This window comes from Aquarana catesbeiana, linkage group LG03 (genome assembly GCF_042186555.1).
Source record: "Aquarana catesbeiana isolate 2022-GZ linkage group LG03, ASM4218655v1, whole genome shotgun sequence".
NCBI classification, from domain to species: Eukaryota; Metazoa; Chordata; class Amphibia; order Anura; family Ranidae; genus Aquarana; species Aquarana catesbeiana.
The window spans coordinates 702216703-702288791 of record NC_133326.1 but is presented as its reverse complement, the minus strand read 5'-3'; the positions used below and the strand labels follow the sequence as shown (position 1 = coordinate 702288791).

General features: G+C 43.7%; 1 protein-coding gene across 1 annotated transcript; it reads left to right on the top strand.

The window, feature by feature from the left end:
* Positions 1 to 30704: 30704 nt before the first annotated feature.
* On the top strand, positions 30705 to 65489 carry LOC141133604 (proteinase-activated receptor 1-like). The gene is made up of 7 exons (XM_073623074.1): positions 30705 to 30807; positions 43507 to 43766; positions 51202 to 51312; positions 51563 to 51620; positions 53839 to 54006; positions 60344 to 60370; positions 63513 to 65489. The coding sequence occupies exons 1-7, from the start codon at positions 30726 to 30728 to the stop codon at positions 64535 to 64537; spliced, it is 1731 nt and encodes a 576-aa protein (XP_073479175.1). The 5' UTR covers positions 30705 to 30725; the 3' UTR covers positions 64538 to 65489.
* Positions 65490 to 72089: the final 6600 nt, after the last annotated feature.

Genomic DNA, 72089 nt, shown 5'->3' with positions numbered 1-72089 from the left:
CCAGAGAAACTCCCCACAAAAAGCCATGCATACCCTAAATGTGAAGTCATAAGGTGCTCTCAAAAGTAAAATAACCAACATGTTTTGCCTATAACAAGGCTTTGTCAGGATTAAATGTGCAGAAATCATAGTACAAAAAAAAGGTATAAAAGAAAATAGGGGGTGCAAATTATCCCCACATGTCAAATCACAAAATGGCTGCTACTTCCTCTCCTTTTATATTTATAGAGTTAGCTTGCGAAATTACCGCTGCTGTGATGACGTCATCATGCATGCCACACGTCACGTGAAGACATGGATCCTTGTCCCTGCTTTGCAGAGACACGGGATCCATACCTTTCCTCCTCTCAGAATGGCAATCTGCGTTGTTTACATAAGCAGACCGCCGTTCTGTCTGTCTGTCTGAAGGATGATCAGCGGGTGCCGGTGGACATCGAGTCTGCGGTACCCGGAAGTGCAGGATCACGTATATATATATATAAAGAAAAGACGTGGATCGATGCTTGATGCAAAAAGTGTCCTTTACTGGAAATTTTGCAATCACATAATATAATGCAAGCCACTGTACAGTTCCGAGCACAAGTCGCTCTTCGTCAGGCTTTTCTGGCTGTGTGTGAAAAGCCAAACCACAAACATTCTCTTATCCGCACCCAGCCTACCTCACACATGTGTTAACTTAACTAATTACAAAGAGAAAAACTACTAGCACATATTTGAATAATTAACCCCTGGTCGGCTGGCATCTTTGATGAGATCTGAGACACGATCAAGAATGTCATTATAATTATGATATTTATGGAATGATATTTACATTTAAATAATTGAGAGAGTTTATTTGCTCCATAATATCGTACTGATGGAAGACGATACATAATAGGATGATTAATGGATGTAAATAATTTTTGTATTAGAGAATATAAGATATTTCACCTTATTTGGTGTATATATTAGGGGTTAATTATTCAAATATGTGCTAGTAGTTTTTCTCTTTGTAATTAGTTAAGTTAACACATGTGTGAGGTAGGCTGGGTGCGGATAAGAGAATGTTTGTGGTTTGGCTTTTCACACACAGCCAGAAAAGCCTGACGAAGAGCGACTTGCGCTCGGAACTGTACAGTGGCTTGCATTATATTATGTGATTGAAAAATTTCCAGTAAAGGAAACTTTTTGCATCAAGCATCGATCCACGTCTTTTCTTTATATATATATATATATATATATATATACACATATATACACACATATATATATATATATATATATATATATATACGTGATCCTGCACTTCCGGGTACCGCAGACTCGATGTCCGCCGGCACCCGCTGATCGTCCTTCAGACAGACAGACAGAACGGCGGTCTGCTTATGTAAACAACGCAGATTGCCATTCTGAGAGGAGGAAAGGCATGGATCCCGTGTCTCTGCAAAGCAGGGACAAGGATCCATGTCTTCACGTGACGTGTGGCATGCATGATGACGTCATCACAGCAGCGGTAATTTCGCAAGCTAACTCTATAAATATAAAAGGAGAGGAAGTAGCAGCCATTTTGTGATTTGACATGTGGGGATAATTTGCACCCCCTATTTTCTTTTATACCTTTTTTTTGTACTATGATTTCTGCACATTTAATCCTGACAAAGCCTTGTTATAGGCAAAACATGTTGGTTATTTTACTTTTGAGAGCACCTTATGACTTCACATTTAGGGTATGCATGGCTTTTTGTGGGGAGTTTCTCTGGAGGGGCATTTGAGAGTATAATGGTGGTCAACCAGCTCAGCCATAGGTAGTGTGACCCATACAAGAGATTTCAGAACTAGCTATCATCAGCAAGGGCAGTGTGACCTTATATATAGTAGACATCATTACAGGAAGTGTGACCATTTTTGGAATTAGGACCACTGTAAGTTCAGGTAGTGTGACCTCAGTGCAAGTTATCTGGTAATCAGAGGATATATACAATATATAATCTGCTCAAAAAAATGAAAGGAACACTTTGAAAACACTTCAGATGTGGGTGTGGCACTATGCAAGTCAGCTGTTGCTGCTAGTGCTCTGAGTGTTTCCTCTGAGGGTATGGTATGGTGTATCCAGGCTGCTTGCAGTGCAGGACACGGCTGACACAACTGACCCAAGCCTTGGGTGATTAGAGACTGTGGAAGGCTGCAGAAGACAGGCGAGGAGAGTCTCAGGGAGAGAGAGACGCCTAATGCCGCGTACACACGATCGGAAATTCCGACAAGAAAAGACCGATGTGAGCTTTTGGTCAGAAATTCCGACCGTGTGTATGCTCCATCGGACTTTTGCTGTCGGAATTTCTGCCAAAAAAAGATTGAGAGCAGGTTCTCTATTTTTCCAATGGAAAAAGTTCCTATCGGAAATTCCGATCGCCTGTAGCAATTCCGACGCGCAAAATTCCTACGCATGCGCGGAAACAATTTGATGCATGCTCGGAAGCATTGAACTTCATTTTCTCGACTTGTCGTAGTGTTGTACGTCACCGCGTTCTTGACGGTCGAAAGTTCCGAGAACTTTTGTGTGACCGTGTGTATGCAAGGCAAGCTTGAGCGGAATTCCATCAGAAAAACCATCCAAGGTTTTTCCGTCGGAAATTCTGATCGTGTGTACGGGGCATAAGAGCTATGGAGAGCTACGGAGCCAGGCTGAACTGTCCTGTAGAGTATGGGTCACGGAGAGCATCAGGAAGATCAGCTGTTCTTAACAGGTATTCACAGTTCAGCCGAACGACTGCTCCACTGTTACATTTCCATCAGGTTGAACAGCTGTTCTGAGACACGATCAAGAATGTCATTATAATTATGATATTTATGGAATGATATTTACATTTAAATAATTGAGAGAGTTTATTTGCTCCATAATATCGTACTGATGGAAGACGATACATAATAGGATGATTAATGGATGTAAATAATTTTTGTATTAGAGAATATAAGATATTTCACCTTATTTGGTGTATTTAATAGGGGTTAATTATTCAAATATATGCTAGTAGTTTTTCTCTTTGTAATTAGTTAAGTTAACACATGTGTGAGGTAGGCTGGGTGCGGATAAGAGAATGTTTGTGGTTTGGCTTTTCACACACAGCCAGAAAAGCCTGACGAAGAGCGACTTGCGCTCAGAACTGTACAGTGGCTTGCATTATATTATGTGATTGAAAAATTTCCAGTAAAGGAAACTTTTTGCATCAAGCATCGATCCATGTCTTTTCTTTATCCATTTATGGTGGAAGGTTGGGAGTCCACCTTGACGGTGCTTTGATCGAACAGGATTAAAGAGAAGAGGGTAACCCACCTGAAGTTTATTTATATATATATATATATATATATATATATATATATATATATATATATACACATGATCCTGCAGAAGAGCTGCTGCCCTGTAGCAGTAAAACTGCTATAAGGGTGTCAGTAAGTGGTTAAAACCCTGCAAGATGTTTTATCTTCTGATTTGGTTTGATTATGAAAACTAGCAAAATTGTACCTGATCCAGAATGGGAAAGGTTGGGGATATTGCAAATAATGATAAACTGTTTAGTGAGTAAAATGTTCAGGGGAGGAGAGGGGAGAAGAGCAAATCGTAAGACGGCATGTGCAGAGGGTATGACGGTGGGCAATATGTGCAGGAGAGCAGTGTTGTCATGAATTGGTAGGAACAAACTGTGTGGATTGCACAGAGAGAACCAAAAATGCATGTAAGTGAAAATATAATGATTTATTAAGGTAAGTGAATAATATAAATACAACCACCTCCAATATGACACAGTGCAATAAACCAACCAACAGACAGAGACCCACAAATAACATCAGACAGATATGTTCAATAAATGGGAAATACCAGGATCATAAACAATAGCCAGGCCAGGGTCATGCACAAAGGGCAGTTCCAGAATCACAGACGTAAGCCAGGCCAGGGTCATCAACGGGAGATCAGCAGATGGGGTAAGGAACACAGGACAGGGAGAGGATGGACGGATCAGACTGCAGGGCAGGGATGCAAGGTAACATTTGGGACAGGATAGGGATCAGGACAGGGAGACAGAATCAGGTACTCAGGTAACAGGTTCAGGAACAGGTTCAGGTCTTCAGGCAGCAGGTACAGATCAGGGCACAAGGAAGATACAGAGGCGATGATAGAAATAATCAGCCGGGTATTTATATAAATGCCTGTAATGACAAGTGACACCTGCACGCAGGAGGTGCTATCTGCTCCACAGTGCTGGGAAACACCCGCTGGTGGACACCGGTATTACAGCCAAAGGAACCAACAGTGCCACCAACAGGTGAATCCCTCCACTACAGATCCAGACTGTTGGAAGACACCCGCTGGTGGACACTGGTACAGCGATCCAAGAGATCGACAGCGCCACCAACGGGCGAACCCTTTCCTGACAGTAAAGGGTTCGCCTCTGGATGCTCCAACTAGTTGTAATAGTCCATAGTCTATGGCATCAAGCAGAACAACGGTTGGGGTTATGTCAGGCTTGGCAGCAGGCATTTCAGGCTGGGCATTGGGAACTTCAGGCTGGGCATCGGGCACTTCAGGCTGGGCATTGGGCACGGCATCAGGTAATTCAGGTTTGGCATTAGGCACTTCAGGAACAGGAACGTCAAACTGGGCAACGGGTACGTCAAATTGGGCAATGGTCACATCAGGACAGACAGCGGGCACATCAGGGCAGACAGCAGGCACATCAGGGCAGACTGTGGGCTCCGGGTCATCAAGCTGGGCAGCAGGCTCTGGGTCATCGGGCTGGGCAGCAGGCTCCGGGTCACCGGGCTGGGCGGCAGGCTCCGGGTCATTGGGCTGGGAGGCAGGCTCCGGGTCATCGAGCTGGGCGGCAGACTCAGGGTCATCGAGCTGGGCGGCAGACTCAGGGTCATCGAGCTGGGCGGCAGGCCCTGGGACTTCGAGCTGGGCAGCAGGCTCCGGGTCTTTGAGCTGGGCGGCAGGCTCCGGGTCTTCGAGCTGGGCGGCGGGCACTGGAACATCAGGCCGAGCAGCAAGCACCGTAACGGCAGGCTGGGTAACAGGCCCTGGCTTAGCAAGCTGAGTAACAGGCCCCGGCCCAATGGGCTGGGTAACGGCCCCCGGATCAGCGAGCCGGACGCCGGGCACTGGCCAAGAAACCCAGATGACGGGCATTGGCATGATAGGCTGAGACATGGGCACCAAAACTTTAGGCTGAGGCAGGGACACCGCATCTTCAGACTGGAACACTGGGACTTCAGACCGGGACACCGGGACCCCAGACCGGGACACCGGAACTTCAAGTGGGACACAGATCATCGGAACCTCAAGTGGGGACACAGGCACCTCAGACTGGAACATGATCACAGGATCATTAGGCTGGAAAAAGGGCGCAGGGATATCAGGCTGGAACATGGGTGCCAGGATGTCAGACTGGACAGTGGACACAGGCATTGGCACAACAGGTTGAACAGCTGACACTGGCACAACAGGCTGAACGGCATTCACTGGCACAACAGGCTGAACAGCAGGTGCATCAGACTGGACAGCAGTCACTGGAACGTCAGACTGGAACATGGACACCGGAACATCAGACTGGAACCTGGGCAATGTGATGTCACGCTGGGCAGCAGGCACTGGGATGTCAGACTGGACAGCGGATACAGGTGTTGGCACAACACGCTGAACAGCTGACACTGGCATGACAGGCAGAACAGCAGGTGCTGGCACAACAGGCAGAACAGCAGGCGCATCAGACTGGACAGTAGTAACTGGAATATCAGCCTGGAACATGGACATTGGAACATCAAACTGGAACATGGGCACCGGGATTTCAGACTAGGCAGCAGGCACTGGGATGTCAGACTGGACAGCGGGCACAAGCGTTGGCACAACAGGCTGAACAGCAGGCACTGGCACAACAGGTTGAACAGTAGGCACATTAGACTGATCGGCAGGTATTGGAACATCGGACTGGAACATGGGCACAGGAACATCAAACTGGGGCACAGGAACTTCAAGCTGGATAGCAGGCAGAAATTTGGTAGGATTAGGTGGGTCATCAGGTTCAGCTGGCATGAAGGCAGACTGGCGCAGGTTGGTTGGTGTGGAAGCAGGTTGGAGCACATTGGCTGGTGTAGAGGCAGGTTGGGTTACTGGCAGGATCATGTGAGTGGGGAAGAACTTCTGTTTCTTCTTTGGCTTAACTGCTGGAGATCTGTAGGTGGCTGTAGGACTGTAAATAGGAGATGCGGCATACTGAAGCGAAGGGCTGGTATATGGCAAGGAAGGGGGACAGCGGCCAGAGGAAGTTTCTGTGGGGAAGTTGTAGGTAGTAGAGAAGAGGCAGGTGGGTTAAAGGCAGGATAGGTGCAGGAAGTTGAAACAAGGTATTCATACTTGGTGGGAAGCAGGGTATATTGGACTGTAGCTGAAGTTGCCAGGGGTGATGGGTGAAAAGAGGTCTGAGCAGGCAGGTGTTTAGAAGCAGGTCTGGGTTGTAGAGAGTTGACAGAAGCTAGGCATAACAGGTCTGACCATGCCTGAAGTACAGGTAGAACAAAAGTGGGCTTACATACCCTCTGTCTGACCAGGGACTGTACTGCATCTATAAAATCCTTCAACAACTATTTGGAACAAGCCGAATAGTGCTCCAAGAAGGATGCAGAGTCATCCTCCAACAGCCATAATAAGGACGCAACCTGGTTAATGCTGAAGGGGGGAGAAAAGTCCTCACGGCCCTTTGGGATACAGGGCAGAGCCAGCTCGGTACACATTTTAATTACAGATTGAACATCCTCAAACAGTATACTGCCCTGATCAGCCACAGAGTGAGCTAAATGAATAATCTCCAGCAGCTGATCACTGGACCACCCGATATTCAGAACTCGCTGATGCCAGAAGAGCATAATAAACAATTACATCTGAATTCATCCCAGCAATGTAAACAGAACCGAGATGGTTCCTCTGTGCAGCCACTTCTGGTCAGAGATGGTCAGAGATGGCCTTGGTATACTGTCATGAATTGGTATGACCAGACTGTGTTGATTGCACAGAGAGAACCAAAAATGCATGTAAGTGAAAATATGATGATTTATTAAAGTAAGTGAATAATATAAATACAACCACCTCCACAATGACACAGTGCAATAAACCAACCAACAGAGACCCACAAATAACAACAGACAGATATGTATAATAAATGGGAAATACCAGGATCATAAACAATAGCCAGGCCAGGGTCATGCACAGAGGATCAGCAGATAAACAAAGGGCAGTTCCAGAATCACAGACGTAAGCCAGGCCAGGGTCATCAACGGGAGATCAGCAGATGGGGTAAGGAATACGGGACAGGGAGAGGATGGATGGATCAGACTGCAGGGCAGGGATGCAAGGTAACAGGTGGGACAGGATAGGGATCAGGACAGGAGGACAGGAAGACAGGATCAGATACTCAGGTATTTAGGTACTCAGGCAGCAGGTACAGATCAGGGCACAAGGAAGATACCAAGGTGATGAGAGCAATCATCAGCTGGGTATTTATATGAATGCCTGTAATTAGCCTCAAGTGATACCTGAACTCAGGAGGTGCTGTCTGCTCCACAGTGCCGGGAAACACCCGCTGGTGGACACCGGTATTACAGCCAAAGGATCCAACAGTGCCACCAACAGGTGAATCCCTCCACTACAGATCCAGAGTGTTGGAAGACACCCGCTGGTGGACACTGGTACTGCGATCCAAGAGACCGACGGCGCCACCAATGGGCGAACACTTTCCTGACAAGTGTGCAAGGTATAACAGCTGGTAGTATGTGCAGGAGAGGAATACTAAGAGTATAATGGCAGTGTGGGCAGGAGAGGAATACGGAGGGCATGGGAAGTACAGTATGTACAGGACACGAGTGAGGAGAGTATGACAGTGGGCAGTATGTACAAGATACAAGAGAGGAGAGTATGTCAGTGGGCAGCATGTACAAGATACGAATGAGGAGAGTATGACAATGGGCAGTATGTACAGGATATGAGTGAGGAGAGTATGACAGTGGGCAGTATGTACAAGATACGAGTGAGGAGGGTATGACAGTGGGCAGTATGTACAGGAGAGGAGTGTTGAGGGTATGACAGTGGGCATTATGTACAGGAGATGAGTGAGAAGAGTATGACAGTGGGCAGTATGTGCAGGAGAGCAGTGTGGAGGGTAAAGTGGTGGGCAATGTGTACAGGAGAGGAGTATGGAGGGTATGACATTAGGCAGTATATGCAGGAGGAGAGTGTGTAGGGTTCAGTGGTGGGTAGTGCGTGCGGGAGAGGAGTGTGGAGGGTATGGCAACTGGCAGGGTGTGCAGGAGACGAGTATGAGGGGTATTTCAATTGACAGTATGTGCAGGAAGGGTGTGTGGAGGGTGTAGTAGTGGGCAGTATGTGCAGGAGAGGAGTGTGGAAGGTATGACAACGGGCAGGGTGTGCAGTAGAGGAGTGTGGAGGGTATTGCAATGGACAGTATGTGCAGGAAGGGTGTGTGGAGGGTGTAGTGGTGGGCAGTATATGCAGGAGAGGGGTGTGGAAGATATGAGAACGGACAGGGTGTGGAGGGTATTGCAATGGGCAGTATGTGCAGGAGGGGTGTGTGGAGGGTGTAGTGGTGGGAAGTATGTGCAGGAGAGGAGTGTGGAGTGTATGACAATGGGTACTATGTGCAGGAGAAGAGCACAGAGGTTATGACGATGGGCAGTATGCACAGGAGAGGAGTGTAGAGGGTACAGGGCCTCTTTCCGACAACCCTGGGCTGTGGTTGTCGGGGTCTGTGAGTGGGAGGCTTATCAGAATCTGGAAGCCCTCTTTAACAAGGGGGCCCCCAGAACCCACCCCCCCTTATGTGAATGAGTATGGGGTACCCCAAAAGTGTAAAAAAAAAAAAAAACACTCAGTTTTAGACAATTCCTTTATTAAACATAAAAAAAAATCCATGGGCAATCATGTCAATCGCCGCCTCCCCTGCCGGACCCGAAAAAAGACGAAAGGCTAAACCGTCAACTGCAGGCTCTGCCATTTTACAGTTCTTATATAGGTAAGGGGTGGGGCCACCTGTCGAAAAACACCTGGTGGTCATCTTTTTTCGGGTACGACGGTGGCGGCGGGCACCCCTACATCAGGGGACATTGTTTTTTTGGGAATTGTTAAAAACGGTGTCTGTGTTTTTATTTCTTTTTGACACTTTTTTTAGTGAATGGGTAGGGGTACAATGAACCCCATACTTATTCCCATAAAGGGGGGCTTCCAGGGGCTTTCAGATTCCGATAAGGCCCCCCCACCCGCAGACCCGCACAACCACAGCCCAGGGTTGTTGGGAAGGGGCCCTTGTCCCCATCAAAATGGGGACAAGGTGCTTTGGGGTGGGGGGCAGAGTCCCCTCTGCCCCAAAGCACCCCCCATGTTGAAGGCATGTGGCCTGGTATGGTTTAGGAGGGGAAGCGCTCGCTTGCTTGTCCCCCCTTTCCTGCCAGGCTGCATGATCCAATAATGCCCTGTACACACGGTCGGATTTTTCGACGGAAAATGTGTGATAGGACCTTGTTGTCAGAAATTCTGACCATGTGTGGGCTCCATCACACATTTTCCATTGGAATTTCCGACACACAAAGTTTGAGAGCAGGCTATAAAATTTTACGACAACAAAATCCGTTGTCGGAAATTCCGATCGTGTGTACACAAATCCGACGCACAAAGTGCCACGCATGCTCAGACTAAATTAAGAGACGAAAGCTATTGGCTACTGCCCCGTTTATAGTCCCGACGTACGTGTTTTACGTCACCGTGTTTAGAATGATCGGATTTTCTGACAACTTTGTGTGACCGTGTGTATGCAATACAAGTTTGAGCCAACATCCGTCAGAAAAAATCCATGAATTTTGTTGTCGGAATGTCCGATCAATGTCCGACCGTGTGTACGGGGCATAAGGGTCTGGTATGGATTTTTGGGGGGAACCAGTGCCTTTTTTTTTTTGGCGTGGGGCCCTTCTTAAAATCCACACCAGACCCAAAGAGCCTGGTATGGATTGGGGGGACCCCATGCCATTTTTTAAACATTTCTCCATTGCTGGAAATGTTTTCTTTTCCATTCAGCTGTCAGAGGGGAAGCCCGTTGACAGCTGATGACTCATGCATTGTTAAAGATGCCGCGGCCGACTTTCCAGCCCCACTACTTAACAACCAGCTATTCACTGTGTCCTGATTGGGCAAAGTTTTGCCCAATCAAGGCTTTGAATGCACTGAGCAGCGCACAGTGTATTGTGGGGTGCTTGGCGGGTGAACATCCCGCCGAGCGCCCCGGGCGGACAGGCGATGTTCAGGCCAAACTTTTGCTCAGCTCTAACTGTTCAGCCAACTCTACTAACCAATAATGTGGGGGCAGACTACAATTCTCACTAAGTTTCTTTTCTGGCTATTATTATTATCATCATTAATGTCATTAATACTTTCATTATTAGCAAGGGTTCCTCGAGATCTGAAAGTTATTTCAAGGGTTCCTAGTTAAAAAGGTTGAGAGAGGCTGCCTTAGTAACGGTTTATTTATCAGTTCCCTACATGTCACGCTGGGAGTGATTCCAACTGTCTGAAGTATGTTTTATCAACATAGATGTGAGCTATGTGAAAATTCATCTTGCCAATTCTGAAAACAACTGACGCACTTCTACTGAAAAAGATTATATAAAAGTCCTAATAGGGCCAATGAAGACAGAGGGTGGAGGGTGCGCACAGGGAAATGTACTCCACCACTGCAACTCACAGGAGTATGGCAGAGTTCAAAAACATTTTACCAGTCCTTATATGTAGTGGTTGCATTTGTTTTCTTTTCTAAAGCTAAGAACATTTTTGGTAAGTACAGAACATATCCAATGATTCTGCCAGAAATGCTGTGTCCTTGTCACTTCATGGGAGTTAAAAAGTTTCTATTTAAAAGTGATTGTAAAGTCTCGTTTTTTTTGTTTTTCAGGCTGGGTTCACACATGTGCGAATTCCAGCTCCGTTTTCTCTGCAAATAGAAAAAAACAGCTGTTCAGCGGTTCCTCTTCTTTGTGGCTGAGGATCAGTGAGCAGGGAGAGGGGGAGAGGAGGAGGTGTAGTGAAGAGAAGGAGAGAATTTGTGTTCAGAACGGAATGCATCTGCGAATCAGATGCGTTCCCATAGAAGATAATGTGCTTGTAATTTGCACTGCAATGCTCAGAAAACGCACACTTTTTTTGGGCAATACGCAGTGCGAATGCAACGCACATATGTGAACCAGATTCATTCAAATGAATGCATTTTAAAATGTCCTGCGAATTGGATGCGGCGTAAGTCGCATCTAATTCGCATAGGTGTGAACAGGGCCTTAAACAAACATGATATACTTACCTCCTCTGTGCAGTTGGTTTTGCACAGAGCAGCCCAGATCCTCCTCTTCACGGGTCCTTCTTTGCTGCTCCTGGCCCCTCCCTCCTGTCGAGTGCCACCACGGCCAGCAGCTAGCTATGGGGGCACCTGAGCCGAGTCACAGCTCCGTGTATCCATTCAGACACGGAGCCCCGACCTTCCCCCACCCCTCTCTCCCCTGATTGTCTAACTGACTTTGATTGACAGCCACAGGAGCCAATGGCGCCACTGCTGTGTCTCACCCAATCAGGAGGAGAATCCTGGACGGCTAAGACACTCGTGGACATCGCTGGAGAAAGATGGGGCTCAGGTAAGTAATTAGGGGTGCTGGGGAGGCTGCTACACACAGAAGGTTTTTTATCTTAATGCATAGAATGCATTAAGATAAAAAAACCTACAACTCCTTTAACTACTTCCCACTTGGCCACTTCACATAAATGGCCAGGAGGGAGCGTACCCGTATGTTCCTTCGGAACACACGCCTCTGGGGGCATCAGGGCCACGTAACAATGCTGTCCTGTGATGGCTGTGTCACTCAGACACAGCACATCACAGTTCGGGACATGAGTGCTGTGATTGGCCCTCCCGATCACATGATGGCTGTGTCCAATCACAGCCTTCACAAGGTGTAAACAGAGACACGTGTCTCTGTGTTGGCTCTTCCCACAGTGATAGCTCAGTGCTGGGGGGGAGAGGGGGATGCTGCAGCCATGGCAGCTCTCTGTGTAACTGATGATTTTAGTTTTAAGTTACTCAGAGATCACACATACCGCACCCATCCCCACACAGTACACCAACCACCACTGTCCCTGTCCAGTGTACATCAACATCTGTCACAGTGCCTCATCAACATCCGTACAAGTGCACAAAACATCTGTCACAGTGTACTAGTGTCCCATCAACATTTTTCACAGTGTACCCGTGCACAAAAACATCTGCAATATTGTCAGTGAACAATCGGTGGATCGTGAACATCTGTCGGTGTCTGCGGGTGGACGATCAACATCTGTCACAGTATACATCTGCACAAAATCATCTGTCCCAGTGTGCCAGTATCCTACCAATAAATGAATAAAAAAATAAAAGCACACGTTTGTCCCGTACGCATACGTAAAAGGTGATCGCACCACACATGTGAGGTATAGCCATGAATGTCAGAGGGAAAGCAATAATTCTAGCAGTAGACCTCCTCTGTAGCTCTAAACTGGTAACCTGTAAAGGCCTATAAAATGTTGCCTATGGAGATTTTGAAATACAGAAGTTTGGCGCCATTTCACAAGCGTGCAAAATTTTTAAAAGTGACATGTTTGGTATCTATTTACTCAGTGCAACACCATATTTTATATTTTACCAAAAAAGTGGGTGTTATATTGTGTTTGTGTGCATTAAAATTCATTAAAGTGTATTTTTTGCGATGGTGTGTAAAACTGCTGCACAAATACTGTGTGAAATAAAAATTTACAAAAATATATAATGTTTGGGGATTCTGAATAATTTTCTATCAAAAAATACAGATTTTTACTTGCAAACTAAAAGTATCAGAAGAAGGCCTGGTCTTAAAGTGGATAATGGCTGAAGGTACTCCTTGGATGTTGGGCCTCTCTATGTGGCCAGGCTGAGAAAAAGTCTCACACATGTGGTATCGCTATACTCAGGACAAGTAGCAGAATGTGTTTTGGGGTGTAGTTGCAAGTATGCCCATGATGTGTGTAAGAAATAACTCATTAATATGGGAATTCTGTGAAAAAAAAACACAGTAGTGGGGTTCCCCAGGGTTCTGTGCTGGGACCAATCCTATTTAATTTGTTCATAAATGACCTGGAGGATGGGATAAACAGTTCAATCTCTGTATTTGCAGACGATACTAAGCTAAGCAGGGCAATAACTTCTCCGCAGGATGTGGAAATCTTGCAAAAAGACCTGAACAAATTAATGGGGTGGGCGACTACATGGCAAATGAGGTTCAATGTAGAAAAATGTAAAATAATGCATTTGGGTGGCAAAAATATGAATGCAATCTATACACTGGGGGGAGAACCTCTGGGGGAATCTAGGATGGAAAAGGACCTGGGGGTCCTAGTAGATGATAGGCTCAGCAATGGCATGCAATGCCAAGCTGCTGCTAATAAAGCAAACAGAATATTGGCATGCATTAAAAGGGGGATCAAATGCAGAGGTAAAACGATAATTCTCCCGCTCTACAAGACTCTGGTCCGGCCGCACCTGGAGTATGCTGTCCAGTTCTGGGCACCAGTCCTCAGGAGGGACGTACTGGAAATGGAGCGAGTAAAAAGAAGGGCAACAAAGCTAATAAAGGGTCTGGAGGATCTTATTTATGAGGAAAGGTTGCGAGCACTGAACTTATTCTCTCTGGAGAAGAGACGCTTGAGAGGGGATATGATTTCAATTTACAGATACTGTACTGGTGACCCCAAAATAGGGATAAAACTTTTTCGCAGAAGAGAGTTTAATAAGACTCGTGGCCACTCATTACAATTAGAAGAAAAGAGGTTTAACATTAAACTATGTAGAGGGTTCTTTACTGTAAGAGCGGCAAGGATGTGGAATTCCCTTCCACAGGCGGTGGTCTCAGCGGGGAGCATTGATAGCTTCAAGAAACTATTAGATAATCACCTGAATGACCGCAATATACAGGGATATATAATGTAATACTGACACATAATCACACACATAGGTTGGACTTGATGGACTTGTGTCTTTTTTCAACCTCACCTACTATGTAACTATATGTAACTATGTAACATTTTATTTATTTTCTTCATTTTCCAAAGAATTGTGAGAAAAAAATACAACTTCAAAAAACTCGCCATGCCTCTTACTAAATACCTTAGACTGTCTACATTCCAAAAAGGCGTCAAGTGAGATAGGCCGTCAGTACATCAGGATTGATTAATTTTCAGTGATTGGCACCATAGCTTGTAGACTCTATAACTTTCACACAGACTAAATAATAACCACTGATTTGGGTTATTTTTACCAAAGAAATGTAGCAGTATACATTTTGTTCAAAATTTATGAAGAAGAATTACTTATTTGCAAAACTGTATAACAGAAACTAAGAAAAATATGTTTTTTTCCCAAACATTTTGTTTTGTTGTTGTTGTTTATAGCGAGAAAAAAAAAACCCAGTCGTGATCAAATACCACCAAAAGAAAGCTCTATATGTGTGAAAAAAGATAAAAATGTCATATAGGTACAGTGTTGCATGACTGAGTAATTATCATTCAAAATGTGACAGCACTGAAAGCTGGAAATATGCCGGGTCAGAAAGGGGGTGAAAGTGTCCATTATTGAAGTTGTTAAGCTATTAATCACCCTCTACACATACCTTGTAATGTTGTAAAAATATATGAGGGCGAAACATGTCTGAGTGACAACCATGGCTCACTCCATAGATACAGTGGAGGAGTGAGCGTAGACACGGAGGGACAAGAAGTGTCTTATTATCAAGATTGCCAGGTAAACAATAAAGTAAAAATGCAGGAAAAAGAGAAACCTAATGTAGCACCCCCTGAGTCTTCTGGAGGTAGGGTGTAACCTCCAGAGGCAGGGGGCAAGCTAGCATTTACCCCAGGGATCAGTCTTTGACTATAATGGGGAGTTTGGAACAAAAAATGGGCATCAGTCACTTTTGATATTTTCAAAGCATTATGTTTCAAAAGAGCTTTATTTGAAAGGTAGAAATTGTACATAGCTGGTACAGTAATAAACGAGTGGAGTTACACAACGAAAAGAAAACTACATCTTAAAGCTCTAATGTAAGAGTATCGTGAGATGAAATAACATACTCGTACAGAAACCTAAGCCTGTTTGACTCAAACACAGAACATTAACATATTTCTAACATTGTAAAAGTATAATCTAAGTATATATGAATACTTTAGTGTGTTATCTCGTGTTTCAATGTGGTAACTTGTAGGGATGGCCTCAGTCCAACTTTCCCTACGTTAGCTTGCTTATCGAGATCGGTCAGCCTGTTGTGTGGGAGGTGTTCTCTCCTCGAGTAGTTGCGGCCAACGGGCGCCTAGCAACTAGAAGGGGGAGGGTATGTTCAGGGGGGATCAGGTGCGTTGGCTGATGGGAAATTGTTTTGCGACAGTGAAAAATCATATAATAGAAACAGGTACAGAAATAAATGAGGAAAAATTGAAAAGAAAGGAGGAAAAGGAAAACCAAAATATGGAGAAGGAGGGGAGAGAAGCAACAGTTAGAGGAAGACCCAGTGGAAGTAGGGGAAAGGAGTTAGGGGTGAGGTAGATCTTGACGGCAACCAATCAGGTCTTTAGTTGGGAATATTCGGCTGTTGTGGTAAAATGGTACCAGCAAGACCAAATTTTTTATGAATTTAGAAGTTGTCTCCTTGGCTGAATGAACAAGCTCCTCCATCTTAGCAATCTAATGCGGTTGATCCAGTATGTTATCTTGGGGGGGTTGGGGGAGCGCCAACAGGCTGGAATACACATCTTAGCCGCATTTATATTTTCAAAGCTTTAATGTAGAACTTGAAAGAAGGTAGCAGGAGAGAGGGTTAGGGGTCTCAGATACCAGTAACATATCACTTACAGACGCCTTGGATCCAAAAAAAGTACAGCTATACAATGCCCGAACCTTTAAGCCGACCCGGCGATACTGCAAACAAGTTTTAGATGTAGAACAAGATTCAGACTCACGATGTCAGAACCTTTAAGTTGACCTGGCAACACTGTAAGCACGTTTGTAATGTAGATGCATCCTTCAAAGGAGTCACCAGGCCCCTCTGAGATACCAGCCTTCATGCTGGCTCTCTCCAGCAAGATTCCTCACCTGGATCTTCTCGACTTGGTTTGGCTTCTTCCACGCCAGGCAAGACAGCTTAAGGACCACCTCAGAATTGGTAGGCCCCAGACAGGCACCTGGGCTTACTTGCTGAGCTCACTTCAGCAGCTTGTCCTCCAGCCAGGAGGGCCTGAGACAAAAGAGAGCTAGCACATGCCCCCGCCCCAAATATATATCCTATCCCAGAATGCACAAGTGGCCAAGAACCTCCTACTGGGCTGGCTGGAAGAAGAATAAATATTCGTAATTCAACCTAGTTGTACTTCTCATACTGTCCTGTGGTACCTATGACACCTACTGGTTAAAGTGAGTAATGCACAACCTAATTGAGATTAGGGAAATACCAGATAAAATGTACAATCAGTCTGAGTTGTCTACAGCCCAGCAAAATGTAAGACCCCTTTTACACTGAGGCAGTTTTCAGGTGTTTTAGCGCTAAAAATAGTACCTGTAAAGCGCCTGAAAACTGCATCTCAAGCCAGCCCAGTGTGAAAGCCTGAGTGCTTTCACACTGGGACGGTGCTCTTGCAGGACGGGAAAAAAAGTCCTGCAAGCAGCATCTTTGGGGTGGTGTGGGAGCGGCGTATACAATTGGAAGGAATGGGCACCGCTTCCAAAGTGCTTGAAAAGCGCTTCGGAAGCGCCGCATCACAGGTGCTTTTGACCCCTTCTTGGGGGTTAAAAGCACCCACTACCGCCCAAAGCGGTGCCAAAGTGCCACTATAAAAGCAGCGCTTTACCGCTGTTATAGTGGTGCTTTTGCACCGCTTTTCGGCGGTAGCCAGGCGATTTCAACGCTAGCGTCAACACCATCCCAGTGTGAAAGTAGCCTAAATTTGCATTATAGCCCCAGTTTAGGATCAGGGGGCTACACTAATGCAGCCACTATGTCTAAGGGCTGGCAAGCTGCATTATGCTTTGATGAAGGCTTCATAGCCAAAACGCATCAGCGTATAGCCTGTACCCATGTAACCAATAAAGTACGAGCATCCGAGTTGCCAGCCTTCCTGATTTAAGAATTGTACCTGTGGGGCTTGAACGTCCTGGCTAAAGGACCAGATCACAGTTCGTGGACTTTTATATTGGCAGTGGAGCTGGGGTAACAATTTGTGTCTCTTATGACTGTTCATTACCCGCTCCTGCTTTTTCCACTTTGCATTGTGTACTGAACTGTGTTGCTCTTACATCACTTGCTGATTTATCATGGATACAGAACCGGGTACAGTTTTGGAGAATGAGCAAGCGGGCAACATTCGAGCGATCTTCTGACCGGCAATTGAAATTGTCTCAAGTCTTTACCAAATATGACAAAGATTTAACAATAGAAGCCCAATGTAAGAACGTTTTTGAAAGATTGAAAACTTTATCTCCTCGAGAGGCTCAGTTAGCTTGGTTTTTTCCAGAGAGGAGGCACTGCAGCAGGCAGCAATAAATCTTCAAACATCAACACAGCCACCAAATCAAAGAGGAAAAAGAGGAGGGGGCGGGGATCATCACATAAACAACACAGGCTACAGAAGATAGCCAAGGAAAGCCAAGAAAACACAGAATTAACACACAGAATTAACATAGAATTAAGAACTAATCTTTTTAGCAATGTATTGAACTTGTCAGGCATAGAACTATCCCAGCACAAACTTTCTGTTTTGTCCAAGGCTCTGTCTTTTGTTCCCAGTACGCATTTCTACCTTTTTTCCACTATATTGGATATCAATTGTTTTGCAAGAAATCTAATGCTTGGGAAACATTTCAAGGATATACTGTACCTTTTGATAGTGAATTCACAGTGTGCCATAATGTTCAAGATGAGACTACCGCCTTCAGATTGATCATCTTGTAGCAAGGACTGCATTGGAAAATCTGCAAGCAGAACCTGAAGGAGGTCCTTTTGGGATACAAAAATCTAGTATTAATATGAGGGATAAGTATTTTTAGCCTGTACAAACCAGAAGTGACATTGTGGATTTTTTTCAGAACATTGTGGAATCGGAACTAGTTAAATTGCAGAAATTATGTCCAAAACAAAATATTAGAAACAAAATCAATTTGACCAAGAAAGAAACCGAAGCCCTAAATGCTTTGAAAATGAGATCTGACTTAGTGATTCGCCAGGCAGATAAGGGGGGTACTGCAGTGATCCTAGATACTGCTAGTTATAAACAGGAAGCACTGAGGCAGTTGGATGATTATACAACATATCACCCTCTTAGTTCTGATACTACAGCAACCTTTCAACAAAAATTATTACACCTACTGGATGAAGGTAAGGAGATGGCTGTTTTAGATCAAAAAAACTGTAGATTATCTTATGGTCACTAGGGATGAGCCAAACACCCCCCGGTTCGGTTCACAGCAGAACATGCGAACAGGCAAAAAATTTGTTCGAACACGCGAACACCGTTAAAGTCTATGGGACACGAACATGAATAAATCAAAAGTGCTCATTTTAAAGGCTTATATGCAAGTTATTGTCATAAAAAGTGTTTGGGGACCCAGGACCTGCCCCAGGGGACATGAATCAATGCAAAAAAGTTTTAAAAACAGCCGTTTGTTCTGGAGCAGTGATTTTAATAATGCTTAACCACTTCAGCCCCGGACCATTATGCTGCCTAAGGACCAGAGGTCTTTTTCCAATTTGGCACTGCGTCGCTTTAACTGCTAATTGCACGGTCATGCAATGCTGTACCCAAACGAAATTTGCGTCCTTTTCTTCCCACAAATAGAGCTTTCTTTTGATGGTATTTGATCACCTCTGCGGTTTTTATTTTTTGCGCTATAAATGGAAAAAGACTGAAAATTTTGGAAAAAAAATGATATTTTCTACTTTTTGTTATAAAAAAAATCCAATAAACTCAATTTTAGTCATACATTTAGGCCAAAATGTATTCGGCCACATGTCTTTGGTAAAAAAAAATGTCAATAAGCGTATATTTATTGGTTTGCGCAAAAGTTATAGCGTCTAAAAACTAGGGTACATTTTCTGGAATTTACACAGCTTTTAGTTTATGACTGCCTATGTCATTTCTTGAGGTACTAAAATGGCAGGGCAGTACAAACCCCCCCAAATGACCCCATTTTGGAAAGTAGACACCCCAAGGAAATTGCTGAGAGGCATGTTGAACCCATTGAATATTTATTTTTTTTGTCCCAAGTGATTGAATAATGACAAATAAAAAAAAAAAAAAGTTGTCACTAAATGATATATTGCTCACACAGGCCATGGGCCTATGTGGAATTGCACCCCAAAATACATTCAGCTGCTTCTCCTGAGTACGGGGATACCACATGTGTGGAACTTTTTGGGAGCCTAGCCGCGTACGGGGCCCCGAAAACCAATCACCGCCTTCAGGATTTCTAAGGGCGTACATTTTTGATTTCACTCCTCACTACCTATCACAGTTTTGAAGGCCATAAAATGCCCAGATGGCACAACCCCCCCCCAAATGACCCCATTTTGGAAAGTAGACACCCCAAGCTATTTGCTGAGAGGCATGTTGAGTCCATGGAATATTTTATATTTTGACACAAGTTGCGGGAAAGTGACACATTTTTTTTTTTTTTTTTTGCACAAAGTTGTCGCTAAATGATATATTGCTCACACAGGCCATGGGCATATGTGGAATTGCACCCCAAAATACGTTTAGCTGCTTCTCCTGAGTATGGGGATACCACATGTGTGGGACTTTTTGGGAGCCGCGTACGGGGCCCCGAAAACCAATCACCGCCTTCAGGATTTCTAAGGGTGTAAATTTTTGATTTCACTCTTCACTGCCTATCACAGTTTTGGAGGCCATAGAATGCCCAGGTGGCACAAAACCCCCCCAAATGACCCCATTTTGGAAAGTAGACACCCCAAGCTATTTGCTGAGGGACATGGTGAGTATTTTGCAGCTCTCATTTGTTTTTGAAAATGAAGAAAGACAAGAAAAAACATTTTTTTTTTTCTTTTTTCAATTTTCAAAACTTTGTGACAAAAGGTGAGGTCTGCAAAATACTCACTATACCTCTCAGCAAATAGCTTGGGGTTGTCTACTTTCCAAAATGGGGTCATTTGGGGGGGTTTTGTGCCACCTGGGCATTCCATGGCCTCCGAAACTGTGATAGACAGTGAAGAGTGAAATAAAAAATTTACGCCCTTAGAAAGCCTGAAGGCGGTGCTTGGTTTTCGGAGTCCCGTACGCGGCTAGGCTCCCAAAAGTCTCACACATGTGGTATCCCCGTACTCAGGAGAAGCAGCAGAATGTATTTTGGGGTGTAATTTCACATATTCCCATGGCATGTTTGAGCAATATATCATTTAGTGACAACTTTGTGCAAAAAAAAAAAAATTGTCTCTTTCCCGCAACTTGTGCCATAATATAAAATATTCCATGGACTTGACATGACTCTCAGCAAATAGCTTGGGGTGTCTACTTTCCAAAATGGGGTCATTTGGGGGTGTTTTGAACTGTCCTGGCATTTTATACACAACATTTAGAAGCTTATGTCACACATCACCCACTCTTCTAACCACTTGAACACAAAGCCCTTTCTGACACTTTTTGTTTACATGAAAAATTAATTTTTTTTGCAAGAAAATTACTTTGAACCTCCAAACATTATATATTTTTTTAAAGCAAATGCCCTACAGATTAAAATGGTGGGTGTTTCATTTTTTTTTTTCACACAGTATTTGCGCAGCGATTTTTACAAACGCATTTTTTGGGGAAAAAACACACTTTTTTAAATTTGAATGCACTAAAACACACTATATTGCCCAAATGTTTGATGAAATAAAAAAGATGATCTTAGGCCGAGTACATGGATACCAAACATGACATGCTTTACAATTGCGCACAAACGTGCAATGGCAACAAAATAAATACATTTTTAAAAGCCTTTAAAAGCCTTTACAGGTTACCACTTTAGATTTACAGAGGAGGTCTACTGCTAAAATTACTGCCCTCGATCTGACCTTCGCGGTGATACCTCACATGCATGGTGCAATTGCTGTTTACGTTTGACGACAGACCGCCGCTTGCGTTCGCCTTAGCGCGAGAGCAGGGGGCGACAGGGGTGCTTTTTTTTTTTTCTTTATTATTTTTTTTGCTTTTTTATCTTATTTTTAAACTGTTCCTTTCATTTTTTTTTTTTTAATCATTTTTATTGTTATTTCAGGGAATGTAAATATCCCCTATGATAGCAATAGGAAGTGACAGGTACTCTTTTTTGAAAAAAATGGGGTCTATTAGACCCTAGATCTCTCCTCTGCCCTCAAAGCATCTGACCACACCAAGATCGGTGTGATAAAATGCTTTCCCAATTTCCCAATGGCGCTGTTTACATCCGGCGAAATCTAAGTCATGAAATGCTCGTAGCTTCCGGTTTCTTAGGCCATAGAGATGTTTGGAGCCACTCTGGTCTCTGATCAGCTCTATGGTCAGCTGGCTGAATCACCGGCTGCATTCTCAGGTTCCCTGTTGAGACAGGAGAGCCAGAGAAAAACACGGAAGATGGTGGTGGGGGGGCATTCCCTCCCACGGCTTGTAAAATCAGTCTAGAGGCTAATTAGCCGCTAGGATTGCTTTTACATGAAAGCCGACCGCTGGCTGAAAAGAATGATACCAAGATGATACCTAAACCTGCAGGCATCATTCTGGTATAACCACTCAAAGTCGTGAATGGCGTACCTGAAGACAAAAAAATGGTTAACAATAAAACACAGTAAACGGTAAAGTATAAAAAATTGCATACCTGAAAAACAAACATGATAAAACATAATAACAATAAAACATTGCAGAATAGAATACAGTAAAAAAGAGCAGAACAATAGAGAGAGAGAATAGAGAGAGAGAGAACAATAAAACGACAACTATTTTTTTTTATTTTATATATATATATTATTTTTTTTTACACTTTTTTGTAACTAACTTTTATAACTGTAACCGGTTCCAGGTTTGGGTCTTTCAAAATGCGATGGCATCTTGGAAGACCCTGTGAAAGTGTGCCTAGTCTGTGCAATGCTGTACCCTACGCTAATACTCAACTAGTGAATGGTAGCGTTCAAAACATTCACCAATGCAAAGACCAGGATTGTCAGGACAGGAGGGACAATAATAGCGGGTGTCACGCCTATATCCGCGCTTGCTGCAGACACGACATCTTTTTTTGGGGGGGTTCGTTGGGTAGGGGTACTCGGGAGGACATAAAGAAAATGCCTCTCATGCAGCCGACTGCATTTGGTTGGGGATGTGAATGGGGGAAGTACGGGTGCTGCAGAAGCGGTGGGTTCACAATTATTAGGATTGGCGAATGCAGCAGGAAGGGCACTATGGGCACGACGGGCCTGTGTTTGTCTTCTTGGTGGCAGCGGGACACTACTTGTGCTTGCCACCTCACCAGCTTAAACTGCACTTATGGGACTCGCCACGTCACCAAGTGTTACTGCAGTGCTGGTTTGACTACAACCGGGGTGTACTAGGCCGCTGGCGCTTGCCAGTTCACCAAAACGCTACCAAAAAAACTGTTAGCGATTGCAGGGATCAGGCCTGACTCTGCGAACACTGCAGTTATGCGTTTAGTGTTTTGTAAGTGACAGTGATCGATCGATACTGCACTTGGGTGGGCTGGGCTGGGCCGGGCGGAGGGGCAAAACGCAGGTGCTAGCAGGTATCTGGGCTGATCCCGCTAACACTGCGTTTTTGGGAACCCTAAACTGCTGGGGATGCTAGTATAGATCTGATCGGATCAGATATTGATCCGTTCAGATACTATACCACTAAGGGAGGTGTACGGTGCATGCGTGGGTGTTAGCGCTACTGGTGCTAACCTGACGCTGCCTGGGGCTGGTGCTTGCCAGTTCACCAAAACGCTACCAAAAAAACTGTTAGCGATCGCAGGGATCAGGCCTGACTCTGCGAACGCTGCAGTTATGTGTTTAGTGTTTTGTAAGTGACAGTGATCGATCTATACTGCACTTGGGTGGGCTGGGCGGAGGGGCAAAACGCAGGTGCTAGCAGGTATCTGGGCTGATCCCGCTAACACTGCGTTTTTGGGAACCCTAAACTGCTGGGGACGCTAGTATAGATCTGATCGGATCAGATATTGATTCGTTCAGATACTATACCACTAAGGGAGGCGTACGGTGCGTGCGTGGGTGTTAGCGGTACTGACGCTAACCTGACGCTGCCTGGGGCTGGCGCTTGCCAGTTCACCAAAATGCTACCAAAAAAACTGTTAGCGATTGTAGAGATCAGGCCTGACTCTGCGAACGCTGCAGTTATGCGTTTTGTAAGTGACAGTGATCGATCGATACTGCACTTGGGTGGGCTGGGCTGGGCCGGGCGGAGGGGCAAAACGCAGGTGCTAGCAGGTAGCTGATCCTGCTAACACTGCATTTTTGGGAACCCTAAACTGCTGGGGACGCTAGTATAGATCTGATCGGATCAGATATTGATGCGTTCAGATACTATATCACTAAGGGAGGCGTATGCTGTGTGCGTGGGTGTTAGCGGTACTGGCGCTAATCTGACACTGCCTGGGGCGACGCATATCACCGCCGGGCGATCAGGAGGCTAAACCTTTATTCGGTAATAAACGGCGGGTTCCCTGACACTATAAAAAATAAACGAACTAACAAGTGTCACCCGTAATGGTTATACGGTGATCAGTGGTGAAAGGGTTAAATAGGGGGCAATAAAGGGGTTAAAACATTTATTAGGTAGTATATGGGGGTCCCTGTCGCTATAAAACGCTGACGGCGAACCTAAATATTTACCTCCCTAACTAGCGTCACCAGTGACACTAATACAGCGATCAGAAAAATGATCACTTAGTGACACTGGCGACGAGGGGGTGATCAAGGGGTTAAAACTTTATTAGGGGGGGTTAGGGGGGTATCCTAGACCTAAAGGGGGCTAACAGTAACTGTCCCACCACAGTAACTGTCACAAACTGACACCATGCAGTAATCAGAAAAAAAAAAAAAAAAAAACCTGCTTGGTGTCAGTGTGGCAGGGAGGGGGGAGGGGTGATTGGGGGTGATCGGGGGGGCGATCGGGGGTGTTTTGTGTGCCTGGCATGTTCTACTGTGTGTGTAGTGTTTGTGCACTCACATAGATGTCTTCTCTCCTCGGCGCCGGAACGGAAAATACTGAGCCGAGGAGAGATGACATAATTTCCTTTGCTGCTGTTTAGCACACAGCAGCAAAGGAAGATTCTCATTGGCCGGCGGCGATCGCGAGGGGGGGGCCATGAACGGATGGCCTCCCCCTCACCTCTGATCACCGGGGGACAAAAGAGGACCGCCTCGGGCACCTGGGGGGGTGTCTATAGTATGCCTGTAAAGGGGCGCATGTTTCCCGTCTTTAGAACAGTCAGAGAGCAAAATGACATTTCTAAAGGAAAAAAAGTAATTTAAAACTACTCGCTGCTATTAATGAATTGTCGGTCCCGGCAATACAGATAAAAAAAGTCATTGAAAAAAATGGTATGGGATTCCCCTAGTCCACTACCAGTCCCTTTGGGTCTGGTATGAATATTAAGGGGAACCCTGAACCAAAATAAAAAAAATTGCGTGGGGGTCCCCCCAAATTCCATACCAGGCCCTTCAGGTCTGGTATGGATAATAAGGGGAACCCCGCTCCAAAATTTTTTTAAAAAATGGCGTGGGGGTCCCCCTCAAAATCCATACCGGACCCTTCAGGTCCGGTATGGATTTTAAGGGGAACCCCTCGCCAAAATTAAAATAAAATGGCGTGGGGGTACCCCCAAAAATTATACCAGACCCTGCAGGATAAAGAGGGAGGCTCCCCTCCTGAACCGTACCAGGCCACATGCCCTCAACATGGGGAGGGTGCTTTGGGGTAGCCCCCCCAAAGCACCGTGTCCCCATGTTGATGGGGACAAGGGCCTCATCCCCACAACCCTTGCCTGGTGGTTGTGGGGGTCTGCGGGCAGGGGGGCTTATGGGAATCTGGAAGCCCCCTTTAACATGGGGACCCCCCGATCCTGGCCTCCCCCCCGTGTGAAATGGTAACGGGGTACAGTACCCCTACCATTTCATAAAAAAGTGTCAAAATGGTAAAAATGACAAGAAACGGCTTGGGACATGTCCTTTATTAAAAAATAAAAAAATAAAAATGTCCCACAAAGTCTTCTACTTCTTCTCTTGCTCCACCGACGGACCAAAAAAGAAAAAAAAATCTTGACTGACCCGCTCCAGCCGTATGACGCGTCTTCGCTTTGGCAGTTCTTTTATAACTGAGGGCAGGGCCACACCGTGATGTTCCCGGGTGACCCCGCCCCCCTCTGAAGCACAGGGACATTCATATGGCTTTCCCGGGGCGTCAGAGGGGGTCGGGGCCACCCGTTTACGTAACCGTTTTACAGCCTAACTAATGCACTACACTTGCATGAAAATTAAGACAGTATTTTTTTTTCTAATAGACCCCCTTTTTTCTAATAGACATCCTTCATCCATTTAGAAGAAGTTGTGGATACTCTGAATATTTGACACCAAATTTTTATCATGTGAATAGATGTGGTACTGGGAGCCATTCCAACTGTCTAAAAATCAAGTTTATCACCATGAACAAACTTAGAAAGATATAGAAGGAGATAATATAGACAGTTTTCATCTTATCTGGTTCTCATAGCAGCCTACTAATTTATACAGAAAAATATTTTTTTTGATAATTGTCTTCATCAGTTGATACTTCTTTTATTGCTCGGTGCTCAGCCTGCAGCATGGAAGTCCGTCTACTTTTACCTCTCTTCTTTCTACATGGGGTCACCTTGTTCTGTGCAGTGAATGGCGATATGACGAAGGGTGAGTACTCAGCAATCACAGACTTTACCAAATCAGTGATTTAGTGATATTTGGTAGTACTGCAAGCCAATAAAATTAATTTAAAAAAGAGTAAAAGTGTAGACCCACCAAAACAATCAATTTACACAGTTTTTAGCCAGATAGTCCCTCACAAAGCTGTTAGTAAAATGTATTGGTCTGCTGAATCACATGAGAGGGAACGAGAAGGTGGTGAGAAGATCAAATCTCCTTATAAAGTTCCAAAATATAACCCATAGCCAGTAGGAATTTGTATTCTGCTGTCCAACATGAAACATTAGTCAACATTTGCCAAACAATTATTTTTTTTTGTAATGGAGTAGTTAACTCACCAGAAACAGATGTATTAAAGTAGAAGAAGCTTTCCAAAGGTTAGTGGGGGATATACAAGGTTTAGGTTTGATTGTGTAATAATTTCAAGCATAACTTCCGTGAGACCGCAGCTTCATGAATTCACTGACTGAACGTTATATGTAGAGTTGAAGGGACCAAATCCCAGTTCTGTGACTGCTCCAAGTTCTATAAAATGTGAGAGTTCAGAATGGAACATGTGGAGAAATATAAAGCAGAATATTTATTATATCTATGGAAACAAATTTATTTGGGAAGTGTTATCATTCATTTATTTTTGTTTGTCCTTTGGAATGCTATTGGTTACATAAGTGCAAAATATATGAATTAGATTCCGCTTGTTATACAGTCTATAGAATAATTGACCTGAAAACAGAGAAACTCACAGAATGTAAAGTACATGCGTGTTTTAATTACCAGAAACCCCTGTTGCTAGGCAGTATTCTTAATCTGCCTCTTCTATTCCGCGGCGCTTCCTCCTCTTCGGCGAGCTGGCCCGTTTTATTCTGGGACATGTGTGTCCCAGAAAACAACAGGGCTATTCACAAAGTGCCGCGCAACTCGCGCATGCGCAGTAGGAAACGGACAGTGAAGCCACAAGACTCCACTGCCTGTTTCCCTTTGTTAAGATGGCGGCGCCGGCACCCACTCCGAAGGACGGATTGGCCTCGGGGGGCTGACATCGCAGGCTCCATGAACAGGATAAGTGTTCTTATTAAAAGTCAGCAGCTACAGTGTTTGTAGCTGTTGACTTTAAAAAAAAAAAAAATTGCGGCTGGAACACCGCTTTGACATATCTATAATATATGTAAAGGAGTAGGACATTTGTCTCATAATTCATATCTGATAGAAAATTTATATACTACACATATAATTAAATACCTGCATGGAGTAAGATATTAAGTTAAAAACTTTATTTCATACAATACATAATACATAAATAATCCAAAAAATGAGCACATGATACATATACAGTGGGGCAAAAAAGTATTTAGTCAGCCACCAATTGTGCAAGTTCTCCCACTTAAGTCAGAGAGCAAAATGACATTTCTAAAGGAAAAAAAGTCATTTAAAACTACTTGCGGCTATAATAAATTGTCGGTCCCGGCAATGCAAATAAAAGAAGTCATTGAAAAAACCGGCATGGGATTCCCCCAGTCCATTACCAGTCCCTTTGGGTCTGGTATGAATATTAAGGGGAACCCCCGAACCAAAATTAAAAAAAAAAATTACGTGGGGGTCCCCCAAATTCCATACCAGGCCCTTCAGGTCTGGTATGGATATTAAGGGGAACCCCATGCCAAAATTTAAAAAAACAAATGGCGTGGGGGTCCCCCTCAAAATCCATACTAGACCCTTCAGGTCTGATATGGTTTTTAAGGGGAACCCCGTGCCAAAATTAAAATAAAAATGGCGTGGGGGTCCCCCCAAAAATCTATACCAGACCTTTATCCAAGCATGCAACCTGGCAGGCCACAGGAAAAGAGGGGGGGCGAGAGAGAGTGCCCCCCTCCTGAACCATACCACATGCACTCAACATGGGGAGGGTGCTTTGGGGTAGCCCCCAAAGCACCATGCCCCCATGTTGATGAGGACAAGGGCCTCATCCCCACAACCCTTGCCTGGTGGTTGTGGGGGTCTGCGAGTGGGGGGCTTATCGGAATCTGGAAGCCCCCTTTAACAAGGGGGCCCCCAGATCCCGGCCTCCCCCCTGTGTGAAATGGTAACGGGGTAAAAATGTACCCCTATCATTTCACAAAAAAAGTGTTAAAATGGTAAAAATGACAAGACACGGCTTGGGACATGTCCTTTATTAAAAAATTTTAAAAAAATAAAAAAGGTCCCATAAAGTCTTTTACTTCTTCTCTTGCTCCGCCAACGGACCGAAAAAAAAAAAAAACGCGACCGACCCGCCTCCATGGGAGGCTCCCGCCGTATGACGCATCTTCGCTTTGACAGTTCTTTTATAACTGAGGGCAGGGACACACCGTGATGTTCCCAGGTGACCCTGCCCCCTCTGACGCACAGGGGACATCCCTATGGCTTTCCCGGGGCATCAGAGGGGGTCGGGGCCACCCATTTACGTAACCATTTTACAGCCTAACTAGAGTAATGCACTACACTTGCATGAAAATTGAGACAGTATTTTTTTTTCTAATAGACCCCCTTTTTTCTAATAGACATCCTTCATCCATTTAGAAGAAGTTGTGGATACTCTGAATATTTGTCACCAAATTTTTATCATGTGAATAGATGTGGTACTGGGAGCGATTCTAACTGTCTAAAAATTAGACATGTGCACACTGAAATATTTTGTTTCGGAATGTCATTTTCATCCAAAAAATAAATTTATTTAGTTACTCCCGAAATTCGTTTTTATTTATTTAATTTTTCGTTAAAAATTGCATTCGTCCGAAAATCCAAATGAATTAAGGTCGAATCTGTCATTGAAGGTTTATGGTGTCTGTCGAATGTTCAAAGAAGATTCGACGGAGCAGCTATACTGTACGTGTAAATTTCCGGTCGAATTTTCCACCTACAAGCTAGCTGTAGTAGAATTCTAATGTTGTATGACTAGTAATAATTGTATTTATTAATTATTTTACTAGTCAACCAACATTAGAATTTTTCTATAGCCTAAGGACGGATGTATTTGACCGGAAATGTACGATTGCAGCGTCGTACAGTTTAGCTGCTCCGTCGAATCTTCTTAGAACTGTCGACAGACACCATAAGCCAAAGATTCGATGTTTGAATGTTTTTCGTTGTCGAATCTTAGTCGTTCATGTTGAATGGTTTACTCTACCCCTACAGTCAGCCAACTTTCACATTCGTTTCTCAATCTCCAAGTGCAATGGCGGGCGCGGCATCCGACGCTGTGTCAGATATTGATATGGCATTATAATATAGAATCTAAAATAATGAATCCCCCCCTACAACACGGGCAGCCTCTGAGGCTATCACAACTCTAGCAACACTAGTATCACTATCAAGTTCACAACACTAACACAATAACAGCAGATTATTATGAAAAGGTTAAGTTGAACTGTAGCTTGCTTCACTATTGTTCTGCTGCTGTGCTTATGCTTAATTGCCAAATAATTCAGGTTCTCTGACAAACGGACCAGCTAAGATTGACTCTCTTCTGAAATGATTCAGTGTGTGTCTCTCTCTGCTAGCAAATCGTAAGTAAAAGTAAGTTGGCTGTACGTGTGTACTTAGTTCTAGCTATTTTACTACTCCTCCTCTTTGGTTACAATCGGCCAATGCCATTCATCATCATCATTATTTTTATTTTACTTCCCCCACCCAATTCCAGCAGCGATCTTTTCTCTCTGTATCGAATCTTTTCTCTCTATGTCGAATCTTTTCTCTCTACGTAGAATAATCTTGGACTAATAGAGTTAAAGTGGTGTTCCGGCCGAAATTATACTTTTTAAATAAAAATACCCCTATAATACACAAGCTTAATGTATTCTAGTAAAGTTAGTCTGTAAACTAAGGTCTGTTTTGTTAGTTTATAGCAGTAGTTTGTTATTTTATAAACTTACAGCAGGCCGTGGCCATCTTAAGTGTGGGCATCTGAAGCCAGACTGTATTTCTTCCTGGATCTCATTCTTGCAGATCTCGCACATGCTCAGTGCAGCACAAGCAGTGTAATAGGTTTCAGGTCAGGTTTCCATAGCAACGGCAGTGTCAGATGAAGTTGCCAGAGGGCATTGCAAACAGGAAATGATGCAATGGGCCATGGCCAGGGAGGAGGAAGTGAAAAATGAATACAGCAGATATACAGTAGGTGCTGAGAATTTTTTTTTTTTAAATATCCAGTTCGTTTACAGTGCACAGTTTGGTGAGGGATGCTGAAGAGTTGTACAAGTGGATGGAACTCCACTTTAAGGTTAGGCACATTTGACCACAGGTACGATAGACACAGATTGTTATTGTCAGCGTCATGTCGAATCTCCTATCTATATCGAACTGTTGTCGCAACGAAAATGAAAATAAAGCATTTGTTTATGTCGGATGTTTCGGTTTTCGTATTCTGCACTTTCGTTATCGTTTGTTAAAATGATAACGAAAACACCTGAAATTCAGACGAAAATGCATTCGGACGAAAACGAATGCACATGTCTACTAAAAATCAAGTTTATCACCATGAACAAACTTATATAGAAGGAGATAATATAGACAGTTTTCATCTTATCTGGTTCTCATAGCAGTCTACTAATTTCTACAGAAAAATATATTTTTTTTGATAATTGTCTTCATCAGTTGATACTTCTTTTATTGCTCGGTGCTCAGCCTGCAGCATGGAAGTCCGTCTACTTTTACCTCTCTTCTTTCTACATGGGGTCACCTTGTTCTGTGCAGTGAATGGCGATATGACGAAGGGTGAGTACTCAGCAATCACAGACTTTACTAAATCAGTGATTTAGTGATATTTGGTAGTACTGCAAGCCAATAAAATTAATTTAAAAAAAGAGTAAAAGTGTAGACCCACCAAAACAATCAATTTACACAATTTTTAGCCAGATAGTCCCTCACAAGCTGTTAGTAAAATGTATTGGTCTGCTGAATCACATGAGAGGGAACGAGAAGGTGGTGAGAAGATCAAATCTCCTTACAAAGTTCCAAAAAATAACCCATAGCCAGTAGGAATTTGTATTCTACTGTCCGACATGAAACATTAGTCAACATTTGCCAAACAATTATTTTTTTTTTGTAATGGAGTAGTTAACTCACCAGAAACAGATGTATTAAAGTAGAAGAAGCTTTCCAAAGGTTAGTGGGGGATATACAAGGTTTAGGTTTGATTGTGTAATAATTTCAAGCATAACTTCCGTGAGACCGCAGCTTCATGAATTCACTGACTGAACGTTATATGTAGAGTTGAAGGGACCAAATCCCAGTTCTGTGACTGCTCCAAGTCCTATAAAATGTGAGAGTTTAGAATGGAACATGTGGAGAAATATAAAGCAGAATATTTATTATATCTATGGAAACAAATTTATTTGGGAAGTGTTATCATTCATTTATTTTTGTTTGTCCTGTGGAATACTATTGGTTACATAAGTGCAAAATATGTAAATTAGATTCCGCTTGTTATACAGTTTATAGAATAATTGACCTGAAAACAGAGAAACTCACAGAATGTAAAGTACATGCATGTTCAATTATGTATTTTTGTTCTGTATCCTTCTGAACAGTAAAAGTTTTATACAAAAGAGAACAAGGAGGCGGGACTTTAAATGAAGTACGCGGAGGGTCGAGTGTTGTGTGGCATTATAATTAAAGAGGAGGTCCACCCTAAAATAAAAAATGACATTAACATTCTCAAAAAAATATATTAAAAAAATTTGAATTTTTTTTTTTTAACCACTTCAGCCCCGGACCATTATGCCATTATGCCTAAGGACCAGAGGACTTTTTCCAATTTGGCACTGTGCTGCTTTAACTGCTAATTGCGCGGTCATGCAATGTTGTACCCAAACGAAATTTGCGTCCTTTTCTTCCCACAAATAGAGCTTTCTTTTGATGGTATTTGATCACCTCTGCGGTTTTTAGTTTTTGCGCTATAAACGGAAAAAGACCGAAAATTTTGAAAAAAAATGATATTTTCTACTTTTTGTTTTAAAAAAAATCCAATAAACTCAATTTTAGTCATACATTTAGGCCAAAATGTATTCGGCCACATGTCTTTGGTAAAAAAAATGTCAATAAGCATATATTTATTGGTTTGCGCAAAAGTTATAGCGTCTACAAGCTAGGGTACATTTTCTGGAATTTACACAGCTTTTAGTTTATGACTGCCTATGTCATTTCTTGAGGTGCTAAAATGGCAGGGCAGTACAACCCCCCCCCCAAATGACCCCATTTTGGAAAGTAGACACCCCAAGGAAATTGCTGAGAGGCATGTTGAGCCCATTGAATATTAATTTTTTTTGTCCCAAGTGATTGAATAATGACAAAAAAAAATTACAAAAAGTTGTCACTAAATGATATATTGCTCACACAGGCCATGGGCATATGTGGAATTGCACCCCAAAATACATTCAGCTGCTTCTTCTGAGTACGGGGATACCACATGTGAGAGACTTTTTGGGAGCCTAGCCGCGTACGGGCCCCGAAAACCAATCACCGCCTTCAGGATTTCTAAGGGCGTAAATTTTTGATTTCACTCCTCACTACCTATCACAGTTTTGAAGGCCATAAAATTCCCAGATGGCACAAAACCCCCCCAAATGACCCCATTTTGGAAAGTAGACACCCCAAACTATTTGCTGAGAGGCATGTTGAGTCCATGGAATATTTTATATTTTGACACAAGTTGCGGGAAAGTGATAAATTTTTTTTTTTTTGCACAAAGTTGTCACTAAATGATATATTGCTCACACAGGCCATGGGCATATGTGGAATTGCACCCCAAAATACATTTATCTGCTTCTCCTGAGTATGGGGATACCACATGTGTGGGAATTTTTGGGAGCCTAGCTGCGTACGGGGCCCCGAAAACCAATCACCGCCTTCAGAATTTCTAAGGGTGTAAATTTTTGATTTCACTCTTCACTGCCTATCACAGTTTCGGAGGCCATGGAATGCCCAGGTGGCACAACCCCCCCCCCCAAATGACCCCATTTTGGAAAGTAGACACCCCAAGCTATTTGCTGAGAGGCATGGTGAGTATTTTGCAGCTCTCATTTGTTTTTGAAAATGAAGAAAGACAAGAAAAAACTTTTTTTTTTTCTTTTTTCAATCTTCAAAACTTTGTGACAAAAATTGAGGTCTGCAAAATACTCACTATACCTCTCAGCAAATAGCTTGGGGTGTCTACTTTAAAAAATGGGGTCATTTGGGGGGGTTTGTGCCACCTGGGCATTCCATGGCCTCCGAAACTGTGATAGGCAGTGAAGAGTGAAATCAAAAATTTACGCCCTTAGAAAGCCTGAAGGCAGTGCTTGGTTATCGGGGTCCCGTACGCGGCTAGGCTCCCAAAAAGTCTCACACATGTGGTATCCCCATACTCAGGAGAAGCAACAGAATGTATTTTGGGGTGTAATTTCACATATTCCCATGGCATGTTTGAGCAATATATCATTTAGTGACAACTTTGTGCAAAAAAAAAAAAATTTGTCTCTTTCCCGCAACTTGTGTCACAATATAAAATATTCCATGGACTCGAAATGACTCTCAGCAAATAGCTTGGGGTATCTACTTTCCAAAATGGGGTCATTTGGGGGGGGTTTGAACTGTCCTGGCATTTTATGCACAATATTTAGAAGCTTATGTCACACATCACCCACTCTTCTAACCACTTTAAGACAAAGCCCTTTCTGACACTTTTTGTTTATATGAAAAAATTATTTTTTTTGCAAGAAAATTACTTTGAACCCCCAAACATTATATATTTTTTTTAAGCAAATGCCCAACAGATTAAAATGGTGGATGTTTCATTTTTTTTTTTCACACAGTATTTGCGCAGCGATTTTTCAAACGCATTTTTTGGGGAAAAAACACACTTTTTTAAATTTGAATGCACTAAAACACACTATATTGCCCAAATGTTTGATGAAATAAAAAAGATGATCTTAGGCCGAGTACATGGATACCAAACATGACATGCTTTAAAATTGCGCACAAATGTTCAGTGGCGACAAACTAAATACATTTTTAAAAGCCTTTAAAAGCCTTTACAGGTTACCACTTTAGATTTACAGAGGAGGTCTACTGCTAAAATTACTGCACTCGATCTGTCGTTCGTGGTGACACCTCACATGCATGGTGTAATTGCTGTTTACATTTGACGCCAGACCGACGCTTGCGTTCGCCTTTGCGTGAGAGCAGAGGGGGACAGGGGTGCTTTTTTTTTTTTTCTTTATTATTTTCTTGCGTTTTTATCTTATTTTTAAACTGTTCCTTTCATTTTTTTTTTAAATCATTTTTATTGTTATCTCAGGGAAAGTAAATATCCCCCGTGATAGCAATAGGTAGTGACAGGTACTCTTTTTTGAAAAAAATTGGGGTCTATTAGACCCTAGATCTCTCCTCTGCCGTCAAAGCATCTGACCACACCAAGATCGGTGTGATAAAATGCTTTCCCAATTTCCCAATGGCGCTGTTTACATCCGGCGAAATCTAAGTCATGAAATGCTCGTAGCTTCCGGTTTCTTAGGCCATAGAGATGTTTGGAGCCACTCTGGTCTCTGATCAGCTCTATGGTCAGCTGGCTGAATCACCGGCTGCATTCTCAGGTTCCCTGTTGAGACAGGAGAGCCAGAGAAAAACACGGAAGACGGTGGTGGGGGGGGGCATTCCCTCCCACTGCTTGTAAAAGCAGTCTAGAGGCTAATTAGCCACTAGGATTGCTTTTACATGAAAGCCGACGGCTGGCTGAAAAGAAGAATACCAAGATGATACCTAAACCTGCAGGCATCATTCTGGTATAACCACTCAAAGTCGTGAATGGCGTACCTGAAGACAAAAAAATGGTTAACAATAAAACACAGTAAACGGTAAAGTATAAAAAATTGCATACCTGAAAAGCAAACATGATAAAACATAATAACAATAAAACATTGCAGAATAGAATACAATAAAAAAGAGCAGAACAATAGAGAGAGAATAGAGAGAGAGAGAACAATAAAACGACAACTATTTTTTTTTATTTTATATATTTTTTTTTACACTTTTTTTTGTAACTAACTTTTATAACTGTAACCGGTTCCAGGTTCGGGTCTCTCAAAATGCGATGGCATCTTCGGAGACCCGAGTGAAAGTGTGCCTAGTCTGTGCAGTGCTGTACCCTACGCTAATACTCAACTAGTGAATGGTAGCGTTCAAAACATTCACCAATGCAAAGACCAGGATTGTCAGGACAGGAGGGACAATAATAGCGGGTGTCACGCCTAAATCCACGCTTGCTGCAGACATCTTTTTATGGGGGGTGCGTTGGGTAGGGGTGCTCGGGAGGACATAAAGAAAATGCCTCTCATGCAGCCAACTGCATTTGGTTGGGGATGTGAATAAGGGAAGTATGGCCGCTGCAGAAGTGGTGGGTTCCCAATTAGGATTGGCGAATGCAGCAGGAAGGGCATTATGGGCACGACGGGCCTGTGTTTGTTTTCTTCTTGGTGGCAGCGGGACACTACTTGTTCTTGCCACCTCACCAGTTTGAACTGCATTTATGGGACTCGCCACGTCACCAAGTGTTACTGCAGTGCTGGTTTGACTACAACCGGGGTGTACTAGGCCGCTGGTGCTTGCCAGTTCACCAAAACGCTACCAAAAAAACTGTTAGCGATCGCAGGGATCAGGCCTGACTCTGCGAACGCTGCAGTTATGCGTTTAGTGTTTTGTAAGTGACAGTGATCGATCGATATTGCACTTGGGTGGGCTGGGCTGGGCCGGGCGGAGGGGCAAAACGCAGGTGCTAGCAGGTATCTGGGCTGATCCCGCTAACACTGCGTTTTTGGGAAACCTAAACTGCTGGGGACACTAGTATAGATCTGATCAGATCAGATATTGATCCGTTCAGATACTATACCACTAAGGGAGGCGTATGCTGCGTGCGTGGGTCTTAGCGGTACTGGCGCTAATCTGACGCTGCCTGGGGCGACGCACATCACCGCTGGGCGATCAGGGGGCTAAACCTTTATTCGGTAATAAACGGCGGGTGCCCTGACACTATAAAAAATAAACGAACTAACCAGCGTCACCCGTAACACTTATACGGTGATCAGTGGTGAAAGGGTTAACTAGGGGGCAATCAAGGGGTTAAAACATTTATTAGGTAGTATATGGGTGTCCCTGTCGCTATAAAACGCTGACGGCGAACCTAAATATTTACGTTCCTAACTAGCGTCACCAGCGACACTAATACAGCGATCAGAAAAATGATCGCTTAGCGACACTGGCGACAGGGGGTGATCAAGGGGTTAAAACTTTATTAGGGGGGTTAGGGGGGTACCCTAGACCTAAAGGGGGCTAACCCTAACTGCCCTACCACAGTAACTGTCACAAACTGACACCATGCAGTAATCAGAAAAAAAAAAAAAACTGCTCGTGTCAGTGTGACGGGGGAGGGGGGGGAGGGGTGATTGGGGGGTGATCGGGGGCGATCGGGGGGGATCGGGGGTGTTTTGTGTGCCTGGCATGTTCTACTGAGTGTGTGTGTGTGTTTGTGCACTCACATTGATGTCTTCTCTCCTCGGCGCCGGAACGGAAAATACCGAGCCGAGGAGAGATGACATCATTTCCTTTGCTGCTGTTTAGCATACAGCAGCAAAGGAATGTTCTGATTGGCCGGCGGCGATCGCGAAGGGGGGGCCACGAATGGATGGCCTCCCCCTCACCTCCGATCGCCGGGGGACAAAAGAGGACCGTCTCGGGCACCGGGGGGGGTCCGATCGGACCCCCCACCCGCGGGAGGCAGATCACGTATATGTACGTGATTCTGCCTGCCCGTGCCGCCTTGCCGACATAAATCGGCATGAGGCGGTCCTTAAGTGGTTAATTACCAGAAACCCCTGTTGCTTAATCTGTCTCTTCTATTCCGCGGCGCTTCCTCCTCTTCGGCGAGCTGCCCCATTTTATTCTGGGAGATGTGTGTGTCCCAGAAAACAACAAGGCCATTCACAAAGCGCCGCGCAATTCACGCATGCGCAGTAGGAAACGGGCAGTGAAGCCACAAGACTCCACTGCCTGTTTCCCTTTGTTAAGATGGCGGCGCCGGCACCCAATCCGATGGACGGATCGGCCTCGGGGGGCTGACATCGCAGGCTCCCTGGACAGGATAAGTGTTCTTATTAAAAGTCAGCAGCTACAGTGTTTGTAGCTGTTGACTTTAAAAAAAAAAAATCGCGTCTGGAACACCGCTTTGACATATCTATATTATATGTAAAGGAGTAGGACATTTGTCTCATAATTCATATTCGATAGAAAATTGATATACTACACATATAATTAAATACCTGCATGGAGTAAGATATTAAGTTAAAAACTTTATTTCATACAACAATACATAATACATAAATAATCCAAAAAATGAGCACATGATACATATACAGTAGAAAAGCCCAAAATTGGATAGCACATGATTAGAATATAGTCAAATATATAATGCATGAACAGAATCCACAATGACGTGATAGGGTGAAGTATGCGATTTGAACATGACATCTGTTAGCTCAACGCGTTTCGTGAATTGATGTCTGTCACGTACCTTACAGCGGAGCCCGAAATGATGAGGGTGGCCTCTTGCATGGTTCCGGTCCAAGCACCCCTGGTGGTGGAGGCAGGGACTACTAGGGCAACGAAAGGGTGCAGGTGCCTGCAGGCAGAAGGCTGAAGCTTGGGGATACAGGAACCTCTCTGGAGAAGATATGGAAACTGATCACCAGACTTGTTCAGTGGGAGCCAGGTAGGTAAGTACAGACTCAGGATCTACTGCAGTGTCAGGAACAGGCAAAGGTTGGTAACGGGCTGGCAACGAGGTATACAATCATATTCTAAATTCTTATCATCTGTGAAGATCAATATTGGGTATGCTGCTCCCTCCAAGAGGTACTGCCACTCCTCCAAGGCTGGCTTTTTGGCTTTTATCGCCAAAAGTTCTCAGTCCCCCACATCGTAATTCTTTTCCGATAAGCCTATTTTTTTTTTAAGAAAGCCACAGGGCGCATTAAAGACTTAGGTCCCTGGCGCTGGGACAGGATGGCCCCCACAGCAGTCTCGGATGCATCCACCTCCAGGATGTATGGCAAAGCAGGATCAGGATGTTTTAGTACTGGAGCAGAGGTAAATAATCCCTTTAGCCTGTCAAATGCAACTTGAGCTGCTTCAGTCCATTTAAAACGGCTTTGTTTCTTTGTGAGCTGTGTAATAGGTGCTATGATACCTATTGAAAGGTACATTATTGATACATTTTCTGTAAAAGTTGGAAAACCCAATAAAATGTTGTACTCCTTTCTTGTTGCTTGGGGGTGGCCAAGACATTATAGCTGAGACCTTCTGAGGGTCCATTGCCACACCCCCAGTTGATATTACAAGGCAGAGAAAGTGAATGGTCTGATGTTTAACCTCCCTAGCGGTATGATTATTTCGGATTTTAGGTGCTGAAAGCGGTACAATTATTTTGCATGGAAATTTGGCGTTTTATATTGTAGGTCTGTAATTCTTAACAATAACACACTTAAATCTGTCCAAACAAGATTCTAGTAGATATCCCGGGTATGATAAAGTTTGAAACAAAAAAACATAAATTATAATATAATAAATAAAAAGAAATAATTAAAAAAAAAAAATTAATAATAAAATAAATTTCCCCACGATTCACTATTGCTCAATTCTGCAAGTGTTCTAATTTAATATCGCTGTTTTCTAGCTGGTCTAAAGCCACTTTTGATGTAAAGGGACACTTTTTGGTTGCTATGGACAATCTCCAGTTTCCTGGCAGAAAGAACAGTATATATAACATAAAACTGCATGCAGGGCATAGGACAAAGCACTGGGGACAAAAGGGATGTGAAATAATTTCATACAGTACTGTAATCTGTAAGATTACAGTACTGTATGTGTTATGATTTTTAAAATTTTTTGAATTTGCCGCCAGGCTCCACCCCCGTGCGTTGCGCCGCTCGCAGGGAACGGAGCCTGGCACGGAGAGGCTTCGGAGGAGGACGGAGCCCGCAGACACAGCGGGGGACATCGCAGGATCCCGGGGACAAGGTAAGTAAAGCCACACCAGGATCCTGCGATGTAATCCCGAGTGTGGCTCGGGGTTACCGCTAATGGTCCTGAATTTTAACCCCGAGCCATACTCGGGAAAACCGCCAGGGAGGTTAAATTCACATTTCTTGGCCTTAGCATAAAGTCCGTTCTGTCTCACTCTGTGGAGAACTTGCTTCACATGGTCACGGTGTAATTCTAGAGAAGTTGAAAATATCAAAATGTCATCCAGGTAGACCAGTGGTTCTCAACTCCAGTCCTCAGGACCCACCAACAGAACAGATTTTAAGTATTACCTTGGGGAGATGCAGACTAGAATACTGCAATCACTGAGCAGCAGATGATGTCACCTGTGATGTATTTCAGTTATCTTGCAAACCTGGCCTGTTGGTGGGCCCTGAGGACCGGAGTTGAGAACCACTGAGGTAGACAATCATGAATAAGTCTAGGTAGTCTCTGAAGATGTTATTAACAAAATGTTGAAAGGTGGCCGGTGCGTTACAAAGTCCGAACGGCATAACGAGATACTTGAAGTGGCCAAAACATGTCCGGAAAGCCGTCTTCTACTCATCCCCCTCACAAATTCTAGTCAAGTTGTAGGCATCTTGTAAGTCTAGTTTTGTAAATATTCTTGCAGATTGGAGTCTCTGGAACAGCTCTGGAATCAGAGGGAGAGGATAGCGATTTTCAAATGTAATTCTTTTCAATTCCCTGTAGTTCACGCATGGGCAGAGGGAATGATCTTTCTTCTCAAGGAAAAAAATATTACTGCACCGGCTGGAGAAGAGGACTGTCGAATGAACCCCTTCCTGAGATTCTCGTTGATATATTCCTTAAGGCCCAGGAATTTCTGCCTCTGGTAACAGTTCGATTGGCAGTCATAAACCCGGTGAGGGGGAAGAGTATCTGCCTTCTGCTTGTCAAACACATCCAGGAAGTCATTGTATACAGATGGGACGAGTTTTTGGGATTCAGATACAGATTTTAAGCAGCCGATGAGTGGAACCGCATGGTGAGAGGCCTTGAGACAATTCTGGAGACAATAGGAGGACTGGAAGATCACCTTGCCGGTAACCCAATTAATTTGGAGGTTATGGGCTTGCAACCATGGCATCCCCAGAATGATTGGGAATAATGGTGAGAAGATGACATCCAGGCATAACAGTTCTTGGTGATCTGGCAGAATGTCAGCGGACAAAGGTTGAGTTTCATGGGTGATAGGCCCAGATTTGACGTTTGACCCATCAGCTAGCCATATGGAAAGTCTTTGTTGTTTGGGTTGCAGTGGAATGTTGTGTTGCTGCACGAAGGCATGGTCCATGAAGCAGCTACAGGTGCCTGAGTCAATTATAGCCTGGACCTGGAGTGCCCCTTCTGGAAGCTGTAGTGAGACAGGAACAGCAATGTGAGCAGATCTTGTTAAAGTCAATGCACAAGGATCGCGAGGAGGAGAGTCAAACTTACAGGTCTTGTTAGGGCACATGCTTGCATAGTTGCCGGCTCCCCCACAATATAAGCAGAGGTTATTCTGGCGACAACGCTGCTTTTCCTCTGGTGACAATGGTGAGCGAAGCAGGCCTATCTGCATTGGCTCTGGAGCCTCAGTAGTGGCAGCAGGTAGTCGGGAAGCAGGAATAGATGGACTGCTAGGTACTTTGGGCAACATCCACATGGGACGGAAATGGCTGGTCCTCTTAGATCTTCACTCCCTTAGATGACGATCGATCTGGATAGATAATTGGATCAGGTTCTCCAAAGAACTGGAGACTCCAATTCGAGCCAGCTCATCTTTAAGTGCTTCAGAGAGTCCTAGACAGAACTGCTAGTGGAGAGCGGCATCGCTCCACTGGGTATCGGAACTTCACGGCTTAAAGTATGTTACATAGTCCTCCACCGGCCTACGGCCCTGCTGGAGGGCGTGATGGCTGGCCTCTGCTGTTGTGGTACGCTGGGGGGTCATCATATAATTTGGCCATTTCATCCAGGAAAGAGTCCATAATGTTCAAAAGAGGACTGGCCTGTTCCATCAAGCGGTGAGCCCAGGTTTGGGGTTCTCCCAAGAGTAGCGAGACAATAAACCCCACTTTAGTGCTTTCCAAAGAGAAGGTGCATGGTTGTAGCAGGAAGTATAACTGGCAAGCATTCCTGAAGGCACAGAACTTGCTGCGATCCCCCAAGAACCTCTCAGGAGTAGGAACTCGGGGCTTTGTGGGTGGCACCACTACTGTGGGTGCTGTTGCTGAGGCTGCTGGAACAGGGGGCAAAGGTGCTGTGGCTGTCTGATGCGCTGAGGTGCTTGGAGATAGAGACTCTACTCTTTGCTCAAGTTGACAATAGCCATCTTGTAGGCCCTGGACTGCCTGGGTGAGGGCTGCAATCTGCTGGCACAGTGCCTCCAAAGGTGAGGCCCCCCTTTCGAGCTCCATGTGGCTGGATCGTACTGTAACAAACCTTAAAGCGGAGCCCGAAATGATGAGGGTGGCCTCTTGCAGGGTTCTGGTGCAAGCACCCCTGATGGTGGAGACAGGGACTGCTAGGGCAACGAAAGTGTGCAGGTACCTGCAGGCAGAAGGCTGAAGCTTGGAGATACAGGAACCTCTCTGGAGAAGATGTGGAAACTGATCACCAGACTTGTTCAGCGGGAGCCAGGTAGGTAAGTACAGACTCAGGATCAACTGCAGCGTCAGGAACAGGCAAAGGTTGGCAACAGGCTGGCAGCGGGGTACACAATCAGAAGGCAGAAATGTAGTCAGGGACAGACAGAGGCAGGATCAACTGCAGCGTCAGGAACAGGCAAAGGTTGGCAACGGGCTGGCAGCGAGGAACACAATCAGAAGGCAGAGCCGTAGTCATAAATCCAAGCCAAAGTCTGTATAGTAAGCAGCGGCAGATGAACAGGCAGGGAAGATCCAAGAGAGTGGTCAAAGGAAGCCGAGTTTTCAAGAACAAGGTCAGCAGGCAGAAACAGTAATCAGGAACACAGGGACAAGCTGAAGACGATCCAGCACTGACACTAGGCAGACTCTCTGTTTATATAGGGCGCTGTGCGCTGGGATTCATGTGTGCGTGTGCGTGCGAACGTGCGCGCTAACGTACACGCGCTCGTATGGATGCGTCATTGCGCATGCCCACTTTGGATCTCACTCGTCTCTGTCTAAGATTCCGCGCATGGGCATTGGCATTAGAGGAACGGGGGTTGGCAGCTGCTGCATGAAGACGAGCGCTTGCTGTGTGAGTTGTCTGACAATGTCAATCATCAGGAGAAAGCGTCTACATGCACAAGATATCTCTGTAATGATATATTGTGGATTTCTAATTGGTCTATTATAGTCACAGGTGTGAAAAATATAAAAAGAAATGGGGGGTAAAAATCCTATATGATACTTACAGGGCATCCATGTGCAATTGGTACGGTATTGAGGGTCATGAATATTCCCACATGGGGAACATCTTCTTTGGGAGCTGAGATGGTACCATCCCAAAATAATAGGGATGGAGGCTGATGACAACGTCATCTCCTAATATAAAGTCCTACAGACCCCCCTCTTTTAGTAAAAGTTTTATGTTAAAAAAAAAGATGAACAATTCAGATTTACAGTCTATAACAGTATAATGTATGGTTCATATTTCTATCGTTACAATATTTTTTTTTCAAAGTGCTGGATGTCAGGGTCCAGCTCCCCAGGGAGAAGCATTACAGGCAAAACCCTGTTCTTCTTCCACGAGGCCCGGGTACCATTCCTTTGCCTTATCAAGGCACTTTGAATGGATCTGGTTGCATAGCTCCTTGACCCAGGAAGGATCCTGGCGGAGCTTTTTCTTTAGAACTTCTTTACCCGTGACCAACACATTTAGACACTGGCGAAAAAACTGAGGTACTCCCCGTAATGGGAGGGGTTATATAGGGAGGGGGACTTCCTGTCTTGGGTATGCCAGTGTCCATCACCTGAAGGTGGCCTATAACCCATGTAGTAATTACAATGGCTCTGTGTCCCGTGATGTATGATTAAGAAATAAGAACAAGTATTTTATAAGTGTCAAAGGCTTTTATTGACAATGACATTAAGTTTATGCAAAAAGTCAATATTTGCATAACCTTTTTCAAGACCTCTGCAATTCTCCCCGGCATGCTGTCAATCAACTTCTGGGCCACATCTTGACTGATGACAGCCCATTCTTGCATAATCAATGCTTGGAGTTTGTCAGATTGGATTGCAAAGCAGTGTAGAGCCATTATTATTTTGCAAGAATATATTGCACTTTTTTCACTGTTTTTCATTTAGTAGATCTATTAATTGTTGTTTTCATTATGAAAAAGGATTAATGGAGATGTCGCTCAACTGTTTTCATCTCATCTTTTTATTGCAGAGTACATCAGAGACACTCAAGCTGTCACACCAAGACCAACTATTATGCAGAATATAACGACTCTGCAGTGTGATAATTGTCCAAAGAAGACCAAACACACCATCACACATCGTACCACTGTGCTACCCACCGATCATACCACACAGAAACCTTCTTCCGCAACCTCTCCCACAGGATATGTCTTAGTTGGCATATCAGGAGTCTGTCTCAGAATAAAGGCAACTTTCAAGTTAATCCTGAACACCACCAAAATTACAAATGTAAGTTAGTCCTGAGTATAATCTAGAAGTTGTAAAGGCCTTAGACAATGCCAATAAAGAATGTCAAATCCAACTGCGCATGTTTGCATTGGTTTAGATTGTCCCATCAAAACCCATTACCAGATCAATGACTATATGACATCCTGTTCAGAATTCAGAGCTAGGACTGTCAGCAAAGGGCATGAGGCATACATCTTGTGTGCTCTTATAATTGGTTGTAATAGTAGCAATTTCCTAACCCTTTTATGCTAGTGACTATTAGGCACTGGCTAAGGGAAGGGCCATATGAAATTTGTAGGTGCTGCAATTAAAGTACTACCATTCATTTAGCTCTGTAAATCATTTATGATGCTAGTGTGCAGTAAACCATTCCCAACTCACAGCTATAACTATGTAATAGTAAAAAGAAGAGTCTTTTGAAATGTGGAAAACATTCCTGAAAAGGGACATCATACTGTTGCTGATTGTATGGATCCAGACTGGGTAGCAGATTACCACAGTTAGTTACAGTAGAATCATATCGTTCCCAGTTGAGCTTGGCTCCACTTTACAGCTGCTGGTGTTGTAACCAGCAATGAGGTCCATTTTTTTCCCAGAACAACTCCAGCTGAACAACTGCTAATCTATCTTTTCAATAAATTCAACAAAGTCCATCTGTGATGCAACAGTTTGATTTCCTATTTGTTCTATGGGTCTTCCTGAAGCTTCTCCTCCTGAAGCGTAACTCCTCCTAACATCAAAGATAAGGTACTCTACTTTTTTTTCTTTTATCTTATTCTATAATAAGCATCTTTGCTGCCCACAGTGATACTCAAATTTTTTCAACTCAAAGGGAACATTCTATTTTTTCAAGAAACTTGTTTCCTTGTTCGAGATTCCACCCAACTGTGTCACAGGAGTCTCTTGCATGTCTTCAGTCTAGCACCAACAAATGAAGTGTCCTAAAAGTACTGAAGGACTCATCAACATGGGTAGGGACAAGGTGCTTTGCCTAAGGGGGTCCCCTCTGGCAAGGCAGCCCCATGTCAATGGCATGTGGCCTGGTATTGTTCAGGATGGGGTTTAACAAGCTTGTCCCCTCCATCATGGTCAGCCAAGCTGCAGATTAAGAGTCTGGTACAGATTTCCTGAGAGACCTCACATATTTTTTGTTTCTTTATGTGAGGTACCCCCTTAAAATCCATACCAGACTCAAAGGGTCTGGTATGCATTTTGGGGTGGTGGGGGGCACTGCACAATTTTTTTTTAATTCCTGGTCTAGCATGTGCTACAGGAAAAATACTGTTTCCCCGAAAATAAGACCGGGTCTTATATTAATTTTGCCTACAAAAAACACACTAGGGCTTATTTTCAGAGGATGTCTTATTTATTTACGATAATAAAGTGGTTGTAACCCTAAAAAAATATATATCCTGTTTCTTTAAAGCATGATAGACAGCACAATGTCATTTACCACTCTCTACGATATGTTCTAAAAACCCTGGAAAAAAACAATAAAATATATATTTTTAAAGTTCCTGTGTCCCCTGTCTTCTCCCCCCCCCCTCCCCCTGTCAAGTCAGGAGTCAGTATTATGATATCGTTTGAGCTATGACTAAGCATCTGTTGTGATGTGAATTGCATTAGCTGTTCTCCCCTGTTTTCTATGCATAAGATATGACTGTTTTTGGATTTTAATATTTCAATAAATATGCCTTCAGCGGTGTATGGCCATCCAGGATTTTTCCTTCCTGATAAAAATGATATAATTTTAATCATTTAAAAAAAACATCTTGGTTAAAGCCCTTTTAAAATTATGTAATCAGTTTTATAAAAAGGTTATACTGGTATAAGGTGCAGTGTGTCTCCTCTTGTAACTGTTTTATGGAGAATACCTTTTTACAGCTCCCCTGGGCACTCACGTGATCTGCTCTGCTTCTTCACTCTGAGACCCTTGCTGACGTCAGTTCACTCCGAGCACTGCAGAGGGAGGGGCCACAAACCTCAGCTGGGAGGAGAAGGGAAGAGGGTAGACCCGAGATCCCTGCTGACGTCAGCCCACTCCAAGCACTGCAGAGGAAGGGGCCGCAGATGTCAGCCTGGAGGAGAAAAGAAGAGGGTAGACCTGAGATCCCTGCTAATGTCAGCCCACTCTGAGCACTGCAGAGGAAGGGGCCACAGATGTCAGCCTGGAGGAGAAAAGAAGAGGGTAGACCTGAGATCCCTGCTAATGTCAGCCCACTCTGAGCACTGCAGAGGAAGGGGCCGCAGACGTCAGCCGGGAGGAGAAGAGAAGAGGGTAGACCCGAAATCCCTGCTGATGTCAGCCCACTCCGAGCACTGCAGAGGAAGGGGCCGCAGACGTCAGCCGGGAGGAGAAGAGAAGAGGGTAGACCCGAGATCCCTGCTGACATCAGTCCACTCCGAGCACTGCAGAGGAAGGGGCCGCAGACATCAGCCGGGAGGAGAAGAGAAGAGGGTAGACCCGAGATCCCTGCTGACGTCAGCCCACTCCGAGCACTGCAGAGGAAGGGGCCGCAGACGTCAGCCAGGAGGAGAAGAGAAGAGGGTAGACCCGAGATCCCTGCTGACATCAGTCCACTCCGAGCACTGCAGAGGAAGGGGCCGCAGACATCAGCCGGGAGGAAAAGAGAAGAGGGTAGACCCGAGATCCCTGCTGACGTCAGCCCACTCCGAGCACTGCAGAGGAAGGGGCTGCAGACGTCAGCTGGGAGGAGAAGAGGGAAGACCTGCAATCCCTGTTGATGTCAGCCCACGCCGTATACTGAAGAGAGAGGGGCCGCAGACAGTCAGTAGGAGAGAAGACCTCCGGCGGATCAGCGGCGGCTGTAAATAAGGTATTTTTTTAATACAGTTACAAGAGGAGACACACTGCACCTTATACCTGCATAATCCTTTTACAAAACAGATTACAGTTTTTTTCATGGACTTTACTAGGGCTTATTTTCAGGGTAGCGCTTATATTGCAGCCCTCCTGATAATCATGCTAGGTCTTATATTCAGGGTAGGGCTTATTTTCGGGGAAACACAGTAGCATTTGCAAATAAAAAACTGCCAGCAAATAAAACCTAAATTCTGGCTTCTTTTGAGAAACAAAATGGTGCACTGACCCAGCCAAAAGTCTCCTACGATACATAACAGACCCTGAGAAGTCTGCTATGTAAAGTATTATGTGGTACCTTTGGGATAGGTTCTGTGAAGTTCGACAAACACTGCTTGAACCAAACCCAGGTCAGTTTGGTGCATCATTAATCTAAGATTTTAAGAATTTGAGATTTACTTACCTGAACCTCCTCCCTACAGCTAGACTGGTCCCCACAGCTTCTTCTCCTCCATGCCCCACTGATCTAGGGTTCTAACATCATCAAAATCAAAGCAGGGTCCATAACCCTGAACCTGGATGTGATGACTCCAAGGGACAGTCCAAGGTTGGAGTGTGATGGAGCACCATCTGCTGGGCAAGCAGAGGATCAGGTAAGTTTCACCTCTAACCCTAGACAAAATACGTTTTAAGGGGTCATTTTACGTTTTCCTGAAGTTGGGTTTTAAACTCAACCATTACTCTCTTACCCTGTTTCCCCGAAAATAAGACCTAGCGTGATTGTCGGTGATTGCTGCAATATAAGCCCTACCCCCCAAATAAGCCCTAGTTAAAGTCCTTGTAGGTTTTATTTTCAGGGTAGGGCTTATTTTTGGGGAAACAGGGTAGGGCTTATTTGGGGGGTAGGGCTTATATTGCAGCTATCACCGACAATCACGCTGGGTCTACTTTTCGGGGAAAGAGGGTAGTAATAAAGTGGGAGCATTCCTAGCCAGAAAAATTATCAGGCGCCAGAATTAAACATCAAATACCCCTTATAATTGATCCTGACAGCTTGCGTAAATGTACAAATTCCCAAGACATTGCCAACACCTTTAGCAATTTCTTCAGCAATCTTTGTAACCTAAATCAGGATGCACAGGCCTCACAGCCCACCGTAGATAGCATTTTAACATTTTAAGCTTCTTCCATGTACAAACTCTATTACATGATCATTTAGGGGACCTAACCAATCCCTTCAAAGAGAACAAAATCAATAGTATCATGCGATCTTTACCTTTATACCAGGCACTGATGGCCTTCCAAATGAATATTAAAAGTTCCGCACACTAATTCTATTTCTGCATCTAGTCCCTATTGTACTTTTAACTATGCTATACAACAAATCAGGTAAAGACCCCACGGATACGGGGAACCAGGGCTTTTTTTCTGTGGGAATGCACCTCCAGCACTGAATGTAGGTAATGGCAAGGAGTGTTGGGGTATGCTGGAGGGTCTATAGTTGCTGGCTGTTGGGGGATTTAATACCTCTGTGGAGAGGTGATCTATTGTTGTGGGGGAATGGGGTCTATTGTTGCTGGGGAGGTCTTATTGCTGATGGTGGGGGATCTATTGGTCCTGGGGGTCAATTGTTACTGGGAGAGATCTACTGTTGAGGGAGGAGGGTATTGTTGTTGGCTGCAGGAGGGTCTATCTCTGCTGGCTGCTGGGAGATCTATTGCTTCTGGCTGGGGTCTTATGTTACTAGGGAGGTCTATTGTTGTGGGGGTAATATTGTTTCTGGGGAATCTATTATTGCAGGGGGAAACTATTGTTGCTAGGGCGATCTATTGTATCTGGGGGGGGGGGGGTCTGTTGTTGCTAGCTGCAGGGGATCTATTTTACTGCTTTTTGTGTAATTATTAACAAATTCCATACAAATTACTTAGCACCACAAAGTGATACTTGGTTCTGTATTCCCTTAGGCTCCATTCACACCTTGGCGTTTCGCCTTGCGGGCGGAATCGCCGCGATTCTGCCTGCGATTCAGAATCTCCAGTAAATCAAGGGACGCCCTTGCGATTCCTGCTATTTTGAATGCCACCAAATCATGGTGCGATTTTGCCACAATTGTTGCCCGACGAACCGCTGTAAAATTGCGGTAAAATGCACAAACTGAATCGTGGGACACCCGGCGCCCAAAGGAAGTAGCTTCCGCATTTTTACAGCAATTTTACAGCGATTCGCCTGGCGGCAATCGTGGCAAAATCGCTCTGCGATTTGGTGCCATTCAAAATAGCGGGGATCACAAGGGCGTCCCGCGATTTGCTGCATTTCCAAATCGCAGGCAGAATTGTGGCAATTCTGCCCACAAAACAGAACGCCAAGGTGTGAATGGAGCCTAAAAGCGGCATTACCAGGAGCTGAGTAGGGGGTGGAACCAAGGGACGGTGTTTGAAGGTAGGTAGGGAGCAGAAACAAGGAGATACGTGGAAGGGGGGAGTACCTGCACCTATTCTCTGAGGAAAAAAAGCCCTGGAGGGAACTATGGACCAATTTATTTATTAAATTTAGATATGAAACTGTTTGATAAGGCCATAGTCCATGAACTCTTGGATATCCTTACACTACTTATAAATCACAATCAAGTCAGATTTGTGAAGGCACAACAGACTTCAGACAGTACCAAATGCCTACCAAATTTGGCACATTGTGCGATCATGAATAGAACACCTTCTCTAATTTTATCCTTGGATGCAGATAAAGCATTTGATAGAATGCATTTCTGTACTTAATAATGTGATGTCTTAGTAGACTGGATACCAACTGTGTTTTGGAGTGGACCAGATGTCCACTCTGTCTTTCTTTTTGGTGCTTACTTCTACCTAATACTTCAATATATTGCACTTTGGGACCAAGATACCAATAGTACAAACCAACCCATATTGATTAAATTGTGCATTTTGCACAGTATATTTGTTTTGCTGTGCTTACATAGCATTTGTGAACATCATTAAAATACTTGGTGGAAAACAAGTTGTTTTGATGTTCCACCTATAATGACTTCAACTGCATTCCTAATTGGTGACCAATATGATCTTGACAATATGAAAATTGTAGACATCCTTCTTTGGTCCAGAAATACTGTGAACTTTGATGTCTGTACGCTTATGTTTTTTTTCAATAAAAATTTAATGCATAAAGAAATATATTGTGAATTGTGGGAATATTGTCTTTGCCTCTAAGACAAAGCCCTGACAGAGGGAGAAGACATCAAAGACAGAGCAGAGTTTGGTGGGAGAGACAATGTGTGACAGACTCACCTGAACATAGCTTATTGAATAGAGAGAATGGCAGCTCTGTGAATTACTTTTTCTGTTAAGCTTAAAATAAATCCTCACACTGTAAATGTTAGACATGAAACAAGAAAATAATTTTAACCACTTAGGGACCACCCGCCGTCATTTTACATCGCTATTTTCAAGAGGAATATTGTTGTTATGGCAGCAGCTAGCTACAATAACCCTGGTATCCTCTTCTTCAGTGGGCGGTCGGCTTTCAGATAAAAGTGGTCTCTGCAGTGGATTCGCCGCAAGATCACTGTTATCAGTGGCGGGAGAGGGACCCCCTCCCGTTGCTCTCCGGTGTCCTCTGGCGCTTACCGGACACGTTGGCAGCGGCGGAGGCAATCGTGTCCTGTCCCTGGCTTGGCATGGAGATGAGTGAGGGGGAGATGGCCCCCACCCGTCTCCATACCACTGCAGGGCGGAAGCGATGTCAAAACGTCACTTCCGCCCATAGCTCTTAAAGGGACATTTTTAAAAATGATTTTTTATTACATTTTAGTGTAAATATGAGATCTGAGGTCTTTTTGACCCAAGATCTTATATTTAAGAGGTCCTGTCATGCTTTTTTTCTATTACAAGGGATGTTTACATTCTTTGTAATAGGAATAAAAGTGACACTTTTTTTTTAAAGAACAGTGTAAAAAATAAAATAAAAAGGTAAAATAAATAAGAAAAACATTTTTTTTTTAAAAGGTGCCCCGTCCCGCCGGGCTCGCGTGCAGAAGCGAACGTATACGTGAGCAGCGCCCGCATATGAAAACGGTGTTTAAACCACACATGTGAGGTATCACCGTGATTGATAGAGTGAGAGGAATAATTCTAGACCTTGACCTCCTCTGTAAGTCTAAACATGAAACCTGTAGAAATGATTAAACGTTGCCTATGGAGATTTTTAAGGGTAAAAGTTTGTCGCCATTCTACGAGCGGGCGGAATTTTGAAGCGTGACATGTTGGGTATCAATTTACTCAGCAGAACATTATCTTTCACAATATAAAAAAAAATTTGGGTTGACTTTACTGTTATCTTATTTTTTAACTAAAAAACTTTATTTTTTCCAAAAAAAGTATGCTTGTAAGACTGCTGCGCAAATACAGTGTGACAGAAAGTATTGCAATAACCACCATTTTATTCTCTAGGGTGTTAGAAAAAATATATATATAGTTTTTGGGGGTTCTAAGTAATTTCCTAGCAAAAAAAAAAATGTTTTTAACACCAAATCTCAAAAAGAGGCTCGGTCCTGCTATCAGTCAATCTTCTACTGATCCTTGTGTTCTTTGTGTTCTTCAGATGACGATCCCATCACCTCCAATCACAGAGGCCATTGCGATTTGTGATGACGGCATAGCAGAACTGATATTAGAATTTCCTGAAGGAGATCTTAGCCTGGTGTTTATAGAGGTATGGAAGGCCCAGACTGGGGGAAGGATGTAATGGGTAGATAGGGAATGGGAGAGGGGAATATATTCAAAGAACTACAGACTGTCCTTTGAGTAGAGGGATGATAACAGACCGTTGACATGGAACACCGTTTTTAATAGGAGGTGCTTTTTGATTTTCAGCTATCAGACAATGTAAGATAGACAGTTTGGAACTTAGTATCCAGAAGTGAAATATTCTATTTATGTAATATTTTTGTACTTTTTTGCAGAACAAGAAGAACAACTCTTTTCACCTGGGGGCTATTGAAATGTGGATGATAAATGACGGTAATACCCCAAATACAACCGTAAACTGCCAAGATTTTTTTAGATAAATTTTCTAACACAGTGTTCAAATGTACTAAACCAAGTTACAAGGTCACTCCACCAAAAACTGATCATTTCAAGTTTGTTAGATGGTGGAGAGTTAACCACGCTTATGGTTCATTTACACTTGCTTCGACTTCAACAGACATTAAAGTGCCTACAACTTCAACATGCTTTTTTGATGTGTTTTTGTTCTTCTGCGATGCTTCAGTGGTGCCTTGATGATACTTCAGTGGTGCTTTTTTGAAGGTTTAATAAAGCTTGGCAGATGCTCTCTGTGTGTCTTGATATCTCATACCTGCAATACCTCCAAAATAAAGCCTCTCAAAAGCTGCAGGTGCTTCAACCAAGCTTTGTAATAGACTTTTATAGAGGCTTTGAAGATGCCTTGAAGCACCACTAAAGCAACATAGGGTATAATTTTTAAAGCAAAGCCAAAGCAAACCAAAAACAAGGTCTGTAAGCTTATCATTTTATTTAGTGACAGGGGCTTTGACTGGCGTTCGCGAGAGCTAAAAAAGCATGTTCGAAGCCTTGTTTTGAAGCAAGTGTAAACGAGACCTTACTGTCTCTTTCATCTGTTAAGGACTCTGTTGGCAATATCCCTGCACTGAGTTCCTCAGTCCGCATACTTGCAGTGCCCATTATGTAGACTGGATACCAGCTGTGTTTTGGAGTGGACCAGATGTCCACCCTGTCTCTCTGTTTGGTACTTACTTCTACCTAATACTTCAATGTATTGCACTTTGGGACAAAGATACCAATAGTACAAACTAACCCATATTGATTAAATTGTGCATTTTGTACAGTATATTTGTTTTGCTATGCTTACATAGCATTTGCGAACAACAGTAAAACACTTGGTGGAAAACACGTTGTTTTGATGTTCCACCTATAATGACCTCAACTGTACTCCTAATTGGGAGTGTTTGTTATTTTGCTTATTTGTAATTTCGTAAATTTTTGTAATTTGGTTCTTTTAGCTATTCGGATGTTCAAATTGATCTGAATGTATGAATACTAACAAATTTGTACGAAAATCCATTTGTTACGAACCGAATCGGACATGTCTAATCCCTACTTTGAGTTTCATGCTCTGCATAACTGCTGTGCCCGTCATGAGGATTTCTCGCCACTCCTGCACTAGGTTTCTGGGTCTTCACCCTTCTGGGGCCCTGATTATAAAATTTAAAAAAAAGGAGAAAAATTTCCAGGTGACATCATTGGCTAAATATGGCCACGGCACGGCCAGTGTCATTGCACAAATATGCCATGCGGCCATATTTGGCTAGTGATGTAAGGCTATTTCCTTCCCTTTGTTTACATAGCTGGGGATTTTCAAGCAGTAAATGAATGGGGTCAGACAGTATCATTAATTACTTGGGACGTGGCGGGTGGTAGCACATACATAGTACACTTACTTATTCATACAAAAAAAGTAAACAATAAATAAACACATACAGTTTTGACTAGTCCTTTATATAAAATAAAAAAAAAAAACTCCCTGACACCCCAAAATTGCACTGACTATAGGATTGACTGTCCTATTTTGCTGCTGACTCATGCTTAATAATATCTTCCTGGGTCCTGTCACTAATATTAAACCAAAGTGTAGGGTCTACTGAGTGACGTCATTGCCCAGATATGGCCATGTGGCACTGTGTTTGGCTTCTGATCTCCAAGGTCTGGCTTTTCATACTGACATCTACTGTACAGCATTTTTGCTATTGTGATCCGGGAACTGTTTGCCATTCCTTCACAGATCAATTCTACTTCCCTTATTGGATGGTGGGATTTGGGTGTATGTATGGGGATGAAGGCTTGTTTGTTGCAGCTGCCAGTCTGTGGTGACAATGTTGTCATATTTTATTATTGAAATGGTGAGGGTGTTTCATGTTTTTATATAGTGTGTATTTTTCAATAAAGCATTTTCCATTTTTCATAATTCCGCATTAACCCTTTTTGATGTTTCTCTTGAGGATTTGTGGTCCTCTTAATTGTATTCCTTGTAAATTAGTCTAGGCAGTTCCAGCACTGTTCCCTTTGTATACAACCTCTAGCCATGAACAACCTTATTGTCTTTGTATATCAGCCCACCCACCCGACCATACATAATCTGTCTTTCTAAACTTGCCAGTCATGCTCAGATGTGGACTTTTTATCTTTCTTTGCTTTACAGAGGGGGCCTTCATATTTGCCTATAAGTCAATTGAAGCCTTGGTTACCCCACTTGGACATTCAATAACCCGTGAAGAAGTGACATTTAGGGTTAGTCACATGGTGAGCGTTGTGCTCATGGATTTCAAGGCTCAGGGCTTTGAACTGGATCGGGGCAATATCAGAAGAGGTAAGCCATACTAGGGTGACAATATTGACACTCATTATGCAGCATTCTATCTGCATCTTTAAGTCATGGTGATCATACCTCCTCATTATAGATGGGATCACCAAACTGTATAGTTATCTTATCAAGTTGTTGTCACATTTTTCTTTTTTTTATGGATTGACAACTTTATTTGGTTTACATTATTATTATTATGTCAGGGCCTTTTTCTGATGTAATGTTTGGGCCCTGGCCTCACCTCAAAACTAAACTCAAGGGAAAGATGTACCCTTGCACTGTGCCCCTCTTCTCAGCATGGGGTATTTCTTTGTTTTGCCTAGGGGATGATGAAAATAATAATTCATTTGCCTTATTTCTCACTCCTGCCAGCTTCCTCCTCTTCATCCCCCAAAACCTCTTTGCTTCACATCTCTGTTAGTTGCAGCTCTCTGACATCTTATGGTACAAAGCAGGACCACCAATTATGGGAGGATGCCATGGGCCCCAACCAAAACTTATAGCTTAGGACAGTGGAGAAATCTCCTACTGCTGAAGAAGCAAAGTATAATGTGGGTATTTCACCCTATTTATCATCCCCTGGGCAAAAGGAGCAGTTACCCTTTGCAGTGGTGAGAGGAACTTCCATCCCTGCTTTTCACCATCATGTGGAAGCCAATGTCTGCATGTTGCAGGACCAGAGTCCACATGACAATAGACAGCAAGCATAAGTAGAGATGTTACCTCTCCTTCATAGGTGATTGTGTAACTTTGCTGATGGTCGTGAAGGATGTAAGAAGAGGCACACTGCTGGAACTGGTGGTGCCACTACATATTCTAAAACTCAGTGATGGTGACAGATCAGTAATCTCTACCCCTCCTTCTCAATCACTTCTTCTGGTGATCTGTTGTCAGAGCCTCCGTTCCCCCCTAAGCAACAAAGAGTCTACGCCAGTGTTTCTTAACTCCAGTCCTCAAGGTGCCCCAACAGGTCATGTTTTCATGCTTTCCGTTATTTTGCACAGGTGATTTGATCAGTTTCATTGCCTTAGTAATTACCACAGCTGTTTCATCTGAGGGAAATCCTGAAAATATGACCTGTTGGGGTGCCTTGAGGACTGGAGTTGAGAAACACTGGTCTATGTAATGGCTAAGAAAAATGCTGCCACTTTTTTTGCAGCTGATATGCCTGGGGACAGCTGCCACATTGGGGCAGATATTCTGTCCCCTTTACTGGGGCAGGCTGAGAGGTGGCTAACCCCATGCTATTACTGTAAGTGCAAGGAAAGGTTGTGTGTGACAACTAGGGTCGAGCCAAATGTACCTGTATATTTCTTTGTAAATGTTACTTTTTCTGCTGCACACTCTACAGCAAGAATGACAAAGTAAGTTCTCCCCCAAAATGCACACTAGACCCTTTGATTCCGGTATGGTTTTTAAGGCGTACATGAAATCCATATCAGACCCTTGACCCAAGCATGCAACCTGGCTTGTCAGGAATGGGGAGGGATGACCATGCAGCAAACCCCTCCTGAACTATACCAGGCCACATGCCCTCAACATAGAGGGGCCTGGCAAAGCATCTTGTACCCATGCTGATAAGGACAAGGGCCTCTCACTTCGAGAGTCTCAGCTCCCTGATATGTCATCATCTATATAAGGGTTTGGACCACACCGTTGGCTCATCTCTAATAGACATTACCACATTTGGTCAATGGTGTCATCTGAGAGACCACACCCTTGCACTGTCATTGAGCAATGGCTACTGGAGAGAGAAAGGAAGGAATCCCCAGCTCCACACATCCACGCTAGTGTGTGATGGTAAGAATGACAACCTCAGCCTGGGCTCTCACTAGACCGTGCCCCCACACTAGACCATGCCCCCAATGTGTTTTGCTCTGCCCCTTGGAGCTTAAACACGGTGATCCATAAGCTCCAAGGGGCGGGGTGAAATGCATTGGGAGCGTGGCCTGGTGGGAGCCCATGCTGAGGTTGTCATTTTTACCATTACCCACTCTTGATTGCACAACTTTTCCTGAGAGGATGTGGTTTGTTGTGAATGAGACAGTAAAAAATTGGGTCCTTTCACCATTCTTTGCTGTCACTTATGGTACTATATGTAACTCCAGCCTTTTGAATAGAGGCAATATTTATACAGTCTCTGTATTTAGTGGTGGGGTCTTCTCTTCTTGTAGTTGGGGAGGCTTGGAAGGCTCATGTCACTTTGTACTGTTCTGTTTGAAATGGTGCTTTATACAATTACATGCCTCCTTAGATCCCAGTTAGGGGCGTAGGTACAGGGGTCGATTGCGACCTTGCCCCATGCTCCAGGGGGCTCATGGGGCCCCCTGTACACCTGGATAGGAGGGGCGGCAGGGCTGCATATAAAGGAACGGACCCCCTCCATTTTACTCCTGCAGCCACTGAAAGGCTAAAACATGGAAAGTATTGGTTCCTCTACATGATGCCATGCTGCCCCACCTATCCACCGCCTGCTATGATCAGTCTCCTTTGTACTCCCCCAGCCTCCCTCACCCCCCGCAGCGCTGATAGGTTCCCCCTCCCCTGCCGGCTACTATGGGGGATTCTTTCAGGATGGAGAGAGGGGAAGAGGCCCGCAAAAGTGTCATTTGCCAGCCCCTTTTTTATCTTAATGAATAGTGTCAGTGATCCGTACCATTCATAACTGAGACATAGTAAACTGTGTTTACTATGCTTCAGTTTGAAAATGAATAGGAAGCTCTGTCCATTCATTCCCTGCAGCTGCAGAGATGGAGATCGAGGGCTGTGTCCTCAATCTCCTGTCTCTGTCTCAAAGGTGAAACATCAGAGGTCTGTTTAGACCCCTTATATTTCACCAAAGCCCCCCCAACGGGGCTCCTAAAAAATCGTACAAAACAACAAAAAATAAAATTGTAAATAAATCAATCAATCAATCAAAAAATAAAATTAAATGGTTAAAAAAATAAAAATAACAAAGATAAAAAAACTACTTTAGACCCCTTATATTTCACCAAAGCCTCTTGCACCGGGGCCCTGAAGTCTCTGATCCCAGTCCATATGGACAGCTTGGTCACTTGCAATTCAGCAGAATCCACAAAAAGCATAACTCTTTAACAGGACCCATAAATTATACTAAACATGGGTTTGATCTGATCAATCAATTTACTGCTCATTGCTCCTGAATAGGGATGAGCCGAACACCCCCCTGTTCGGTTCGCACCAGAACATGCGAACAGGAAAAAAGTTCGCTCGAACACGCGAACACCGTTAAAGTCTATGGGACACGAACATGAATAATCAAAAGTGCTAATTTTAAAGGCTTATATGCAAGTTATTGTCATAAAAAGTGTTTGGGGACCTGGGTCCTGCCCCAGGGGACATGGATCAATGCAAAAAAAAGTTTTAAAAACGGCCGTTTTTTCAGGAGCAGTGATTTTAATAATGCTTAAAGTCAAACAATAAAAGTGTAATATCCCTTTAAATTTCGTACCTGGGGGGTGTCTATAGTGTGCCTGTAAAGGGGCGCATGTTTCCTGTGTTTAGAACAGTCTGACAGCAAAATGACATTTGGAAGGAAAAAACACATTTAAAACTACCCGCGGCTATTGCATTGCCGACAATACACATAGAAGTTCATTGATAAAAACGGCATGGGAATTCCCCCCAGGGAAACCCCGAACCAAAATTAAAAAAAAAAAAAATGACGTGGGGGGGTCCCCCTAAATTCCATACCAGGCCCTTCAGGTCTGGTATGGATATTAAGGGGAACCCCGGCCAAAATTTAAAAAAAAAATGACGTGGGGTTCCCCCTAAATTCCATACCAGACCCTTCAGGTCTGGTATGGATTTTAAGGGGAACCCCGCGCCAAAAAAAAAAAAAAAAAACGGCGTGGGGTTCCCCCAAAAATCCATACCAGACCCTTATCCGAGCACGCAACCTGGCAGGCCGCAGGAAAAGAGGGGGAGACGAGAGTGCGCCCCCCCCCCCTCCTGAACCGTACCAGGCCACATGCCCTCAACATTGGGAGGGTGCTTTGGGGTAGCCCCCCAAAACACCTTGTCCCCATGTTGATGAGGACAAGGGCCTCATCCCCACAACCGTGGCCGGTGGTTGTGGGGGTCTGCGGGCGGGGGGCTTATCGGAATCTGGAAGCCCCCTTTAACAAGGGGACCCCCAGATCCCGGCCCCCCCCTGTGTGAAATGGTAAGGGGGTACTTACCCCTACCATTTCACTAAAAAACTGTCAAAATAGTTAAAAATGACAAGAGACAGTTTTTGACAATTCCTTTATTTAAATGCTTCTTCTATCTTCCTTCATCTTCTTCTTCTTCTGGTTCTTCTGACTCTTCTGGTTCTTCCTCCGGCGTTCTCGTCCAGCATCTTCTCCGCGGCGTCTTCTATCTTCTTCTCCTCGGGCCGCTCCGCACCCATGGCATGAGGGGAGGCTCCCGCTCTTCTCTTCATCTTCTTCTTCATCCTCTTCTCTTCTTCATCTTCTTCATCTTCATCTTCTCTTCTTTTCTTCTGCGGGCCGCTCCGCACCCATGCTGGCATGGAGGGAGGCTCCCGCTGTGTGACGGCGTCTCTTCGTCTGACGGTTCTTAAATAACGGGGGGTGGGGCCACCCGGTGACCCCGCCCCCCTCTGACGCACGGTGACTTGACGGGACTTCCCTGTGACGTCACGGGGAATGCCACAGGGAAGTCCCGTCATGTCCCGTGCGTCAGAGGGGGGCGGGGTCACCGGGTGGCCCCGCCCCCGTTATTTAAGAACCGTCAGACGAGGAGACGCCGTCACACAGCGGGAGCCTCCCTCCATGCATGGATGCGGAGCGGCCCGCAGAAGAAAAGAAGAGAAGATGAAGATGAAGAAGATGAAGAAGAGAAGAGGATGAAGAAGAAGATGAAGAGAAGAGCGGGAGCCTCCCCTCATGCCATGGGTGCGGAGCGGCCCGAGGAGAAGAAGATAGAAGACGCCGCGGAGAAGATGCTGGACGAGAACGCCGGAGGAAGAACCAGAAGAGCCAGAAGAACCAGAAGAAGATGAAGGAAGATAGAAGAAGCATTTAAATAAAGGAATTGTCAAAAACTGTCTCTTGTCATTTTTAACTATTTTGACAGTTTTTTAGTGAAATGGTAGGGGTAAGTACCCCCTTACCATTTCACACAGGGGGGGGGCCGGGATCTGGGGGTCCCCTTGTTAAAGGGGGCTTCCAGATTCCGATAAGCCCCCCGCCCGCAGACCCCCACAACCACCGGCCACGGTTGTGGGGATGAGGCCCTTGTCCTCATCAACATGGGGACAAGGTGTTTTGGGGGGCTACCCCAAAGCACCCTCCCAATGTTGAGGGCATGTGGCCTGGTACGGTTCAGGAGGGGGGGGGGCCGCACTCTCGTCCCCCCCTCTTTTCCTGCGGCCTGCCAGGTTGCGTGCTCGGATAAGGGTCTGGTATGGATTTTTGGGGGAACCCCACGCCGTTTTTTTTTTTTTTTTTGGCGCGGGGTTCCCCTTAAAATCCATACCAGACCTGAAGGGTCTGGTATGGAATTTAGGGGGAACCCCACGTCATTTTTTTTTTTAAATTTTGGCCGGGGTTCCCCTTAATATCCATACCAGACCTGAAGGGCCTGGTATGGAATTTAGGGGGACCCCCCCACGTCATTTTTTTTTTTTTTAATTTTGGTTCGGGGTTTCCCTGGGGGGAATTCCCATGCCGTTTTTATCAATGAACTTCTATGTGTATTGTCGGCAATGCAATAGCCGCAGGTAGTTTTAAATGTGTTTTTTCCTTCCAAATGTCATTTTGCTGTCAGACTGTTCTAAACACGGGAAACATGCGCCCCTTTACAGGCATACTATAGACACCCCCCAGGTACGAAATTTAAAGGGATATTACACTTTTATTGTTTGACTTTAAGCATTATTAAAATCACTGCTCCTGAAAAAACGTCCGTTTTTAAAACTTTTTTTTGCATTGATCCATGTCCCCTGGGGCAGGACCCGGGTCCCCAAACACTTTTTATGACAATAACTTGCATATAAGCCTTTAAAATTAGCACTTTTGATTTCTCCCATAGACTTTTAAAGGGTGTTCCGCGGCATTCGAATTTGCCGCGAACATCCCAAATTGTTCGGTGTTCGGCGAACTTGCGAACAGCTAATGTTCGAGTCGAACATGAGTTCGACTCGAACTCGAAGCTCATCCCTACTCCTGAAGTTTTTTAATAACAGAAATTAACATGAATAGGAAAAAGTTTTTTGTTTTTTTTTCTTAATTGAAAAATATATGTAAAAGAAAACCTTAAATTGTATGTTCTTCTTCTATGATTCTCTAACCACCTTACCCTTATGCTTTTGCAGATGACGAATCTACATTTATCATCTATGGTAAGGAACTTATCGTAAAATACATTCTCATCTTCAAAACATTGCTGAATTGACTTCCAACATGTTCACAAGTTTTGTTTGTTTTTTGTCTTTGTTAGCATTATCCGGTTGGCTCTAAAGGCAAAACTCTTTGATCTGAGATGGGGCCACTTTAGTTCCAACAATGGCGGCCTGCATATCGTCTCATATTAAACAACATAAATTCAAACACCACTGTAATGCCCTGTACACACGGTCGGACTTTCTGACGGAAAATGTGCGATCGGAGCTTGTTGTCAGAAATTCTGACCGTGTGTAGGCTCCATCGGACATTTTCCATCGGATTTTCTGACACACAAAGTTTGAGAGCAGGATATAACATTTTCCGACAACAAAATCCGTTGTTGGAAATTCCGATCATGTGTACACAAATCCGACGCACAAAGTGCCAGGCATGCTCAGAATGAATTAAGAGACGAAAGCTATTGGCTACTGCCCGTTTATAGTCCCGAGGTACGTGTTTTACGTCACCGCGTTCAGAACGATCGGATTTTCTGATAACTTTGTGTGACCGTGTGTATGCAAGACAAGTTAGAGCCAACATCCGTCGGAAAAAATCCATGGATTTTGTTGTCGGAATGTCCGATCAATGTCCGATCGTGTGTACGGGGCATTAGACTAAAATGGATAATTGAATGGAACCATACATCAATAATCCAACCACAATTATCAAAAAATTATTATTCCATTAGCCATGTCCACTGCTTAAGACTATTTATTGCACAAAACATATTTAAAGTGGAAGGCAAGTCAAAACTAAGCCTAACCACTTAAGGCCCGGAAGGATTTTTGACCAGGCCATTTGTACCCAAACAAAATTGACGTCCTTTTTTTCCTACAAATAGAGCTTTCTTTTGGTGGTATTTGATCACCTCGACAATTTTGAAAAAAAAAATAGATTTTTTTTACTTTATGCTATAATACATATCCATAAAAAATATATAAAAAAACCTAATTTATTCATCAGTTTAGGCCGATATATATTCTTCTACATATTTTTGGTAACAAAAAAATCGCAATAGGCATATATTGATTGGTTTGCACAAAAGTTATTGCGTCTACAAAATATGGAATAGATTTAGGGACTTTTAATTTTTTTTAATTGTTTTTACTAGTAAAAATTTGCGATTTTTAGCGGGACTGTGACATTGCGGTGGACGAATCTGACCCCAAATGGCAATTTTTGGGGACCAGTGACATTATTACATTGATCAGTGCTATAAAAATGCACTGATCAATGTAAAAATGACACTGGCAGGGAAGGGGTTAACACTAGGGGCGATCAAGGGGTTAAATGTGTTCCCTGGGTGTGTTTTGACTGTAGGGGGGGTTGGCTGCCTGGGACATGACAGAGATCACTGTTCCCGATGACTTGGAACAGTAGATCTCTGACACATCCCCTGTCAGAACGGGGATTCGCTTTGTTTACAAAGGCAGAGCCCCATTCTGCCTCTCCTCACTGAGATCGCGAGCCGCCGTGGACATCGAGCCTGCCTGACCCGCGGGCATGGTCCTGCAGCGTGCAGGCAAAAGCACCTGCGCGAGACGATGTACAATGACGCAGCACCTGCGAGAGCCAACCTGCTGCAGTACAACTGCAGTGGGCGGTCGTTAAGTAGTTAAAGGGTAACTCCACTATTGTGGGGGGAAAAAAAAACAAATGAAGAAAAAAAAAAATATAGCGCATATAATTGCGACACTAATCATATTGTAATTGAATGATATTAAAAATGACCTTCCCTTTTCAATCTGCAGCCAATGTAATTTTCTGAGAATGCATTGCAATATGGCTACCTGGAGGTGTTCTGTACACAGAGTGTGTACTGACCACTCCCCAGAAACATAATTTCCTGCTTGTGTGATTGGCTCACCAATTTTCCCAGAAGTCTGCCTAGGATACAAGACAGATTTCAGGCATCCCCTGCAACAAAAATGTCATTTTTTAAGAGATACTTTCAATAGGAACACGTCTAAAGGGATGCAGGCCCAGCAGATTTCCTCATTAGTGCTCTGCAGCTGCAAACCTGACAGTTAATTATGAAACCACTCCCATTAGACCCACTGACAAACACAGAGGGATTTCTTCAGAATAACAAAAGGTATGAATCTGCAACAAAGTTGTTATAATCCTTGCAATGTACAATTGATCACCCAGAGGGGAATGTTTTTTTCTCAACAAAAGTGGAGTTACGCTTTAAATCTGCTCCCACCCTCATTCTTTTTATTTTATTTTTTTGTTTACAAACTTTTTTTATTGAGGTTAAATTGTGATATTCTAAGCCTATTCTATCTACCCTGTAAAAGGAAAGCTGTCTATACTTACCTATACTGAGGGTGTTTTGGTCAGGTCACATGATCTCTCCTTCAGTGTAAAGGAGAGATTGCCCATAATGGCTAAAGAGCCTGGGCAATGATGTCACCCACAGGCTTATTAGGAGGCATCCATTGTCTATTGTCCCTCCTCCACACTGAAGCTGCCCCTGGGAGCCGGTCATGTGACAGGACCATAATGACTTCAGAATAGGTAAGTATAGGCAACTTTCCTTTTACAGAGTAGATAAAATAGACTTAAAATGGGGGTTGGAGTAGTTTTAAGCTTAGTTTTAGTTTTAGGTTTTGACTTCCACTTTAGAAAATTACCATGGTGTAAATAAACTCATTAAATTACACCCACTACTTCTCCCAAGGTAAGCTCTTTTTTATATATGGTTTCACCAGTGCTATCAGTTCCAGGACAAAAATTGTTCAAGAGTTGGGCCAAAACCCAAATACATGGGAAAACCAGAACAGTCAAAAACATATGCATCAATGAAAATGTGTACATGAACAACCCACCACCCTATAGGGACACAAAAGGGAACACAGCATCCTAATTTCAAATTTGACAAATGCAATCATAATAGGGGTCTGGTATGGATTTTTGGGGGGACCTCATCCTTTTTATTTTATTCTTTTGCATTAGGATTCCCCTTAAAATCTATACCAGACCTGTATTTGTAATTCATTTTAATTTTATTTAAGCTTTGTTCTGCTTTAAAGAAAAGGTCAGTGTATTTGGTTCTTTTTTTTTTTTTATGTTGATAGCATGTTTTTTACTTTCCAGATAGCCGTGCAGCAATTTATCATGCAATAAGTATTTCCAGCAGGCATTGGAGTGTCACCATTCTTGCCCCATCAGTCTATACTGTTGTGTTCCTTGTGGCTCTTCCTCTCAATATCATGGCGATCGTCATATTCCTGGTGAAGGTGAAGGTCAGGAGTCCAACTATGGTCTACATGCTGAACCTCGCCACTGCAGATGTCCTCCTCATTAGCATCCTGCCATTTTATATTGTCTACAGATTCTTGGGATCGAACTGGATCTTTGGAGAAGGAATGTGTCGGTTTGTTACCACTGCATTTTACTGTAACATGTACTGCTCCGTTCTGCTCATGACAAGTATCAGCGTGGACCGTTTCCTGGCCGTAGTCTTCCCGGTGCGGTCTATATCCTGCCGCAAAGTAAACCTAGCCTGGCTGGTGTGTGGTGTCATCTGGGTCATCTCATTGGCCAGCACTGTGCCCCTTCTCATAAGAGAACAAACCATGGTATTGCCTATGCTAGATAACACAATGTGTCATGATATTCAGCATTTTGGGGTTTATTTTTATTTCAGTTTGCTGTATTTCCGCACTGTTTTCTCACTTTTTAATTTCTTACCATTATTCATTACAACTTTTTGTTACATCGGAATCATCAACAGTCTCAGCAGATCCAAATTTGATCGCACACATAAGAGATCACGAGCTATCCGCCTAAGTGTGGTTGTGCTGTGTGTGTTTGTCCTTTGTTTTGGCCCCACCAATGTCATCTATTTAATTCACTATAAGCAGGTGATTGATAATTATGATTTCTCTCTGTATATTGCCTATATCCTTTCTTCCAGTTTTAGCAGTATAAACTGTTGTGTGGATCCTCTTATCTATTATTTTGCTTCCTCTGAGTGTCAGAAATACTTCTACAGCTTGCTGAGCGGGAAAAAAGATTATCGCTCAAGAGTAGAAGACAAGTGGGCCCCCGTACACAAAGAACAGTCACTGGAGAGAACATATTCTGTTCAATTCACTAAGAGTGGATCTGTTATTTGAACTACTTTGTGTCTGGGGCAATTTATTTTTAATCTTTCTCACATGTGTTGAAATCAAATTTTTTATATTGAAGAAACTGAATTGCCCAGACGATTTTACCAGGAAAACTCTTGACAATTCATTTACAGAAGGTTACCTTTTAACTACTATTGAATCCACCCCGGCTGGTAAGAGTCCTGGTCCTGATGGATTCACTCCTAAATTTTGTAAGATATATGAGGAGCATATTCTTCCGTTATTACTCAAGGTCTTTAATTCGGTCGTGGCAGACATTCCATTCATGCTTTGGACCTTGGTGGCCAATATTTCTTTTATTCCAAAGCCAGATAAAGATCTTTCTCATTGTTCTAGTTATCAGCCTATTTTCATTATTTGGGACCTTGTTGGCCAATATTTCCATGATTCCAAAGCCAGATAAAGATCTTTTTCATTGCTCTAGCTATCGGCCTATTTCTCTTATTTCAGACATTGTTGGCCAATATTTACTTTTTTCCAAAGCCAGATAAAGATCTTTCTCATTGTTCTAGTTATCAGCCTATTTCCCTTATTTCAAACCTTGGTGGCCAATATTTCCATGATTCCAAAGCCAGAGAAAGATCTTCTCATTTGCTCTAGTTATTGGCCTATTTCCTTTATTTCGGACGTTGGTGGACAATAGTTCTTTTTACCCATTAGGGTATAGGCCCTCATTTACTTCATAAAATAACAGGCTTCTACTCTACACCATGCACCAAGATTAGCGTTAATTGTTCCTTATCGCAAGAATTACCTATTCCGAGTAGTACTCATCAGGGATGTCCCTTATCACCTCTACTTTTTTTAGCTTTAGTAATGGAGAATCTTGCAAATGCTCTTCATACAAATACAGATATTTTTGGGGTTAGGTTGGGGTAAAATTGTCTATTTTCACTGTTGATCTCTTGTTATATCTCAATAATCCACAAGTATGTATGCCCCCCCCCCCAATTCACTGCATGAATTAAGTAATTTCGGTATATGTAGCAACTTCAATGTGAATCCTTCTAAATCAGGGATTCTTAAATCTTTTTTCTTAGTAATTTCTGTCATTCAAGATAATTTTCCTTTTATAATTATGTAATTCTTTTGAGTATTTAATCCTCTTCAACTTTACTTTCTTAATTATGTGTCTTTAATGCAGACTCTAGAAAATTTAAAATGTTATGATTTTTATTCATCTTTCAAAACTACCTATCATGGTTCCTTCTTGTTTTTTAAAGTGCTTCAAACTGCATTTACTAAATCTATATGGCAGGGGTATGCAATTAGCGGACCCCCAGCTGTTGGAGAACTACAATTCCCATGAGGCATAGCAAGACTCTGACAGCCACAAGCATGATACCCAGAGCCAGAGGCATGATGGAACTTGTAGTTTAGCAACAGCTGGAGGTCCACTAATTGCATATCCATGCTATATGGGATCAGCATCGACCAAGATTGCGTAGATTGACCCTATCCCTCCCTAAGTATAAGAATGGAGTTGGTGTGATTGTTAAATTGATTCCATAGCTCATATACTAAGCAATAGGTCTCTTTTAAACAGGCAAATATATAAATGAAAGGGGTGGTGGAGAAAAATAATACAACAAATCAGATATACAAAGTGTCCAATAAATGTACATAAACTCAGTGAATGAGTAACCAAACACCAGGGGGCCCTGGAAAATGTGAAAAAATATATATACAGGTGTGTGGGTTATAGTCCAATCAAGGCTGATCTTCTAGTGAAGAGTGGTGAAAACCCGAAAACTGTAGGTATGGTGGACATCAAAGATATTGCATCATCAATAATAAAGAAATGCGTGTGCCCTTACCGGAATAGGTGGACTCCTATGTCAGTGACATGGAGTCATACAGACATGGTGCCACCAATGGCCAAAGTATGGAGCTCAGCAGGGTCCAGGATTTCCAGGGTGGGATCCAGAAAAGAGATGGAAAACCTCCAAATGGACCTCCAATCCTTGGTGCATCAAACTGGATCTTGATGGTAGGATCAACAGGACTCCGTAGCCACTCTCAAAGTCATGAGCCAAAGTGATGAGAGGGCTGGCTAAGGAGCAGCAGTGTCAGTGTGAACCATAGTACAATATGTTGTAACTAGGGATGAGCTTCGAATTTGAGTCAAACTCATGTTCTACTCGAACATCGGCTGTTCGCTGAACAGCGAACAATTTGGGGTGTTCGCGGCAAATTCAAAAGTCTATGGGAGAAATCAAAAGTGCTAATTTTAAAGGCTTATATGTATGGTATTGTCATAAAAAATGTTTGGGGACCTGGGTCCTGCCCCAGGGGACATGGATCAATACAAAAAAAAGTTTTAAAAATGACGTGGGGGTACCCCTAAATTCCATACCAGGCCCTTCAGGTCTGGTATGGATTTTAAGGGGAACCCCGCGCAAAAATTTTAAAAAAAATTGCCTGGGGTCTCCCCAAAAATTCATACCAGACCCTTATCCGAGCATGCAACCTGGCAGGCCGCAGGAAAAGAGGGGGGAGGAGAGAACGCCCCCCCTCCTGAACCGTACCAGGCCACATGCCCTCGATGTTGGGAGGGTGCTTTGGGGTAGCCCCTCAAAGCACCTTGTCCCCATGTCCCCATGTCATTTTTAACATTTTTGACACTTTTATTGTAAAAAGGTAGGGGTACTTTTGTACCCCCTTACCATTTCACACAGGGGGGAGGGCCGGGATCTTGGGGTCCTCTTGTTAAAGGGGGCATCCAGATTCCGATAAGCTCCCCGCCCGCAGACCCCCACAACCACCGGGCAAGGGCTGTGGGGACGAGGCCCTTGTCCCCATTAACATGGGGACAAGGTGCTTTGGGGGGCTACCCCAAAGCACCCTCCCAATGTTGAGGGCATGTGGCCTGGTACGGTTCAGGAGGGGGGCGCTCTCTCATCCTCCCCTCTTTTCCTGCGGCCTGCCAGGTTGCATGCTCGGATAAGGGTCTAGTATGGATATTTGGGGGGACCCCACGCCATTTTTTTTTAAATTTTGGCGCGGGGTTCCCCCTAAAATCCATACCATACTGGTATAGATTTTGAGGGGGACCCCACGCCATTAAAAAAAAAAAATTTTTGTCCGGGGTTCCCCTTAATATCCATACCAGACCTGAAGGGCCTGGTATGGAATATAGGGGGACCCCCACACCATTTTTTTTTAAACTTTGGTTCGGGGTTCCCCTGTGGGGAATTCCCATGCCATTTTTATCAATGAACTTTTATGTGTATTGTCGGACCGGCAATTCATTAATAGCCGTGAGTAGTTGTACTGCTGTCAGACTGTTCTAAACATGGGAAACATGCGCCCCTTTACAGGCATACTATAGACACCCCCCAGGTACGAAATTCATGTTCGTGTCCCATAGACTTTAACAGTGTTCACGTGTTCGAACAAATTTTTTGCCTGTTCGCATGTTCTGGTGCGAACTGAACAGGGGGGGTGTTCGGCTCATCCCTAGTTGTAACAGTAATTCGAATCTGGCAGTAAGTAAGACAAATCAATACACAGATGCATCTGTGCATCCAGGTGGCCCCGCCCTCCGTTATATAAGAAGTGTCAGAACAACCGAAGCATCACACGGCGGAAGGCTCCCACTGAGGCAGATCGTGCGGACGGAGCAGAGAAGAAGCCGGAGGAAGATGCGGGAAGCTGCCAGGTTGCGTGCTCGGATGAGGGTCTGGTATGGATTTTTGGGGGGACCCCACGCCATTTTTTAAAAAACATTTGGCACGGAGTTCCCCTTAAAATCCATACCAGGGGGACCCCACACCATTTTTTTTTACTTTGGCGCGGGGTTCCCCTTAATATCCATACCAGACCTGATGGGCCTGGTATGGCTTTTAGGGGGACCCCCATGCATTTTTTTTTTTTAATTTTGGTTTGGGGTTCCCCTGTGGGGAAATTCCATGCCGTTTTTATCAATGAACTTTTATGTGTATTGCCGGGACTGACAATTCATTATAGCCGGCGCTAGCGATAGTAGTTTTATATGACTTTTTTCCTTTAGAAATGTCATTTTGCTGTCAGACTGTTCTAAACACGGGAAACATGCGCCCCTTTACAGGCATACTATAGACACCCCCCAGGTACGAAATTTAAAGGAATATTACACTTTTATTGTTTCACTTTAAGCATTATTAAAATCACTGCTCCCGAAAAAATGTCCATTTTTAAAACTTCTTTTTGCATTAATACATGTCCCCTGGGGCAGGACCCGGGTCCTCAAACACATTTTATGACAATAACTTGCATATAAGCCTTTAAAATGAGCACTTTTGATTATTCATGTTCGTTGTCCCATAGACTTTAACGGTGTTCGAACAAATTTTTTGCCTGTTCGCATGTTCTGGATGCGAACCGAACTGGGGGTGTTCGGCTCATCCCTATTTAGGACCTTGGTGGCCAATATTTCCATGATTCCAAAGCCAGATAAAGATATTTTTCATTGCTCTAGCTATCGGTCTATTTCTGTTATTTCAGACATTGTTGGCCAATATTTCCTTGATTCCAAAGCCAGATAAAGAACTTTCTCATTGTTCTAGTTATCAGCCTATTTCCCTTATTTAAAATCTTGGTGGCCAATATTTCTTTTTACCTATTAGGGCATAGGCCCTCATTTACCTTATAAAATAACAGGCTTCTACTCTACACTATGCACCAAGGATAGCGTTAATGGTTCCTTATCGCAAGAATTACCTATTCCGAGTGGGACTCATCAGGGATGTCCCTTATCACCTCTACTTTTTGCTTTAGTAATGGAGAATTTTGCGATTGCTCTTCATAGAAATCCATCTATTTTTGGGGTTAAGTTGGGGTTAAATTTGTATCCTTTCACTATTGATCTCTTGTTATATCTCAATAATCCACAAGTATGTATGCCCCCTCAATTCACTGCATGATTTAAGTAATTTCGGTATATGTAGCAAATTCAAAGTGAATCCTTCTAAATCAGGGATTCTTAAACCTTTTTTCAGAAATTTCTGCCATCCAAGATAATTTTCCTTTTAAATTATGTAATTCTTTTGAGTATTTAGTCCTCTTCTATTTATTGCATGGCAAACAGCACACCCCGATGTCACGCTGCATGTGTATGGTGAGGGAGGCGCCACCATCTGAGTGTCTGACACCCAGCAGTTGGCGCCAAAACAACCCCTTGCGTTGCACACAGATGGAAAAAGACCACCCACGTAATGGCGCTGCGTAAATTGACGGCGCTATATAAGTACCTGAAATAAATAAATAAAATAAATGGCGCCTTGGATTGGACATGACTCGTATGGAGGAATGGGTGTGACGTCGATGTGCAGCCCATGACACCCGCTGCTGGGCGTTTCAGGCGCTCAGATGGTGGCGCCTCCCCATACGCACGCAATGTGGCGTGGGGGGGTGTGCTGTGGCCATGCCCATATAGGCCTGTTCCTTACTGGCCCTGTGTTCTGGTCGGATTCTCTTATACCCATTTCACTCCAGTGGATTTTGGCATCTATGCTTTATTATGAAGTAGTATCACTTATCTTGTGTTTTTCTTGTCGATGGCCTAATTTTCCTATTCCTATTTCTTGAGTCATCTAGTTCTTTAGATGGTCACTCAATCACTTATTCAGCTTACTCATTCCCACTTCCTTCTGATATAGGGCTTCTGTCACATCCACCTGTATATTACATTTCCCCTATTCCTATTGTGAGTATGGGACACTCCGTGCAATGGAGTTTTACATATTTGTTATTGTTCACAGAAGCCCTCAACAGATGTTGTATTGATATCCCCATCCCCAAAGGGAACCTGCTTCCATGGATGCCTGTCCACCTTGGGGGAGGCTCTGGGGTGGGTTGCGGTCATGTATCACGCTCCCACAGTTCCCGTAATTGACAGTATCGGTGGGCCTCCAGCTCCTAGGGCCGCACCATGTCTCCTATACACAGCAGACCTGTTTGTAAGTATTATTATGGGATTGGTTCCATTCCAATATATGCATAATTTCCTCTGATGTATGCTAAATACTCATGGGCATTTATGTATTTCGTTTTAGATTCATATCACGTGCCTGCTCCTGAAGAGTGGCAACACCAAACCACAAATCGCGTCCAGCTAATTATAAGCCATGTTTGTACCTATATGTTCTCCATAATCTATATGCCTTATTTACACACACTTGTGGTTATAGGATTGAGACACCACAACTGTGGGGTTTCTTTCCTATTACACCTTATGCGAATCAGAGAGCTTTAAGGTCATTTTAATATCTGTAGATATTGCTGCAATATGCGAATGTTCAACATGTTACGTATATATGATGGGTTACATATCACCACTATCAATTATTGTTTTTTTATTTTGTTGTTTATAGTCTATTTGTACTACAATAAACGTGTTTATACTTATACATATATTGATAGTTGTTTTCCCTGTGAATGTGTGCTTTATATGAAGTCCCACTTGTCCCCCTTTTTTTCCCTCTTCCCCATAGTTTTCCATAGATAGGGATGGAGGTACATGACTCCTATTGGTCATGCCCTCATCTAAAGTGCCAAACAATTGTTCTCTTTTTCAACACTGTCACTGATCATAACTTGCAACATGTGTCTTGTGCTACCAACATCAGAATAGGGTGTGCTGGCCCTCCTTGGGAATTCCAAAATATAAAAAAGATGAAAAGGGCACCACCATTAAAATTCAAGCTCAAATACCCATGTAGTACTTACCTCTGAAAGAGCCACTGATGTATGGGTTTTCTAATTTTACATAACAACGATCCTTCCGGTAATGACCTACCCTCTGACACACCAAGGCTGGAAAGAAGGAGGATTTATTTGTGCTACACACCCAACAAGGCAACAATAAGAAAATGGCAACAGCAATAAACAATAATGAAGAAACAAAACTGCACAATGCAACAAACAATGAGAGGATCGAGTATTTCTGAGCGTGAGCCCTTAATCTAGGGGGTCCGAATTAAATGTGTACTAGAAGCTAAAAGGTACCTGAATCTCTCCAAAACCCACTGGCCAGTGTAGTATTGAACATTGAGTCCCAGAGTCAATGGGTGAAAGTTCCCAAATGATGTTATGAGTTAGGGTGGTGCTATCTCTGTAAGAGAGGATTAGGGAAGTTGTGACCAGTGGCCTCTCACCACCATGAAGTCTGTTATGAAGCCTCCTCCTGTCTTCTGATGACCGAAACCTGTGGCATTGTTGGCTACTCTGGACTCTGTAGCAATGATGTCTTATGAAACCAGTGATATCTCCAGCTCTTTCCTCCAGCTCCACTGGCTGTAGCCTCTGTGCAAATGAAGCAGCACAGTCTCACTCTGACAGCTTGGTGGGTTATGGCAACAGCAACATCTCTGACCCAACAGCACCCTCCAACTGTTACCTCTCATTCCCAATGTGAGACTGTCCAAAGCCCCGGTTTCTCTTTCCTTTTTTTCCTCTCTGCAACACACCACCCCCTGGAATGTGTAGTCCCATATAGTTCTCCACTTAAGGGACTGTCTCTTGGGTACAAAAAAAGTCCATAGTTCCAGGAGGCTTC

Coding starts and splice junctions, on each gene's coding strand:
- LOC141133604 (XM_073623074.1), top strand. CDS start 30,726: ATGGAAGTCCGTCTACTTTTACCTCTCTTCTTTCTACATGGGGTCACC. Junction 43,767..51,201: donor ACACCACCAAAATTACAAAT/GTAAGTTAGTCC, acceptor TGTGTTCTTCAG/ATGACGATCCCATCACCTCC. Junction 60,371..63,512: donor ATCTACATTTATCATCTATG/GTAAGGAACTTA, acceptor TTTACTTTCCAG/ATAGCCGTGCAGCAATTTAT.